Genomic DNA, 72,089 nt, shown 5'->3' with positions numbered 1-72,089 from the left:
GTACCTAAAGGAGCTTCTTGGGCCCGAAGATCATACATGGGGTTGTGGGCCTTCATTCAATTTATTGCTCATGTATTTTAAACCTTCCGATTTGTGTATGATACCTGGGTCTAGGGTTAAAGGACCATATATGGGGTGTATTACTGCTGGTACGATAGATGAGTCTGTGTATGGTTTTTAAAATTGGACCGGATCAGATGGTCGGACCGAAAAACATAGGAACCGGTTGGGTGAATGGTTCCATTTTTTATCAAAATCGAAATGTTGATTTAGTCAACAAACCGCTGACCTGGGCGTTTGAACCATTCAATGGTTTTGATCTTTTTTTAATTTTTTTTTTAATTTTTATCAGAATGGGCTGACCGTTTGACCTGAGAACCGAACCCCTAATCGATTCATTATTCAGGTCGGTTTTAAAAACCTTGAGTCTGTTTATTATTATCCCTTGGTAGATTGGGCTTAACCAAAGACAAAAGGGGGACTAATTCAATAGACTGGCCTGGTCTTTTAGTTATGCAGTCTAGAAAGGGCCCTACCCAATATTAGTCCTCTCTAGCTGGGCCTTGGAAGGGGAGACTAAATATGGACTTGACTTTTTGGCTTCTTTTTGTTTGTTTGTTTGTGTTTTAGTACAAAAGGGACCATTTGTATACTTGAAGCAACATTTTTTTTGGTACCTTTTGTAGCCTAAAAACCTCTACAAATTGAACTACTGTCATTGTTCTATTCCTAAATATTGTTTAGATTTGGAGTGTTGACTCTCAAGGGCACTTTTGATTTTAATTCTTATTCTTCTATTTCTTGCCATTTTTCAGGAAATTCTTTTTCATACCTTAGATAGAATGCTGGTAATTGTTGAAAAGTAATAAGACTGAGTAATGTTTGATTCATTTTTTTGGAAAATAAAAGTTTACCAAAGAAACAGAAATAATGAAAAATATGTCTATCTCAATAAAAATATACCTTGCTTGAGAAATAAACCTTATTCTTTTATCCATTCTCATACAAAAATGGACTGGAGAGCCTATTCAATTTGTAAGAGATGACCAAGAGTGAACTTTTGATAGTGAACCAAATGGGGCTTAATCAATTCAGATGTATGCATACCAGTAAGCCCGTAAATTGATCAGATTCAGATTGGATCCAAATCCGATTATGAAACCTCTAGATCCACATCCACATTGATTATCATGTTGGATTTTGAATTCGAATCAGATTTAGTCCATAATTATCTTATTTTTAAAATGATCAAAAATTACAAAATAAAAAAAAAAAACTACTTCTTTAATTTATACATGTATAATAAATATATATATAAATATTAAAAACTAAACATACCAATTATAAATTTTATATAATTAGACATAATATCTATATACATATATATACATTATACTACATATATATAAAATATTAATCAGACTTGGATTTTAATCAAATTAGATGGGATAAAATCCACATCCTATCCGATTATTAATCAGATGCAAGTTCTAACACCTAAATCTAGGATAACTGGATTCGAAATCAAATCAAATATCAGACTTTCGGAGTCCATTGACAGTCTTACATACCAACCCCTCCAACCCCTAATAAGGTAAACTTTAACATTTTAGGCTCCCTTTGACAAGAGTACAAATACAGTATACAAATAGTCATATATATATAACTAAACCTTATATTTACATTACATATTTGTAATTGCATTCTTTCCAAACTGAGCCTTAGGCTCCATTTGGAAGGAGTATAAATACAAATATGTATTATATAAATACATATAAAATAATACAAAATACAAGATTTTGCATTCTACATATTTATATTTGTATTCCTTCCAAACTGAGCCTTAACTACATTAATGGTAGGTACAAACCAGACCCCTTTGACTACTAATCCCTACATTTATGTTGTGACCTTAGTATTGTAAGTATTATATATCATAAAAAGTTATATCCAAACATTAGATATTGTATATGACCTTTGATTTATGGACTTGGGTTTCTTGGAAGAGTTGTATACCAATAGCCTGATCTAGAGCCCACCATCGCACCATGCTCTCACCAGAACTTGAGCCTCATTTCTTGGTAGAGCAACACCAACAATATGAAGTTGAACTCTTTGATCATTCTTCAAATGAAATTCAACCCTCGCCCAAGGCCTGAAACCCTTGGGATTATAATTTTTCTCTTATTACTGTTAGTTTATTGGCTTTCTGAACTTCTCCTATGATACTGCCAAATTTATAATCTATGGATTCCGTAATCTACTAAAATGGGAGTCCATGGAGTTAGATCCAAAAGTTAAACCAACTCAGTGGTATCCTCCTTCATACTTTATCCAAGGACATATCTTTGATGAAGAATCAAATTTTTCATGGACCATGGACCTCTATTAACAAATTTAGGAAGCTGTCCCTCTGTTGAAAAAAAATCATGAAACACTTGTCTACCTCGTCGCTCACATGCATGCCTGGTCAATATGAAGTTTGCAAAAGCATCAAATAGGTCACCTTTTGAGGCCTAGTTCCCTGGGGGTCTTCCTCCATAATACCATCCTCCTCAAATTTCATAGCTGTAGGCAAAGAAATGGAAATGGGGACCCAAGAAAATAGAGAGGACCAGCAATAAGGAAAGTGAAAAGTAGGAAAGAAAAGGGAGAGGGGATGGAAGATGGTAAGGGTTAAAGAGTACTCATAATGCCATAAGGTAAAAGGTGCAAGGGAAGGGGGGAAGAAGATAAAGCTAAAAGGATGAAAACAACTAGAGTGAAAAGAAGAGATAGAAGTAAATTGTGATCTTTCACAAAAAAAAAAAAAAAAATCAAATGGAAAGAAGAATAAAACTACAAGAGGAAAGCAGTTACATAACAGAAGATGGGATTGACTAGACTTGTCACTATGACTATAATCAAGTGTCTTTCGTCCTTTATAAATTCTTTTGTCTTTTATACATGTCTTATAAAGTCTTTTGTCATTTATAAGACACTTATAATAAAGGTTACAAGACATTTTTTAGGAAAATTGATAATATATATATTTTTCTAACATTATATTATATTTAGATTGCAATCAAGTTCGGATATTTATCGAGTCGAATCAATACATGTTCGAACTCAATACAATTAACTAATCGATATAAAATATATATTCAAAGTCAACTATTTGCGATGATATTGAATACGATTCGATTACATCAAATCTCGAATTCAAAATTAGATTTTTGAATATCATTAATACCGTTAAGTGCAATCGCCTAGAACTGTCAAGGGGGAGAGAGGCCTTAAAAATTTCTTCATTTTTTTTTAATTACAATGTCTTCATTGTTGATTTAGTTGGCAATGCTAGTGGTTTATGGTTAGGTTGGAACAAGGATATTAATGTTACTATCACTCAATATACTTATAATTTTATTGCTGGTAGGGTCTCTAACTGGCCTTCTTTTGCTTACTAGCAATTCATATGCTATTATTTTTCTCCAAACGAGTTAAGTAGAGAGTAGTTCCCTTATGATATTCGTGATTTTGCTAATAAATCCTCACACCCTTGATCTCTCATGGATGAACTGAATTGTATTATAAGTCGCCATGAGAAATGGGATGATTGAAAAGAAAATTCATAGAAAATGATGGTTGGTTATGCAAGCTTTTTTTGCAGAATGCAATTTGATTGATCTAGGATTCAATGTCCCCCCTCTTGTCAGTTGGAAGGCGATGCGCATCGCCAGCCAGAACCACTGTAACCCATACTTTAAAAGGGATTTCAATCTAAACCCAGCCAGAACCACTGTAACCCATAGCAGAATTCCAGCAACCTTTGCAATACAAATGACAATGAGTTGTCGGAAATACAATGCAAGTTTAGAGTATCTTTCACGAACAGAGATGGTTCTAACAACACCAAAGAAGACGAAGTTGAAGGCTAAGACAAAGGTGTTAAAAATCGACAATTGGCCCTTGAAGAACATTATGGGAATAGGGTTTCCACCTATGATATCAAATGGCAGCTGGGTGAGTGTCACTACTACTGCAAAACTAGTTCCAAATATGAGCTCCTCAAATGGAATTTGAGAAGAAAACATTTTATACGTTTGATATCTCTCCCTTCACTGGGTTTCATCTGGAAACATTCGCTTCAACGACAAACAATATATATAGATGCTAAGCGATTAACAACCAATCGAGTGTTTGTACATAGGCATAAGGCAAACATTTTTTTTTTGTGTTAAAAAAGATTCTTTTCTTTTTTGTCTAAAATCTAAATGTTGGATTTTAGAGTTTATCGTTAGATTTTAGGAAATTATTTAGTAAAACTATAATTTCAACCAATAATTAAACAAACTGTTTCTGTTATGATGATAAATTAGTATAATTTTGGAAAAGGAAATTATTGATTAATTTATATTGAAAAATATAAGACAAATTAGTGTAATTTTGGAAATAAATTATTTAAGAATAACTTAATAATAATAAAAATGAAATAAATTATCCAAAATTTTCATAAAAATAGATTTTGGAAAATAAAAGATAAATTAGTCTACTTTTGGAAAATTTTATAAAAGCTCCTCAAAGTGTAGTAAATAATTATTGAATATTATTTTTGTATTTTCAATAATTGTCATTGTAAATTATTGGATATTGGGTTATCCACGTGGCTAACACTTAATGTATTCTTTTGATCATTTTTGTCATCAAAACGGATGTTTGGTTTTCAATAACTTTTGAAAAATTTTGGAAAAGGAAATTATTGACTAATTTATATTGAAAAATAAAAGATAAATTAGTGTAATTTTGGAAATAAATTATTTGAGAATCATTTAATAATAATTTTTAAAAATTATAAAAAAGAAATAAATTTTCCAAAATTTTCGTAAAAATACATTTTGGAAAATAAAAGATAAATTAGTCTACTTTTCAAAAATTTTGTAAAATTTCCTGAAATGTAGTAAATAATTATTGAAAATTATTTTTTAATAATTGTCATTATAAGTTATTGGATATTGGATTATCCATGTGGGAAACACTTAATATATCCTTTTGATCATTTTTGTTATCGAATTGAATATTGGGTTTTCCCACGATTCTGCTTCTTGCATTGGTATAATACTCCAGGACTCTCAGCAGGCTTCATTTATTTATGCTCAAGCTATTCCTGAAGGTCCAAGTTCCCCCTTGTCAGTTGGAAGGCAATGCGCAAGTGATTGTCCAGCTTCTTTTTTGGTTATTCACACCAGGAGATATATTCTAATTATCGGCCAAGCCTAGATCTCCTATCAACCATGGTTTTAAAAAATGAACCGGTGACCAAACCGGTCAGGGTCCGGTTATCGATTTGAATGGTCTGACCGTTCAACCTGAACGGCCGGCCTGTTCTAACTAAAAAAAATTAAAAAATTGGTAAACGATCAAAACCGTTTGAACAGTTAATCGGCCGGTTCAACGGTTTGCTAACCAAAATCAATGGTTTTGGGAGAAAAGTGATTTTGGTGGAAAAGGAAACCGATCAAGTGATCGGACTTGACCGATTCCCGATTTTTCTGATCCAATCCAATTTTATAGTGCTATCAACAAAACATATTCCAACACCCTATCAACTTGATCCAACACCACAATTAAATCTCACTATGAAACTGGGCCTACCATAAATGTAGGACCCACCATACATCAGATGTGAAGTATCAGATGATATTGGTAGGGTTTAGTAGGGTGTTGGAACTTATTTTATTAACAAGTGATCTGGACTCAATCGACTAGCCCACTTATAACTTGGCATTCTTGCCCAGAGTTTATTGGAATTGATTAATTCTTAATGCAATTCATTTTTCCTTAAAAACATCATAAGCATCATATTAATTGAACATCGGCTTAAAAAATATTCAGCCTAATATACAATGCTGCTGGTTACATGTAAATTTAAAATATCGAACTCAGGACCATGCCTACGTTTTATTGGCGACCACTATCGCTGCAGATGTATGCTCTGCGTAGTTATTCTCATTTTTTAGAGGCAAGGTTTCTAAAACGGAAGCGGATAACGAATCGGTCAGGTCTGGTTTTTGTGTCAAATGATTTGATCTTTCGAATCAAACAGATGGTCTGTTCTAATAATAAAAAATAATAAAATATATATAAAACAGCCAAAACCATTAAACGGTTCAAACAGTTTGAATGATTTAATAGTCTGGATGAGTGATTTATTGACCAAATCAATAATTTTTGACAAAATAACAATTATTGGATAAAACAGAATCAATCACACCTGACCAATTCCAGATTTTTCTGATTCAACCATCCAATCTGATCCGGTTTTGAAAACTATGTTTAGAGGATTCAAACCGGAGTTTGGATAGTAATTACCCAAGCGTAATAACTCAACTCACTAAAGCACAGCCCCAGTAATGACCAAGCTTCTTGCTTCTACCTAACCAAAGATTAGGTTGGTGATGGGGAAGATACTAAATCACAAGGGACCATAGTATACGATACTTGACGTGCATGGCACGAGACAAATAATTAAACTACGACAGAGGAAGAAATCATAGAAATAAATAATAGAGGGAAACTTAATATGTGACGCTTTACCAAGGAAAAGGGGACCATATAACACTGTAACTACAGTGAAGAATATTGATGATGAACCCTAACTAGCTCATATTTGGACACCACGTGAAATCAAAGCATTTTATTTTAGATTTTCGTAATCGTTGAGACCATGGTGCAGCAATTTTTAGAAATGGGTCTGTTTTAGGGAATTTTCAAAAGAGTTCGTTTTCAAGGAAACATCAGTCGTTTTCATTCCAAATTGGTGGTGATGAATTTTGTGCCTAAGAAATGAATTCATTTGAGTTAAATTAATGGTGCAGTCTTTTCGCCTAGTCTTTCAGGTTTTCAAAGCTGAAAGACCAAAATATGGTATTTTTCCATTTGGCATGAAAAATCCAAACTAACTCAATACATCTTCTGGGTTCTCTGACCTCTCAAGTATTTTTCTAAGAAGACTTGTCAAAATTCAGGGAGTAGGCCGATGTCCCCCCAACCATGAAGGTGAGATTAATAAAAAAGTGAAAGAAAAGAAAAAACAAAAGAAAAGAAAAGTTGCACACTGGCACTGATGCTCCACCATTTCATGAGGTATTTAAAGGAAAAGAAATAAGAAATTAAAATACAGTCACTGATTAGAATACATGTTTTTGGATCTGCTAGAGTGCCGGCCCTCTAGGATTCAGTGAGACGAGTCGCAGGATTAGTGTAGCGAAATAAATATTTGAATATCAACCGAAAAACTGGGGAATCTCTCTTTTTCTCACAAATGGCAAAATGGCGGGTTCCCAAAGGGTTTTGTAAATTCTAGACCTTATTTGTCTTCCTAAACCTCCCAACCTGTACTCGTTCAAGACTCATAGTGAGTTGGATTTTGAAAATCCAAACTCTCCCCACATATGAAAATGCAAAACCCTCCCCGACCCTATCCTTCTTGAATTCAAGGGTAGGGACGGGTTGGGTTTAGAACCGCATCTAATTTCATATTATTTTTTGTCATATATAAGCAATATATAAGTAACATAATACAAATATATCACAAAATTTCCAATTATTTGATTAGTACATGCAAAAAAAAACACAAATTATCCATTAACCTTTACATTACATTAAAAAGATTATTAAATTCAACACCTAATATATAAATTTATATGCTTTCCAACAATATATGAATCTGAGAGGGTCGAATTTAACCTAATACCATACCCTACCTGTACTCATACGAGATGTGAAATTCCAAAACCCATTTTTCAAACAAAAAAAACATCCTCCATTGGAAAAGGTAGGGGTGGTTACCCACCGAATAAGATAGAAATTGCCATCCCTACAAACCAATAAATGTTTTTTTGTTGGGGAAATATCCATATAAGATAGAGTGTTAGTGTTGATTGGGTAGTTCATGTAGGAATTAAAACTTTTATACCAACAAGGCCGAATGGCCAATGAATCTTCCACATCAAGATTGTTGATTTGCCACTAGTTAGATCAATTAGAAGAGATTAAACAACCAGTGAATATTCTATATATGAAAGGTTTGGAGCCTTAAAATGGCCCACGCACCTCCACTGGTCCACTCACTGACCTCTATTTTCTTTTTGGTGAAAAAAATATAAATTACTAAGGTACAAGTACAAACAAGCACAATGAAAACCAACGAAATTAAAGCTCAATGTCTTTGCCACGTGGTCAGAATATAGCCCTTTTTCAGGGACAATATTAAGATATTGAAATTTTCAACAACCAATGTTGGTTGTGGGAAACACTGACAAAGGGTAAAGAGTACAAGGCTGACGTTAACTGAACGATTAAATAGGTGGCAATTAATCCAGAGGTCTCCTGCATGGTGAACAGCTCAGATTGACAATGGAGAAATATGGCAGGTCATGTAGCGAAGCCACTTTACTATTTTACCGAGCTGCTTTGTTTAGAAATCAAAGACAACTTTTTGAGTTTGGGGCTGCAGGAAATAAAAGCGAGTCAATAAGTGTTTTTTGCATTTGAGAAGAGTTACTTTTAAAAGCAAAACAATTTTTAAATTGAAAACACTTTTAACCCCCAAAGAATAAATCCTAAGTGCCCGTTTAACAGGGATTTTATTGAGGGATGTTTGGTATACATGGCTTCTGTTTATTTGATAAACATTTCTACTTTATTTATTTTTAAAACTGAGAAAAATAATTTGATACCATTAGGCGCTATATAAGCTAAACAGTAAATAAACATCTTAGTGGTGTTTTTTGAGTAAATGGTGCCACATAGGCATCCATCAGTAAAAGCCTCATTAATTGTTTTTGTACGTATCTCCCGTTTAGAAGATTCATTTTGGAGTTTCCTGAAACGAGTAGGTGTTTATTTGGCACTTTGTTGATGGGGTGTTTAATGGCGCTTATTTGTGATAAATGCCCACATTAATAGTTTTTCTCAGTTTTACAGTCACATAAGTACAGAATGTTTATTTAATAAACATAAACAGAACCAAATGCATTCTAAAATGAAGCTTCCCTCAATAGTTGGCTCACACATAAGCTAAGACAAACGTTTATTAAATAAACAGTTTTACCAAATAACATTTTAGGACAAACACCCACATGGCGATGAACCGACACTGTTTTTTCAAATGAACAAAAGCCATGACAAACACCATTTCAGTAGTTTCTGGCATTGCAAAATAGGTCATACATGAAAAGCCATGAAGTTACTTTATGTTTGGTGAAAAAACCTGGAAATTGGGGTTCAGTGTTTTACAGGGCTTTGAGAGCACAAATATTGAAGCTTATCCAAACAAAACTTATTTATATATACTAAATATGTTAACTCCATGGTGCATCTCTCTCCCTATAATCCTCATCACATGCAGTACTACACATATCCCTTGGACATACATTAAAAAAGAGTTGAAATTTATGAAAGGAGGCCCATGATATGAGAGGATGCATTTAACCGTTGATTGGTGTCACATGGGATTTAAAACTAATTCAAGTGGAGTTTATTAATAGATCCATTCCAATCTGATCTAATAAAATTAATTAAAGAAACTGTTCTTCATGTAATGGGGTCTTCATTTGAAGGAAAAGAATAAGAAAAAGAGCACCTAACCCCATAAATACGTTCAAATTAAAGACTAGTCTCATCACTTAGTCCATCTCATTTATGGGAGCCTTCCCATAAAAATTAATATCAGTTTTGCAGGTATGGTGAGCCATTTAAGCTTGTTTTTGACAGAGTCAATCTATTAAAGTGGAGCTGCTTCAGAGTGGAATATGCCGAGTTATTGGGGTGTCAGCGTTCACTCTACTCTTGCTTCATAAAATTACTCTCAAAGCAAGGTTTTTCTGCACAACGAATGGGTTAGGGGTTTGGTTCTTGGATGGAACGGTCTGACCATTTGAACTAAATGGGTGGTCTGTTCTGATAAAAATAAATAAAAAAATAAAAAATGGTCAAAACTGTTTCCAGTTTTAAGAAAAATCAAAACCAATTACCTAATCGGTTTTCAGTTTTTTCGGTTCAACTATTCGGTCCGATCTAGTTTTAAAAACCATGTTTCAAAGTACTTTAGAAGGAACTAAAAAGGTGAAAATGAAGAAAATAAATGGACATCTCACAGTTTACTGTTATTTGTGTGGACCGAAGAGCACCAAAAAATATATTTAATACAAAATTGATGCAACTCTGTACGTACCTCTCACTAAAAATGAATATTTAATATATTTTTTGGGAGGTTCTGTGTATGTATACAGCACCAGTCCCTCATCATCCACTCCACTATTCAGACAAAACAGCTAAAGATTCCTCTGTCCACATGGTTTGCTTGTTGAACCGCCATGGCTGTGTACAACTTAGCTTTTTTTTTTTTTCCTTCTTCCTTCGAATGTACAATAGCTTAATGTAGCTTAAATAAAAGAAAATTATTGATGGAAACAGCAGAGTTTAAGGATTGTTTGTCAATGTGGATGATTTTATGTTTTTAAATATCCCTTAATTATAATTTCTTTTTTCTGTTTTTTAGCTTTCACAAATTTCAAGGCAAGGAATCAGGAATGCCCGTTTGATTGGTTACCCCTTTCATAGGCTCATTTAATATAAAATTTTAGTAATTAAAAGAGAAATATTATTTTTACTAGTTAATCATCTAATTAGATCATTCAGCCCATGATTTTTAAAACTGATTCGAAAATGGAACTGTTTTAGCCATTAATTTTTGGTCAAACAGTTTGGTCGTCTATTTGGAAATTCAATTTGACGGTTTTGAAATTTAAAATCGGACCCAAAACCATAAACAATTTTCAGATCAACCGATCTGACCATCCGGTCTGATCCTATCAAAACCATGACTCAGCCCATAATAATCGCCAAATGATCCAGTTCCAGCGGCATTTCATGTATTATGCCCATTTTAAAACACGAGAAGCCACTGTGCGACAGCCCTCCCAAATGGGCACTTATTAGTTGTGCAAAGTGCAAATAAGCCTTTTCGCTGTAATTGACTTTTTAAACCTTTCGTTATTATAAAACAAAACAACCCATGACTTATGGCTTTCACTAAAGCCCATTTCCGTTTGAGAGGTCGAAGGTTTGGTTGAGTCAATTTCGTAAAACTGATCTGGAAAAACTTCAAAAGAGAAGGTGTTTTCTTTTTTTTTTTGGATGAAATACAACTAATTTGGGTTTTCCATATTTTTCACACTAATGACTAAACATTGCTTATAGAATGTCTAGGTGGGGCCCACCTCACAAAGGCATAAGCCTCAGCGTGAAAAATCTCCCAAATGGGTAGAAAGCCCTGTTTTAAAATAAACCTGATTTTAAAATAAACCTCCATCCTTGACTCCGATCCTTGGTGGGATAAAAATGAACCTTCATCCCCAACCTCCAATGGAGATGGTTTCCTTGTTGAGGGCCCAAATCCCCCAAATTTTAAATTATTTTTTTAAATAATTTTATTTAAAACGAGGAAAAAGTTTTAAATATAAAATATTTTAAATATATTTTATATATATAAGTAATACCATAAATAATATAAACAATATTATATATATCAAATATATATCATCATAGTCAGAGCAGGGTAGAGAATTCACTCCCATCTCCATCCCCGCCAAGGCAATCTCCACTCCGGCCCCGATGGGTCAGGGAAAGCCGGGTACCCGGCAGGGACAACTGGTTAGCTAAGTTGAACTGTGTAGGGCTTTTTGTTACAAATCGGGAAATGATTTGCTCCGTTAAATAACCGGTTGGATCATTCAGGCTGCATTTGCCATTCCTTATTTTGATTTGAGGACTTATCTCATTTTTGCAGTTAAAATAACCCTATGAAAGCATTCATTAAAATAATGACCCTATGAAAACTGAGTTTTTAATTGCAAAAAAGTGATAAATCCTTAAAATAAAGAATTCCAAATGCAGCACCCAAAAAACTCATCATGTCCATAGGTCAACGCTTAAACCATCCAATCCAGTTGAGGTCCAACAGCACTGGAAATATACAGGTAATTCCCGTTTAATAGTAAAATTAATTTGATTAAGCTCTGGGGGATGCCTTTGGCACATGACAACCTACCGGCAAGACCATTACTGACCTTTGGTTGTCAATTTTCATCAAACCCAGAACATCATAATGCCACTGTCTTCATCCTGGAATTACAATTCCACTTAATTGCAAGATGGTGACATAAATGGCTGCTGAAACCTGAACCATTTTCTGGAAAAAGGAGAAGCTTATCCTTGTACCCAAACAGCTCTGTCAGGATATTTTCTTTGGGAAAACAGTGGAAGAAAGAGCAATTTTTCTGAAGGAAATCAAGCTTCATAGTTAGAAATGTAGGGACAAAGCTCATAAGATAGAGGCAAGATGACAGTCACCGGAAGTTACTGTTCTTGTGATCCACATAATGTTGGCAATTAATATTCAGGCCCCTCAACACCCTCCACATCCATGTACCTCATAAAGAATGGCCTTGAGCATTAACTGCAACAGCCTGTAACAACACAGACCTTGTTTGGCAATTTCTGCAACTCTTATATTCAAATAAAGGGAAAGATGAACAGAATCTGAGTGGCCAAGAGGAAAAGAAGACAATCAAAAGATTTCAAATTTAAAACCCATTTGACCTCCACACCATTTGATCCCATGATCAGGGATTTAGCACTAATCAAGGATCTGAATGAACAAACTTTCCTTTTTTTTTCCAGTTTCCTCTTCTGTTGTTAATAGTTCAACTGGTTAGTTTTAATTCAGGGTATGGAAGCATGAAGAACAGATTTTGAGAGGATGAATTCAATGATTTCGAGATTCATGAAAAAAGGGTAGAAAGGAACAACTGGGAAAAATGATTAATCTTCCACAGAGAAAATATGCTCTTTGAACTAAACATTCTACAGTAAAATGCAGAGATTGTGTTGATGACTTTTTACATTTTTCATTCTTTTTCTTCTCTTTTTCCTTTCTCGCATCCTCTACTGGTCTCTCCAAAATTTAGGAATCCAGAATAATTAATCAAGAAACAAATCCAAGAATCAGACGTTGGGTGAAGAGGATGAATGAACCACCTTATTCTGTCTTCCCATAAGCCAAAGCAGTGTTCTCCTTGCAAAGGATGGCGGATTGGCCTGAGAATCCAGACTGACATGGCTACCAACTTCCTCATCTAAACCCAGTTCACTGCCGCTGCTTTCCCACCTAGAAACATCGATTTCAGAGATAGTCCTCCTACTACTGTTGTTATGCTTCTGCTTCAAATCATCTGCAGGATTCTTCTGTAATGGAAATCGAAAAGAGAAAGCTCGCCGGGAAGAATCTTCTGCCGGCGTTGGTTTCCCCTTCTTCGACCGGAGCCAGATCTTAGAAACAGAAAAACTCTCCTTTTTGCTCCTTCCAACATCATTTCCAGTGCTGATACTGCCACCGCCAGGAAACTCAGAACTTTCCACAAATGCCTTGAATTCTGACCTGGTAGAATGGCAATCACATTCAGACATTGCGAGCTTGTGGCCTGGCGTTAATGGCAGAGAAGTCTTCCTACTTGTTTGTTTCCGTGCCGAGGGTCTTATGGCCACCTGCAATGAAGAACTCTCATCCATAACATACTCGAACGACCCCATTGAGAAACACCTCCTTGCATCTACATTACAGCTACTGCTACTGCATTCGCCATGAGCGCCACCTCCAGCAGCAACATCTACATTCCTGAACTTCCCAAGCTTAACAGGAACGACCTTTTCCTCTGAAACCACCGATACAACAGGAATGACATCCTCTTTCACTGAAATTTCACATGATTTCTGAGAGACATCATTGCAGGAGAGCCCCAATTCCTCATCTCCATGAAATCCCATTCGGGCACTAGTTCCTAGAACTGAATTACCACCGAGAGCAGCCTCTCTATCTGGAACAATCTCTCTGGAGCTTTCACTCCCAGATTCGAGAACAAGAACAATAGGAGAGCAGCTAGCACGTGGAGAGAAATCAGGAAGCAAACTACCTCTGCAGAGAGGGCAAGTAGAGTGAGACAAGAGCCATGTGTCTATGCACTCCATATGGAAGGCATGGCTGCATTTTGGGAGTAGTCTGAGCTTGTCCTCAGCCTCAAATTCACACAAACAGACAGCACAGTCAAATGGGTTCTTGGCTCCTATAATGGTCTTATAAACAAACACAGGGAGGGTATCTATGAAGGATTGATCTACCCCTGCATCATGGAGATGGAAGAGCTGCTGCAACTGCCCTTGCAAGGCTGTCACATTGTCTGAATCTTCAGGCTCTCTATTGGGGGGTCTCAGAAGAAATCTAACAAGAAGGTGAAGCAAACCAGAGATGAAGAATATAATAGCAAGAATTATGATGATGAGTAAGATACTTGGACTGATTTTGTTGTCAACACTGAAACTATTAGATTGAATGAAAGGAGGTGGGGGTGATTGAGAAACAAAGAACGGCTGCTGGGTGGGAGGAAAAGAATCATTTTCCTGTGTTTCAAGAAAAACCCAACCCATACTTTCTAAGGAGGAGACACTAGAAAACTCACCAAGATTGCAGCTTCAGAACTCTTTCAGTTTCATGGCTTTCATTGCAGCTTCAGAACTCTTTCAGTTTCATGGCTTTCATCTCCTCTCAAGAAACCCATCTCCCACAGAAGAAACTTAGCTTAAAACGAAAAGCCCAGCAAGCGTTTTTAACTTCTTATCATGTGGGATGTAGGATTAGCCGGCCCGTTGATAGGGATTGGCTTGTTCTTATTTTCCCTCTTTTTTTACTGTAAATAAAAGGCAGCAAGTCAACGAGAGGGAGAAGATGAAAATTAAAAATTGAAAATTAAATCTTTCCTGAACGGCGATATTAATGGAATCGCAAATGCATACAGTTGGGAATTTAAAATGGGTAATAAATCTCCCAACAGAGTAACATAAATGAGATTAGCTTTTTCACAGTCGGTTATAATTAGCTTAAATTATAAAACCAAATAAGCAAACAAAAAGAAGAACAAAAGAATGAAGAAATTAAAATTTTGGTTCAAACAGGAAGATAATAAAAAGTAAAAACTCTACAAAACCCAAGATTACTTATTCCAATCCAAAGCTTTTCCTGTTGACTTTAAATAAACCTCGCATCAACCCCAATGACCATCAATTCTCCAATCAAATAAGAAAGAAAAATAATGTAGGAAACCAATGCAGTTTTACTTTCTCTCAATTTTTTACTATGTTCTATAAACGTGTAAAGGGTTTCTTCTTCTGTTCTTTCTGATCACATTCTTCTTCTATTCTCTTCCTAAATTTGAGAGAAAGACTGTGGGACCCCTCCCTTTCTTGTCTTTTTCTTTTGACCTCATCAGCCCCTTTTACCCATTTAAAAGAAACCCAGAGAGAGAAAGAGGAGAAGCTTGAAACGTGGTGCCTAGGAAAGATGATATCTTGATATAAAAAAATTGAAAAAAAAAAAGGTAAGCAGTAAAAATGTTAGAGAGTGACTGAGCAACCCTGTCTCAAGCTGTGGCACTCTTAGTGCTCAAACGCTTATTTTATGGACTCGGCTCTCACTCTCTGTGCCTCCAAAAAGGGAGTCATCCATGGACATGAACCCACACAAAAAGGTCTCATCTCCTTTGTGGATCTCCTCCCCTTCTTCATCTTAGGAGTTTTCACTTTTTAGTGTCTTTTTATTGAGCATATCATGGCTGATGCTTGTCGTTTTATTTATTACTTTTTCTTGTTTCAATGTTAAGCACCTCAAGTCAACTCTTACTTCACCATTATGTGCTTATTCCTTGCTCATGGGTGGACAAAAGCATAATCACTGCTGATAGAAGGGGAGAGAGAGGACTTGACCTATCTGGGTCTGGGGTGAAACAGAACAGGCCAGTAGATCCTATTCTCTGCTTGCAACAATTTGAACCCATGCCCTCCCAAATGGGGAGGAGGGGGGGGACCTCACCCAACCCTCAAAAGAGAAGGGCTGGAACTAAAATCCAGCAAAAACAAACTAAGGTAAGGTCATTCTCAGTCTCAGATTGTACCAAGTAATTGGATCCAACAAGGATTAATCTTCAGTTCAATAAACAAAGTTAAAATATGAGAATTTCACTGTGCAAAAGAAAAACTTTATGTAACAGATTATCTTGGACTATGGGTCCTCTATAGCTTCCACTTTTAATAGAAATGGACCATTACTCAATGAGACCCACAATAGAGCTAAGTTTTCCATGTAAAAGAATCCTAGGATCCAATGAACATTAAAGATTTGTTTTTTGCTTCTAAAATGGTGTAATTAATTGCACCTTGACAATTCTCTTGTTAATGTAACCCTATTTTAGTAACAAATTCTTTAACCAAAGTTTTTTTTTTTTTACTTACATTTGTGTGGTAAAAATACATAATTGTGATTATCTTTCAACTTGGCTTTTGCTCAGTCAACTTTTTAGAGGAACCCTTTCAATGGTGGCCCTGAATTGACTTTAAATGGACACAAACCATTGAGAGCCAAATAATTCATGGATCTTGTAGCCTTAACACCAAAATATTATCGTATTTTTTAAATTTTTAAGGGCATTATTTTATTGAATGTTTGAGTACATAATTGTGATTATCTTTCAACTTGGCTTTTGCTCAGTCAACTTTTTAGAGGAACCCATTCAATGGTGGCCCTGAATTGACTTAAAATGGACACAAACCATTGAGAGCCAAATAATTCATGGATCTTGTAGCCTTAACACCAAAATATTATCGTATTTTTTAAATTTTTATGGGTATTATTTTATTGAATGTTTGAGCTGCCCAGTATTAATTATTATTTACATCTTTCACACCAAAATTTCTATATTATAGCCAACTAAATTAGATAAATCAGCATCTTAATTAATCACTAGCTTTAAAAATCTTAATTTATGTTTATATACATGTAATTCTCCACTTATGCTGTGATTAGAAGTCAATTTTACAACCTGTAAGTAAATTTTATCACTTCAAAGAGAAGCGCAAATAATTGTTTCTTCTTTTGGTTTGTGAGAACTGAGAAGAGAACAGAGCAGCATCATTGATCCTTTTACACTCCGTTTGTCTCAACATGGCATGTTAAAAAATTTTCACAGTTTGGAAGGAGTACAAATACAAATTTGTAGAGTGCAAAAGCTTATATTTTGTATTATTTTATATGTAATCATACTGTGCATATTTGTATTTATACTCCTTCCAAACTAAGCCTATGGGGTGCTTGCACTCAAAGGCAGCGTTTGAGTGCAAATGTTTGCATCATAATGCTTTAAGGACCATTTTCCTTAAATCCATATCCACCCATTTATTGGCATGCATCCAAACCATCTAAGAATTATCAATAATTACAAAATAACCCAAACCCCGCTTAGTATGTTCTCATTCCAACATCTTGGACCCATATCACTAATTTTTTGGGTAGATGGACCCATATCACTAATTAGGTAAACAAGTTACCGATTGGGAATTAATTCATTTCTATTCACTCTTCAGGTGTCCTTTTAATATGTGAATTTTGGAATTTAATAAGGCTAGTTAATTAATTACATTTACTAGTTTTGATCTAAACTCTTTTTCATTATATATCTATAGAAGTTAAATCTTTTTTTTCAGTTTTTGATGAAGAAAGGCGATTATTTTAGTATTTTCATTTCAAATGATCATGCAACAACTACCTGAAATACATGGACCTGGTCCACCCATGATCTAACCCTGCCCGAATTGAATGAAATTATCAGAGATTGAAGCGTTTGGGGGAGGAAATGACTACACCCAACAGGGTTAGTTAGATGGTGGATTAGGTATGAAGTTGCCAGTCATCTGATTTTATATAATTAGGTCTAGTCATTCTATGCCTACCACATGCATGAAGTAAGACTGTTTTACTCTAACTTTATAAATTAGGGAATTTCAAGGATAGCAGTGGGTGGGTTTGGTTTGGAAAGTTGATTAATGCTGCCAAAGAGAGAGAGATGTGTCTTTTTTAGTGTCTATACATGAATCATTCAACAACACCAATTTCAAATTTTGCCTCATTTAAAAACTTTCATTTGTGTAAGTAAATTCTACTGCAAACTGAAAGATCAGTAAATGTTGGTCCATGTCAAGACAGACACTCAATGACAATAAGAAAGACAACTACTGAAAGCACACACACAGATATTAAGTTTTGAAAACAAATCAACCAGAAACAACTAATCCATTTTTACCTGCCTTAACAACTTTTGTCCCATTTGTTTGTGATGTCAAAAGGGCTGAAACCTTTTATTTTTCTCTTGTTTGAATAGGGCTGAAACTAGTTAAGGATTGAAAATTCGAAAACCCAGGAGCATAAAACAGCAAGTATAGCGGCTAGACTTTGACAGAAAGGTTGGATTTTCAAAAACAGTTAAAACCCATGTGAAAGAGGATCGTTTATGTCACACCAGTAAGCAACAACCTTAATTTCAGGCGACTTTTGGCATTTATTGGTGATCCCAAGAGATATTTACCTGAGAATCAAGACAAGATCCCAAAAAAAAAATTTCCATTCGTTTGGCTCGAGGAGCATCTATCCTTCCATTCCTCACAAAACCAATAGACAAGGATCGATCATCTGATGGGACATTCAATATTGCTTGGATTTTATAGCCGTAGCTCACTGTACCTGTGGCAAGGGGGAGGATTTCCAGCCATTGAGATGCTCAACCTTTATCCAGAGCAAATTTTCCACACAAGGTAAATGCGCTCAACACTCTGCAGATATATATAGTCTTGTAAAAATTCTAAGCTGATCCCTAGGACCCCAGTGAAATAACCTAGGTGTTGACTTGTTGGGCCCTGAGTTCTCTATTTTCCTTCTCTATTTGTGCTAGGTTTCCGGCTCGGGGTGTCAATTGGACTGGATTTGGTCAAATTCGATCCAGTCTAATGTGAATCCATTATAAATGGATCAGGTTCAATCTAATCCAATGAATATTTTGGACCGGTCCAATTTAATGTCTGGACCGTTCAATCTGTTCAAATTTGTTTTACTTTAGATTAATTCTAATCCAAACCTGGTCCATTGGCACCTATATTCTTATCTATTATCAATGGACCAGATATTGGCTCAATCCAACCCAATCCAATATAAATTCATATGGATGAACCAGGACCAATCCAAGCCAATAAATACTTTGCACCATTAAGTCTAGACTGGTCTGATTCCATATGCCTTGTTGGTCCGATCAATCCATCCAAATTGATTTTGGTTTGGACAGGGTCAAATCCAAAACTGGTCTCTTGACACCCCTATTTCGAGCTTTTGGATTAAATCATGAACCCGTTATGATCGTCATGAATCTGGATTTGCTCCTTATAGAGCACACATCTATTTCCAGCTTCTGGATTAAATCATGAACCCTTTATGATCATCATGAATCTGGATTTCCTCCTCATAGAATACGCCTCACACCAACCTCATAACACTTTCAGCTGTGCATTGAAAACATATTCCATACTTGATTCTGTCATTCATGGTGACGTGTTCATGGCTGCAATGTTCTGTGATATTGGTTTGAGGAATGCTCTCTGAGGAGCAAATCCAATTTCTGATCATCATGATCTTAGGGATCAGCTTAGTATTAGTGGCTTATAGTGCCAATTCTGATTAATCAGGGTGATTAAGGTGCCCACAATGAGGAAGGACCGCAAATAGTCCAGTTCTACTGATCATAATACATTGTTAGTCATGTTCACCCAGCTGCACATAGGGAATATCGGTGATATAAAATATAATAGATGTTATTAATGTGCGATTGGATAAATGTGACTAGCAATGTGTTATAGTCAGCAGATTCAAACTTGACTGCAAATGTGTTAGATCAAACTGAATAGGTCTCGATACAAATTTGATTCATTAGCATTTGAATTTGAATAAAATCTTATCAATATTGAATCCGGATGGAATTCCTATATTGAATAATATTAACAAAACAAATTAATATTATGCAGATATAAACATATATTAAATATTAGGGTAAAAGACTTAAGCCTTCCACAGGTTTATGTTAAATGCTAAGACCTCTACTCTATTTTGAAGTAGCGCTTCTAAGTTCATTGCCCATGAATTAACTCATTGTTGTGCTTTGTTGTCTAGAAAAACTATTCACATTGGCCAATCCATGGTTTTGAAAATCGGACTAGAAATGGAATCATTTTGACCACTGGTTCCTGGGTTAAATGGTCTGACCATCCAGTATTAAGCCTGGTCAGGTGGTTTTGACTCCAAAACCAAACCAGAAGCATTGACCGGTTCTTGGGTCAACTGGTCCAACCGTCCAATCTTGTTCAGTTTTCAAAACCATGGGCTAATCAATCTTTGCAACCAGACTAGACAACCATATCGGATAGGTGCTTCTCAGCTTCCTGTATAGTGAGGCACAACAGCTCTACAGGCTCTTCAATGTCATCTAGAGTAATATTGTGACACGACCAAATATCTTATGTTCAATAATCCTCTGTTTTAAGATAATACGACATTCTACTACCTTGTCACTGAAAAGCCTCTAAGGCCATGTTTGGTTCAATTCTCATTTTTTCTTATTCTTATCTAAGATGAAATTCTAAAACGGACAAGAATGGGTAAAAATAGCCAGAATGAGAAAATATTGCAAGGAACCAAACACTTTTTTTCTAAAAATGAATTCTTTTTTGATTGACAAGTGTCCAATGTAAAAGTATTTTTGTAAAAGTGCTTTCATAAAAGTAAGTGTTTTGTAAAAGTATTTTTCTAAAAGTACTTTTATAAAACTAATTTTATAAAACTAATTTTATAAAAGTACTTCCATAAAAGTGCTTTTATAAAAGTTCTTTCGTAAAAGTACTTTTATAAAAGTTCTTTCGCAAAAATACTTTTATAAGTGTTTTTATACAAGTGCTTTCATTAAAGTGCTTTTATAAAAGTATATTCATAAAAGTGCTTTTATAAAAGTACTTCCATAAAAGTTCTTTTGTAAAAGTATTTTTGTAAAAATTCTTTCGTAAAAGTACTTTTATAAAAGTTCTTTCATAAAAGTACTTTTATACAAGTGCTTTTATTAAAATGCTTTCATAAAATTGCTTTCATGTAAAAGTACTTTTATAAAAGTATCTTCATAAAAGTGCTTTTATAAAAGTACTTTCGTAAAAGTGCTTTTACAAAAATGTTTTCATACTTTTGCAAAAGTTCCTTTGTAAAAGCACTTTAGTGCTTTCATAAAAGTGTTTTTGTGTAAAAGTACTTTTATAAAAGTGCTTTGATAAAAGTACTTTTATTAAAATGTTTTCATGTAAAAGTGCTTTCATAAAAGTACTTCCATGGTAATCTGCTAGTAAACATTTATGGCGGGCAGTTTTATAGGCAGAGTTTTCTCAAAGAATGAAAATGAGCAAAATGGGGCATGATTATTTTTCATGCTGCAGGCTACCTCAATTTTTATGTTTTGGACTGATTTTTTATTCTAAAAAGAATGTGGCCCATGACAAGAATTTTGTAACCAAATTCTTGCCCAAAATGAGCAAAAATTAAAAAAATGAAGGCCAGAACAGTAAACCAAACATGGCCTAAGCATGTATTATTCTCATTCTCAAACTCTGTCCTATATATCTCCCATATATAATTGTCCATTGGATCACCTCAACTGTGATCAGCTATTTCAAGATCAAACTAAAATTTGGAATTAGAATAGATTCTTATCTTCCAAAACCTTTGTTCCTTCCAATAACAGCAACCCAAAAAAATAAAAGGCAACAACAAGAACAAGAACAGCTAATAGCTAATAAAGCCAGTTATTCATCTACCGAATATAATAAGAAAGGAATGAACAATAGCAATATAGAATTGAGAGAAAAGAGTCGAGAAAAAAAAGAAAGGTACGGTAAGAAAAAAATACTGAACAATACCGTATTTAGGAAGGACAAAACAAGTTATTCATGTATAATAAAAAAAAAATGCCATTATCTTGCAGCGCTGATGTCAGAGATGGGAGGTCTGATGTTTAAATCTAATCCATAATTTAGCGCAAAGGGTATATTAGACTTTTTAACAATTCTGTCAAATATAACAGTAAATGCATATGATGGGTCAGGGGGGAGGTCTAATGGTTAAATCTAGTCAATAATTTAGCCCAAAGGGTATATTAGACTTTTTAACAATTCTGTCAAATATAACAGTAAATGCCTATGATGGGGTGAGGTCGATCTTTTTCAAAAAAAAAAAAAAAGTCTTAGTATTTATCAGGGGCGGAGCCAAGATTTTTCTTGGGGGTGGGGGGCGTCAAACACTAATATGCTTACTTAAACATATGTCTTAACTTTCATATTAAAAATGCTAGCAATTAAAATAAAATCTAATATATGATTTTAAATACCAAAATTCTAAGATTAATATACAAGATTTGTTTTCTTGTACTTTCAAGATCTCCTTAGCTCCTAATCCAAAATTTTGTGGTTTTATTGCTTATTAGATTAGTTCAATAGTTCTAATTTGAATTTCGTAACTAAATTCAAATTTTTTTATTATGTTTATACATTTGTTTTCGTTAGATATTTTCTCGTCTGTTGTTTTCAAGATAAAATATTGAAAATAATAAAATTGTTTCACTCATCAAACTGTTAAGTGGTTTACGGTTTTGATTGAGTGTTTTTCTATTATTTTTCAATTGTTGTTTAACCTTTTATATATATTTTCTTTTTTTAATTGGATTTTCTTGTTTTTTGCCTTTTTAATTAGAAGGGGTCGAGTGGCTAGGTCAAGGCAGGTGGGTGAATTGGGTAAAGGCACAAGGCGGGTAGCTAAGTGCAAGTGGGTGGGCTGGGTATTGGGCAAGCCCAGGCTGGTGGGCTAGGTAGTGGGTAGGGGGTAGACCTGTTCATGGGCCGGGTGGCCCGACGGCCCGGCTCGGCCCCCGGATGGGTTTGAGCATGTGTTTTAGCCCGCGGGCTTGACCTTGGGCCTAAAAGCCCAAGCCCGACTATTTTACGGGCTGGGCTCGGGATTTGTTAAAAAAGCCTGGCCTGAGCCCGGCCCGGCCCGACTTTTCCTAAACTACCTAACCCTAACTCTAAATACTTAAAATTTTTCCTTTCATTCTCCTTTCTCATTCTCACTCTCAGAAGCGGCTCTCATTTCTCCCTCTCAACTCTCAATACAGGTGAACCCAATTGCACCTGCGAACTCAGTCACCCAGGCGCACCATTTTCATTCTGCGAACTCAGGCACCAACAACTAGCACCATCAGATCTAGATTGTCTCTCTCTCTCGAATGGTGAGCTCTCTTTTTCTCTCTCTCTCTAGTCGGCACTGTTGTCATCTTCTATCTTCTCACTTTCTCAGTTTCTATTCTCACTCTCAAACCCCTAGGAATCGACAAACTCAACAGGCACCATTCTCTCTCAATCCTCAGAGGGCACCGGCGCTCAGACTCCCAAGTCGAGCTTTGGGTTCAGGCCCGGGCTTCGGGCTTTTTATGAGGGCCAGGCTCAGACCCAAGTTTTAGGCCCGTTGGTCAGATCGAGCTCGGGCTTGGGCCTGAAAAGTTTATGTTAATAAAGAGCAAAAGCCTTGCCCGAAGCCAGCCCATAAACAAGTCTAGTAGGGGGGCAAGTGTAGTCATGCAAAGTGCTTATGAGTACTGGCAAGTCGTGGCATGTGCCTATGTGAAAGTCCCATTTGGGACTTTTGTTGAACATATGGAGCTCATTCAGGTGCAGGGAAGTAGGTTCTTATTCAATTTGTGACTTTAGCTCTACATGTTTACGCCATGTCATGCTTTCTTCAACCAAAATCTCTGTGTAACAACATTTCCAAAATTCAGATAAACTTTTATTAGGGTGATTCTCATAGGAAGAAGATTCGCTGAATCAACTACAGTATCCTTTGCAAAAATAGGAATGCAAGTGGCTTGGGTTTTAGAGACCCGTGTGCTTTCAACAAAGCCCTCCTAGTTAAACAAGTTTGGAGAATCTAAAGAAACTAGAACTCTCTCTTTAAGTAGAGTCCTTAAGGCTAGATATTTCTCAAGAGAGACTTATCTCATTGTCAAGGATCAAAATATCGGTATCGAGTATTGTATCGGAAAACTTAGATACGGATACAGACACGGATATGGATACGGATACGTTTTGAAAATACATGGATACAAACGAAAGATATGAAAACACATGGGTATGTTAAGAAAATAGATACAAATTTCGTAAATACATCAACTACACTAGGTTTAAAATCAAAATAGTTACAAATAAGATATAAATACATAAGAAATGTATATTTTAATGGTATATATAAAGGAACTAGTAAACATGTACATGCATTTGCACGTGACAGTATCTCCAAGACAAAACTATTTACAATTCATGGACAGTTTTTGAACAATTATAAGTGGGCAATTTCTTAATTGTTATAAGTGGACAGTTTTTGAATAGTTATAAGTGGGCAGTTTTTGAAGTGAGAGTAAAGGACATATATGCCTGTTGTATGTTACTTAGATAAGGGGTAAAATGTCTAATGAAAAGTCCAGAAAATGGGGTTCTTCACTCTTTTATTAGTAGTATAGATATATTACAACTAATATTATGGGATGCATAGATATCATACAACTTTGTTGATAATCCATCAATCAGGAGTCTAAGACTCATGTTATGTAGAACTTTACAAATTAACACATGCATAAAACCATTATTATATTATATTCTATTTAATCCAAGATACAAACAAATACTATTATATTTTAATTACTATATTAATTATTTTCTAATTTAATATTTTTACTCTTCAACATTAACAGAAAAGACCAACCAAATATTAAATTTTGAAATGTTTGATAAACAATATATTTATTTTTGTAAATAATAAATATGTTATTATAAAATGTAAATCAAAATATCAATTGATAATTTATAAAATATATAATGTTAACTTAAAATATTTCATATCTATATATTAAAATTTTTAAAAGCATATAATATTGCAAATTCATAATTTTTAAATACTAAAATGATTATTCTATTATTAACACTTTTATGTCAATATTTTTTCTGAAATAATAAATAATTTTTATATGAATTTAAATTAGTGTATTTAATAGATTCAATATAATATTATATTCTTGGATATTTTGTAAATAATTTTTTTTTATTTTTATAAATAATAAATATGTTATTATTTAGTGTAAATTAAAATATCAATCAATAATTTATAAAAACATATTAAAATTATATAATATATGAATTTTAAGTACTAAAATAATTATTCTATTATTAATATTTTTATTTGTATAAATTTATTGAGTAAAAAATCAATTTTTGATATAAATATAAATTTGGTAGATTATTTATTTTATTTATATTTTTAATATTATTCTATTTAATTTTAAGTTGGAATTGTTGAATATAAAGGTATGACATTTATTCAGATTATATGTTTACAATAAAGATAAATAACAATAATTGTATTCCATTTATCATTACAAACTAAAAGATGGCTTAGTGGCTTAAATCGCTGAGCACCTAAGTCGCAAATAAAGCCTATGTTCAAATCACATTAAATGTAATTGTTTTTAGGATAGATCTTATGCGCGTATGGTGTATTTGTGTATTGTGCGTATTGGTCCATATTGGCCGATACACACCGTACCATATCATAGCGATACACGGGTCATATGGGGCTGGCATAGCATATGTGTTCGAAGGGAAATTTTAAAAAAAGGGTAAAATATAAAATCCTCCCCTGAGTTTTTTGAAAATCTTATAAACCTCCCCTATGTTTTGATTTTAACATAATCCTCCCCTGTAGTTTTGAAAAAAGCTATAAATACCTCCCTTCCATTAGAGTTTCATTAACTTAGAAGAAGAATTTACTAAATACCCTTAAATACCAAGTATCATCCTCCTCTTTATGAGATGTATACTTCTACATCAAGTTCAACAAGAACAGAGCAAGCTTCTCTTTAAAACAAAAGCATCTCAACAAATTCACTAACAACATTACTGTAGGTTTCAGCAAGATTTCAACAGGCAATTGATAATCTTAATTTTGATTCCATGTTTGATTTCTCTAGTTTGTCAATATTTTTGCTCTTGGGGATCAATCCGTGTGGAAGGCAATTTCTTTGACTTTGTTCATGTTAAATTTAATAAAACAATCCAGGTAAGATTGAGAGAAATAGGTTGGCGCTTAATACTTAATAGAACTTTGAAATTTTTTTCTGTTTAATGATTTGAGATCGTGTTAGGAATTTCTTTGAACACTTAGAGTACTGTCATGCACATCATATGAACGCATTATAAAGATGAGTTCAGTACGGTTGAAGCATTTTTGATAGATTAAATAATTCTGAAAATTATTGTTAAATTACTTAAGTAGTAAAAGGAATCGCTTAGAACCATTTAACAGGCATCTCCACGAAGTCTCTAGACTGTAGTTCCTATTTGCCTATCACCTAAAAAAAAAACCAGAAAATGAAAAGAAAAAAATAGGAAAGAAATAGAATGAAGAAGAAAGAGAGAGAAGAAGAATAAAAGAGACGGAAAATTAAGAAAATGTGAAAAATAAATAAAATAGAGTAAAAGGATAAAAAAATGAGTGACGATTGGTTAGCTCAATTGAGACAGAGAAGTGGAAAAAACAGGGGTAGGAGATTGGTTTTCTTCGGTTACCACTTTAAGGGTAAATGTGGTATTTTAAGAAAATTAATGTATTACGTTAGGGTTTTCGGCCAAAAAAACTAATAAGAGGGAGGTATATGCACCACTTTTCAAAACTATAAGAGAGAATTCTGTTCATATCAAAACACAGGGGAGACTTATAAGATTATCAAAAAACTCAGGCGAGGTTTTTGTATTTTACCCCCCCAAAAAAAAAGTATCCTTGGAGAATTGGTGATGGTCGCAATGTTGATGTGTGAGCTGATCCCTGGGTTCCCACTTTAAGAAACTTTAGTGTCCCCTATGATAAACCTACAAACTTCCATTTCAAAAGTCAGTAAACTTATAGACCTAGAGTCCCATTCGTGGAGAGTTAACATGATTAGAGAACTTTTCCCAGCTCCTGTCAGAAGCCCTCAAAATTTACATCCCCTCAATCTCTTGCTGGGATACCATCAATTGGGTGCTATCAAAGTCTGGTACTTTCTTAGTTAAGTGTGCATATTTGGTTGCAAAGCCCCTACATGAAAATGCTGACTTACATCTGCAGGATCCTGGGAGCCTAAATCCAAATCTTTGGAAGCTACTTTGGAAATCCCACCTGTACCCGAAAATTAAATCCTTTTTGTGGAAGGCAACTAATGAAGGCATTCCTGTTAAAGTCTCCATTGCTTTGAAAATTCAGAACTCTGAGGATCTCTACCCGCTTTGTAAATCTAGTTCTAAAACAACAAGCTATTCTCTCCTTTTCTGTGAAGCAGTAAAACCAATATGGTATGCTTCTAGCCTGGGTCTAAGATTGAATTCTACCCAAAATACCTCTTTTAAAAATTGGCTGCAATCTTGGGTCTGCAACAACTCTTTCTCCAAAGCATATCTTCGATCAAAATTTCTTTTCTACTGCGGCTATCATTTATTGGTGCATTTGGCTGAGAAGAAACAAATTGGTTTTTGAAAATTATTTAGAGGATCCATGGTAACTTTGGCTTATGTGAAGAGGATGATGCAGGAATACCATCAGCTTCAGCCTCTGACCCATATCCCAGCACCTTTGGGTCCCCCAAGTAAAAGCAACAACTCTCATCTCTGTGCCCCTCACGCAAGTTTTGCCTTATCTAGACAAATGGGAGTTTTATCCGAGGCTCTTATGCTGGTTATGGTGTTTTGATATTAAACTCTAGTGCTTCTTTTGTGGCAACAAAAGCAGTTAGTAACACTCCTTGTTCAGCCTTATTTTCTGAAGCTGCAGCTATATATGCTTCATGGCATCCAACTAGTAAAGCAACTGGGGTTTCTAATCAAGGAGGAGTTTGCGGATCTGAACTATGTTTTTTGGTCTTATGTCAATCCTTAGACTCTTTTTGTCACCCTTTCCAGTGATGAAGCCAAAAGTGTTCTTTGATCTATGAACTTCTGAGTGAGCCCAATGTAGAAGCTTGGGTGGCTAACCCTTATCATAGCCAAAACACCTAGCAATCAGTCTCTGGAATCTCTCAGGGGTACTTTTACTAAAAAAAACTTCGGATTTATTCAGATTAATCTTCTAACCAAAAGCCCTCTCATAGAGATCAACAGAAGTTAAAGTTAGGAGTTCATTTGCTTCACTCAAGTTTGCTTTAGAGAAGATGAAACTATCATCAGCATAAAAAAAGGTGGGTAATTGCAGGAGCTCTATGATTCACTTTCAGACTTGAGATGGCTTTTAAGTTTGCCTTTGTGGTTAGGGTAGCTGAAAGAGTCTCAGAGACCAACAAAAATAAATAGGGAGATAACAAAGGGTCCCCTTGTCTCAAGCCTCTCAAGAGATGGATAATTCGACCAAGAGAGCCATTTAGAAGCACTCTATAAGACACTGTACTACCAACCGAGGGCTGGTTCGTTGGTGTGTAAGCTCGAATCCCACAACCAGCACTTTGGAGAAAAAGAGGTCAAGGGGTGAGTTTTATATATATATGACATTATACTAACACATTGCATGATCTAGTTCCTCTAGACACGGCCAAACCCCATTTTAAGCATGACGTTATCCAAAAGGTTGCACTCTACTCTATCATATGCCTTCATCATATCCAACTCGAGGGCCATGAATCTACCTTTGGACTTTGATTTTTTCATGAAATGAAAAAGCTCATGGGCTGAGGAAATTGTCTGAGATTTTCCTATCTAAGATAAAGTCACTTCGGTTGGGGCTTATCAAATTGTTCATCACTTTTTTTATCCTATTAGCCAATACTTTTGCTATTATTTTATAGGGTGTATTGCAGAGGCTAATAGGTCTAATGTGAGAAGCCAGCTCCGAATTGTTTACCTTTGGGACTAGGGTAATGATAGTATTGTAGAGGCTGATAGGCTAATTGTAGTGAATGACCTGGAGGCAGTCCATGAATTCTTTAATTCTGGGGAAATGTTGAAAGAGGAAAGGGTGTTGATCATAGATACATACTGCAAACAAAAACATGCAAAATTGAATTGGGTAAAAATCTTGCATTTGGTTTTGATTTGAACTGCCAACAAATGTAGCCTTTGTTTTCATTTGTTTGCAGTGAAATTTTTAGTCGCTTCAGATTTTAGTTGTTTGGTTTCTTTGTGTTGAAGCCAAATGATTTGGCCACCACTTTGCATTGTATAGGGGAGAATGAGAGTGGGAGGAAAGAAATGCAATTCTTTGTGTAAAACTTGAGTTCAAATCAGCCCCCCACAACGTCCCACAGCACATTTCCGCCGCATCTCCCGATGATGACATCATCATTTCTAATATTATCATTGAGAGATGTTCCCAATACATGGAAGGGATGTTCTGTGGGATGTTGTAGGAGGCAGTCTTGTGGGGGGTTGATTAGGTCTCGTAAAACTTGCACTACTAATAGATGTAAACTCTATCTCTCTCTACTAAGGATGTCTTTTTGCTTACAATGCAAATACTGAACTGGTGGAAATATGGATTTTGGTTTAGGTTTGTATTTATTTGTTTATACAAAAGTGCCTTAGGCTGTGTTTTGTAATGGTGTAAAACCCGAATCAGTGCTATATTGCATTCCGGCATGGTGTTGCAGGCATTTGGAAGAGATGTTAATGAATATCACAAAATGATACAAACCCACCAATCCATGTTAATAATCCTCATAAATTGACGGGAAGTTCACATTGGTCTTATCGATGTAAACCTTTCCCTCTCTTCTCTATTAAAGAAAATGGCCAATATCTAAGTAAATTGCATCTCCAATCCCCTCTTCTTCCCTCAGAGACAAATCTACCGTAGGCAACCAAAGGTAAATGGCTCATCTGGAGAATTAGTTTACGCATAGACAATCCTTCTGAAAGCAAGAAGTAAATGGTTCATCCATTGGGAACTTGGCTGACCGGGCCAAAACATATGGCCCATTGTGTAATTGTATACTAGTTTTAGCTGTTTTTAATTAACAAGACCCCAAGCCAGCATAATATCCTTTAGCCAAACTAATTTGACCATGAATCCTGAACCGTGTTTAGAAAGAGTAAGGAAAAGATTAAGGTATTGTTTGATAAGTTTTTTAGGAAGATCTTTCAATAGTTTATATGACCAAAAGACGTATTGAGCTTTTGATATCTTGTTTTTAAAGATCAATGCCATTTCATAAGTATCCTAATCCATCATGGTCTACTGGGCTGTAAAATGAAAGATTTTAGGTGTGGGAAGGCAGGAACTAACTTCATTTGAAGTTTCCTAATTTCCAGCCGCTTTGAGCTTTCTGGTGTGTGGGTCTTTCTGGCTTCCCGCGCGTTTTATTGCGAAATGACAAGACCAGATGTGGGGTCTTCCAATTAAGCTCTGAAAGCTCAAAATACCGCATGAAAATACTTACCAAATGCCACCTAATAAAACATGGGCTGAAGTGGTAAATGTTTCAGGGGTATTCGCTGATTGTAACAATTTTTTTCTATTCATTTTTTTTTTCAAAACAAAAAACAATTATCACTAAAAAAGAAAAAAAATATATCGTTTCTTCTGATGTAGCAGATGTCTTCATTTTAAAAAATTAAAATCATACGTATTGGTGAAAACTGAAAATCCCTTAAAAACATGGCTTTTGATAGAGTTGGGAGAACACATTCATTATAAGCACTTAGATGAATATTTTCAAATTTTTTTAACACCTATGCCTTGAAATTCCTCCAACCTACCCCTGAAAAAAATTAAAGACAATTTTTAACAATTGTCAGAATATTTATAAAATGCTCACCGAATATACTTTTTACATTGTATCTACTAGATCCTGTCTCAACTCAGGGGCCCAGGCTTGATGCAGTGTAAATTCTTTAAATTGGGTATCAATTTGCAGTTCTATTCACCGAAATTACCTGAAATCCTTTTGAGCTACAGATACCATTTAGGACCAGGGCTCCTTGTTTAGCAACTCTTTGAGTCCCTTCACCTACATATGAGGTCCATAGGCCATACCATGGAGAACCTATGGTTATGTGGTTTTGATCCTGTCCCTGCCATTTGGGGGGGTGCCAATTGAAGAATTAAATGAAATAGATCCATTCCTGTTATTCTTAATTCTAATGAACTTTATTCCATCGTTTTATGCGAGATCTCAACTCTTCGAGTCCCTTCACCTACTTGAACATTAACCCTCCCCTTCCACATGATATTTGAAACCCCACCCCATTCACATAAAATAATTTTTCCATTTCCCAAAATACTCTCATATTCAATTTATAAACTTCAAACCTCTTGACCTTTCAACTTCCCCCTTCCCCTACATGACTATAACTTTCCTGACTTCAACCAAGCACTACCGATGGCATTTCATCAAACCATCATAACATATACACCCCTCAACCATTAATCTTAAGCCATGCCATTCCCCAACAAAGTTTAAAGCTAGATTCCACAAAACCAAGTGGATTTCCTTAACTTCAAACAAAACCCGCACTATTACCAAGTTCTTCAACCTACTCATACGCGGGTTGAATTTTTTGAACATTCCAGGCTTCCATAGGCATTCCCTCTGGCCAAAAATGTTTGCATGTTCAAAGCATGAAGGGGAATCCCAAATACATGGATCCAAACAAGAGTCTTCAACCCCACTTCTTAAACTACACCAACTAGCCGATTCCATTTTCCTAGTCTGAGATCCGTCTATCTTATTTTTCCCAATCTGAGATCTAGTGATCTTATTTTAATAGACTCTCAATCTAACACTCCCTCTACCTCTTCCTTTATACTCAATATAAACATAAAGAAATGGACATCGATTTTTCTAATTTTAACATTTCCTTTCAAATTACTTCAGTCCCCCTTGGCATGACCAATTACTTTAGCCCTATTCCCTACCTCTATTGCTCTATTCTGCTACTCAAGCATCTAACGATCTAACAGGTCAAACTCCTCTATAGTTCAAATATATTGGGGAAGATCCACATGACCCTCTTCTTGCAACAAGTGAAGCCAAACTAATAAGAGCCAGTGTCGAAGTCATCCAAGATGGTCTTAAACTCATTTGTGGCCCTGAACTCGGCCACAACCTCCTCTTTGGCTCGAGCTACTCTCGCATTGGCCTCTTCCGCCAGCTTCTTTGCTAAAGTAAGTTTCCCCCTTATCTCATGTACCTGATGACTCAATTTCTTGTTCTCCTCCTCCTTAGCCTTGGGTACGTTCTTGACCTCTTCCACCAGCTTCTTTGCCAAAGTCAACTTCCCCCTTAGCTCATGTACCTGATGGCTCAATTTCTTGTTCTCCTCCTCCTAGAGCTTGGGTATGTTCTTGGCCTCTTCTAGCTCAACCTTCATCGCTGCTCCGGTGCCCTTCATCTCATACTTGCATAGACCATGCAGCCTATTCACGACATGGGTGACTACACACACATTCTGCAGAACACAGAGCTAATAGAAATCCAAGGTCTATAAGTTACCAAAAACCTAAGGAAAGAAACATACTGCAATGGCCTCATGGGGCCAATCTTTTAAAGGACCCACTTGTGCGGCCCATGATCTCAAGCCTAATTTCTATGAGTAAAACCGCCTAAGTGAGCTACTCGGCCACACCCACCTTCTATAGTGTGTCCCCACGATAGATATTCCACAACGGCCAAAAGACATTATCCTCAGGTTGCCCCAAGGTCTAACCCTTTGAGCATCTCCTTGAAGTCACTTGTAAGTGGCTTTGGCCTGCCTAATGTTGTTCCTCAAGCTTGGCCACCCTTAACTTCTTTAAGGGCCTTAGTGCATAGTCCTTGACCCTCTATTGAACTAGGGACACTACCACATCCAACGGCATTGCCTTTTTCCTCACTACCACTTGCTAGAAGTGCCTCTTCCGCTACTCTTCATTGGGGTCTATAATGATGTTTGCATGGTACAACTAGATGGTTAGTACTTGAAAAAATAAGAAAATGAGAAGAAGAAAGTATGCCCTCAGCAAGCAAGCTTTAGAAATCAACCAGTCAGAGGTGGCAAAAATCCTTTTCGAACCAACATAGACAAGGCCAATGTCATACTATCCTTCTCAAACAGCTCTACAGTCTTTGGAGCCTTCAATCTAGTCTTCGAGATGATCAAGTTGGGCCCTAGAGACCATTCATCCTTATGCTTCACAAAGACCCCCCCCCCCCCTTTCTAGTGATAAACCAAGGAGGCCTCAATGAGCACATTCATGTTTGGCCAAGCTAAGAAGTAGTAATAGCCCTACTGGTGCTTATTCAAGTGGAGAAGACTATGGAAAATAGGAAAGGTCATCAGGATATCATGGATAATGCAAAAATAAAGAAGTCTAACTAGGTACCTAAAAGAGTTTGACATCAACTAGATGGGCAAAACTCGATGCCACCTCAACACGGATACCAACCATAAATTTAAAGGGAATCTAACATCTATTACCTAACTCCCCTTATACACATAGAGTTCACTCGACCTAGGTGAGTTTTCCCTCTCTCCATGCTCTAAACACCTCAACTCATACTCGAGAAGGATGCAATACAACTCCCTGATCCTTTGTATATCGGCCTCTCAAAGAATGCCAGGAACCAAGGCAAAGCACTCAAAGACCCTAGCTAGGGCCTCAAGCTCCTCATTTAATATCTCAACCTTGGTTTTCAGTTTGCCCATGGACCTTATCCAGAATGAAGAACTCGTCGAATTATTCTTAAACTTCAGGCTCCACTTAAGTCACATTCTCCTCAACCTCGACCTCGTTGGCATTAGCCATATCCTCCTTGACCTTGGCATTGTTGGCATCGATCTCAAGGATCATAGACCCCCAAATACGAAGATGAAGACATCTTACTGAAAATAAATTAAGCACAAAAGCACTAGACGAGGACGAGGATTAGTCGAACCATAAAAGGCACTCTTGCTCAAATGACAAAGTAAATGGCTCACCCCTCACCTTATATAGAGGTAACTAATAACCAAATCAAAGCCAATCAACAATCCAAATCAAACCCCACACTCCATATAAAAGTGTGAGTTCGGGAAGATGAAAATATGTAACCCATAGTCCGTCCATTAAAATTTCAAAATCTAAATTATACCATGTATGAACCATCATCATTACTTCAAATCATAAGCTGAGCAGCTCAACCAAGGCCCAAAATCACAATTGAGTTCCACACTCGAGCTTGTCCTCTAGACGTAGCCAAGCACCTTCCTCCTCAATTAAAGAATTAGTGGGGGTGGGGGACTAGTAACGAGGTCGTGCTACGGCCTGATTGACTTGTCACATCAGAGTTGACGTAGCAGAAGATCCAACCACTAATTCAACCACATCAGTAGTCCAAAGCATCATTGCGTGATAAAGGCAACAACCACTAAGAAAACCGAAGACATTGAACAAAGAAGAGAATGTGGTGGACAATGAGCCCTCAACAACCCCCCACAACAGAGTCGCAGAACCACCTTGGAACCTTAGACGAGAAAGTTGTATAATGATCATTTGATTCAAAAAAGTTTCATTATTGAAAGGATAGTATTGTCTCATCAATTATTAACAATTTTCTACACAAATGAACAAGTGATTTACCCGAGTCTCAAGAGAGAATTATTTACCCAACTGAACCACTCAAAAATCATTTTTTGTAGAACCCACTAATACTGAAATGTGAGAATGTAGATTTATTTCTTTCCCTTGAGACCCACCACCTTACCTGCCCCAACTTCTCAAAAAATGAATAAGAGGCCTTAGTGTATCCACATATATCTTAATTATGATTTTGAACATGTGTGAATTCAACTTTTGAAGACAATTTGTTCTCACTTGTATGTTTCCATTAATAGGAAGATGTTGCCAATGGACAGCTACAAGGGTTACGAGTACAATGTGACAATAGATTTTGAGGATGAAATTTGAATTCCTTGTGCATTCACTTTTTTCCACAATATAGGTGAGTATAGTTTGCTTTTTAAACCCTAAGCATGATTCCCCATCACCTTTGCATCATAGATGCACCCTTAAGAAAACAATGAAAATTATGAGTGAAACTGTGAAATTTCGTCCAATTTGTCAAGGCAATGTTTGGTTCAACTCATTCTTTCCCATTCTTACCCACGATGAAATTTAAAATGAACAAGAATGTATAAAAATGGGTAAAATTAGAAAATATAGTATGTACCAAACACTATTTTCTCTAAAAAATGAATTCTATCAAATTGGCAAGTGTCCTATGTTGCTCATTTCATTCTTACAAAAAAAGCAAGCAAACAAACAAACAAAAAAAAAAAAACCATTAGTGGTCATAAACCATCGCTGGATGGCCAGCAATCAATGCCCATTGGTATAAGCTTCCAAGATAGTCTATGGTCCACCAATTAATATTAATGCTGGTGGTTATGTAGATTTAGGCCGTTGGTTTATGACCCCTAGCATATATGAAAATGAGTGCATGACTATTTTTCATGCTGCAGGTAACTTCAATTTTTGTACCTTTTAACTGATTTTTCATTGAGAAGATTAAGGCCTGTGACAAAAATTTTGTAATCAAACACTAATTTTATTCGTTGTTACCCATTCTTGCCTAAAATGAGCAAGAATTAAAAAAAAAATGAGGCCCAGATCAGCAAACCAAACATGGCCTAAGCATCTCTGAACTCATGCCAAACGCATCAAATTCCTGCAACCATGGAAAAAGCTACTCATAAGAAAGAATATTACAGCCAACTTAAAAGAACATTACAATGCCTTGAGTTGAATAATTCTTGGTTTTCAAAACTAGACCGGACCAGACAATCAGAGAAGAAAAACCAGAAACTGGACACCTATCCGATTCCATTTTACCACAGAACTGTCTTTTGGTCAAAATCATTGATTTGGTCAGCAAACCAATGTCCCAAACGGTCGAACCATTCAAACCATCCAACAGTTTTTCGCCATTTTTATTTTTATCAGAACAGGCCGCCATTCAGTTCAAACAGTCAGACCATTCGACCTAAGAACTGGACCCCTTAACAGTCCGTCATCCGATTCAGTTTTAAAAACCTTGGGATAATTTATCCCAAGATCAACTAATCATGGAAAGTAATGATATTCTAATGCATGGAAGGACAAAAAAAAACAGACTCTAAAGATTCTTGGGAGAAGTACCGATCAGCCCAGCTCAGAATTTACTAGCCACGAAGTACAGGGGGAATGCATCCTGACCGTGAATTGATGCCAAATTCACGGGCAGGATGTGGTTTATAGGGGGGAAGAAGGCTAATCGTAGGGGGTGGCTGGAATTCAGAATTCTGCATCATGTGTATTCGTACTTTTCCCAAGATTCTTCGTATTGTACAAATAACTTCCTCATTGAGGCCACACCAGTTAAATAAACTTCATTTTTTGGTACAAAAGCGAAGCATAAACTTCAAAATCGCATTATAGCAGCTTTAGTTCAAATAAAAGCTGGCTTACCCAACACCAAAAATATGCTTAATTACATCTTGAAAAACATAAATATCAAACTATCATCAAGGTTATACTAAAGATGAGGAGAGTTGAACCCAAGCAAATTCTTCTTTATATCCCGTGCTTGCTTCACAGGAAGCCGCACATGTGTACGCGACAATGGTTGCCCAATCCAGAGAATCTGCATCATTTTTCACTCCAAAGTAATAAAGCAGCTGAGGCAAGATCTGCGCAGATCACAATATAAAAAACTGTAACTAGTGTGATAAAAAAATGTCATAGAACTTAGTTGAGAGATCCATAATGCAGATGGCCTAGTTAAGGTCCCAAATAAAAAGGTGGCAACAATTTAGGAATGTCCTCGGTTTTTACTTGATTGCATCCGCAAGGAATGTGCACTGAGAACTAAATAAATGAAAGTGTAGCAACAGGCAATCAGGAAAATGTAGAAGATACACGCATCACAGAAAGAACCAGATACCGAACCTGAAATTCGTAATGCATAGGGCCATGACAATAGTTGCATTTAGGAATGTCAGACTCTGATGGGCGGCCACTTGACATGGGCCACAATGGTTTTGCCTTGGAATCCCGACAATACCTGTCACAAATTAATGGAGGAAATTAACGGACTAGCTTGGTACAATCGATTTCCAAGCAACTAAATATTATGCTTGGTATTGATTTGGAAACGACTATTGCCTTGAAATGTCGACAATACCTGTTACAATTTAAATGAACAAGGAAATTAATTGACTATGATTTGTATTGATCGATTTTCTTAGCGACATTATTATTAGCTTCGTATCTACAAATGAACAAGGAAATTAATTGACTATGCTTTGTATTGATCGATTTTCTTAGCGACATAAATATTATTAGCTTCGTATCTACAAATGACGCATCCAATCCCCGCATGCAGTCAAAATATCTTAAAGACTTTTTTATGCTGCAATTTGTAACATTTAGTGCAGGCTATTAAAGAAAAAGCATGAGACAATGTCAGAATTCAGAAAACAAAAAGAAAATAAAAATGTATTATATCAAGGTTCAAAGTATCAATACACGCAAAATGCAAACATTGCACATCGCACGTTTCAAAGGAGTGATATGTAATGATTGATAGTGCAGGCTATTAATAGCTTGATTATTTGAATTTGAAGTTTATACTTTGCAGTTGGTACTTTGTACTTTGCCTCTGTGATTGTATTGCAATAATGGCTTGATGTTGCTATCTTGAGATTTCTTATCATTTTGGTTGATTTTGGTTGATACTCGACATATTCATAGGCCTTTTTTCTATCAATCAAGGAAAATTCATTTAGTGATTAAGGAAAATAATACAACAGAGGGAAGCTAAAGTATCTTAACTCCCCACATCCGTCCATGTATACCCAAAATACAAAATCAGTTAAAACTGGGCTCAAAAAACAGAATTCCTAGTCACCCCTTGCCTAGCTAAGCCATCTGCAAATGAATTTGCGCTTCTCTTAACCAATGTGCATTGAACTTCAATGTCTTTGGTCGGCCATTTAAATTAACTCTTTTCATTCCTATATTTCCAAAGCCTAGTGTTGTCTTCTTTTAACCAGCTCACAACTGTCTCTGAGTCGCCTTCTATGATCAGCTTGTTTAAACGCAAATCTTTGGCCCTTTAAATTAACTCTTTTCATTGCTATATTTCCAAAGCCTAGTGTTGTCTTCTTTTAACCAGCTCACAACTGTCTCTGAGTTGCCTTCTATGATCAGCTTGTTTAAACACAAATCTTTGGCCCTTTGAACCCCTTCCAGAGCTGCTAATATCTCAGCTCTCAGTGAGTCTCCCACTCCAATTGGACCAGAGAACAAGGCTAATACATTCCCTTTTTTTATCCCTTATAACTCCCCCTTTTCCAATAGGCCCCGGATTACCCATACTGCTGCCATCAAAATTCAGTTTAGTAAATCCAAGAGGTGGGAGGATCCAGAGGGAATTTGAGACCTTCCTGACTGAAACTGGATTTGCAATTTCCTTCCAGTTTCTTATCAAATCATCTAATGAGAATTCTGCAAACAGATCCAAGGTTTTCAGCCAATGGACTACCCTTATATGAATCACATCACTTCTACCACTACTTCCACACTTCTCTCCTTTTCTGAGAAGATCCTTGAATTTCTTTCTTCCCAAATGTTTATCAATAATTTAATTTAACTTGAAGTTTAGATATATCTTTTTTTCCAAGTATATTCTTCAACTTTCTGATTTTTTAAAGAAATGTCTGCCCTTCAAAAAAGCATGCGCCTCACCTTGCACCTTGGGTCATTTAGGCCCTTGGGCTTTTTTTCGCACCTCACACTTTTAAAACACTACTTCGCAACTTACACTTCCAAATCTTCATACTGCTTCGCAGATTCTTACTAACATTCCTCATGCCACCAAAATTCTCATTAATTCTCTCAAGCACCAATACTGCATTCTTCTCAAAAAATTAATCTACATTCTCCAAATCACCAACTCCATTTGCAGCCCCAATGATTCCAACCAAATCCAAGTCACCAGGAATATCATAAACCCCAGGCAAGTTCTTTCAGCTTCTTTACCCATCCCCTCCTTGGGCATAGAAAACTATCTTCCAATTCCCTAAACATTCTCCTTGTAAATTCCTCGTCCCTACAAGCCAAAGACCTAGAATCTTACTTACCTCCACCTTTGTGTTCACCAAGGTTTCCAAATCAATCGACTTTTTTTGAGAGAAGTATAATTGTATTAAATAAAAGGTCCTCTGTACAATGAGAAACTGTACAAAAAACAACCAAAAGGTCAAAAGAAGGTCATTCTCAAAAAAGTACAGTCAAAAGTATCTTCTTTAAAATCAGTATGTATAGACACCCAACTCCTAATAGCCTCTACAGCCGAATTGATGACCTTGGCTTCTCTAGAATCTTTGTGCTCAAAAATCCTGTTATTCCTTTCTGACCACACAGCCCACAGAACTGTCAAAGGGATGGACGACCAGCAGATTTTCCCTTTCTTAGTTAAACCAGGTAAATGCCACTCCTCCAACAGAACTTTAACTGAGACGGCCATGCACCAACTTAGATTCAGGGCCTTCAAAAAGTAACTCCACACTACTGTGCTGAACTCACAGTGTAAGAACAAATGCATAGAAAAACTCCACCACCATATTGCAAAGGCAGCAAACTACATCTGAAATATTAAAGCCTTTTTTAGTAACATCTCTTTGGACAGGCACCTCTCGAAAGCTGTTGCCCTCACCCAAACAAAAAACTTGAGTTTTGAGGGGGCCATATTCCCCCAAATGGCCTGACTTAGAAAAGGGACTTCATTCTTCCCCACTAGAAAGTTGTAAAAGGATTTGACTGAAAACTCCTGACTTATCCCACTTCCAAATCAATAGACTACATCATCATCATCATGGTTTCCAAATTTTTCTTAATAATGCAATATCATCATCACCATCATCTAAGTTTCCTACTTTGCTCCTAACTGTATGGGGTCAACTACATGAATTGTATTTTTTTCAATGCCATATCCATTGTCGAATTACAGTGCTTAAGTCATTCCTTACTACTTCCACCCAAGTCCTTATCGGTTTGCCCCTAGATCTTCCAACTTGTAACAGATCAATTCTTCTAACGGGTGTTGTAGATGGTCTCTTATGCATGGGACCAAACCATGTCTATCTAATTTCTTTCATTTTATCACCAATTGAAGCTTGCTCCTAGGTTCCTCTGAATGACTTCATTTCTGACCCTATCCTTTTTAGTTTTACCACTCTTTTTTTATCAGCTTTAGTTTTACCACTCATCCATCGTACGCCTTACTGCCACATCTTTTCAACAATTTGTTTCTTAACTAGCAAACTCTCTACTCCATACAACATAGCTGTCCTTAAAACTATTTTCAGGAGTGATGTTAAAGCCACATCACTCCATAAAATTTTCAAATTTATTTTTCATAAAAGCTTCAATTTCATCACTCTATATAATCATAAAAGATTAACATTTATTTTTCAAAAAAAAATAGCATTGTTATCCACTGTCACAAGGATGGCTCCCTCCATTTCAAAAGGAAATACCTAATTAAAGGGGTTTCTATGTGTATGTGTGTGTTTATAGGATACAAACAACCAAATTTCTCAAATTTCAAGCATGATTGATGAAAATTATTAATGCCAGATTACTCTCATTAAGACCACCTTAGACAATCTTCCGGTGTACTACCTCTCTATTTTCAAGGGTCCTATTTGGGTAGCTAAGAAGTTGGAGAAAATTATAGGAGACTTCCTATGGCAACTAAGGGGAAAGCAAGAAGGATAGTTTAATCAGTTAGGATGTTGTGTGCCAAAGGAAAGATCAAGCAGGGCTGGGGATAGTAAACATTGAGAGGAAAAATGAGACATTATTGCACAAATGACTTTAGAGACTTCCTATGGAGAAAGACTGTCTCTGGCACAAGGTAGTGATTAGAATCCATGGGCTTATAACCAATGCATGGGGCACTGGATATCCACAAGGTGTATAAGGGCTTTACCTTGGAAGGCAATTCACAAAATCCTTCCAGAATTCCTTTATGGTATCAGGCATGATATTTGCTCAAGTGATTCCATTTGGTTTTGGGAAGATACTTGGATGGGGGATTCCCCTCTGAATGAGAGGTTTCCTGGTTGTTTTCAATTATTATCCTTCAAAGAGGAGAAAGTACCCAAACTTGCATTCATCTCCTCATCTTCCCTTGGTTAGAACTAGGATTTAGGTTTTAGAAGAGGAATGAGGGAGTCGGAGATTCCAAATGTCATCAATTTGTTGAATATCTTGGGTGGGGTTTTCTTGGATCTATCTTCACCTAAACGTTATATTTGGGCCCATAGTCACTCAGGTTTCTTCTCCTATGCATCCTTTTATAGAACCTAAACCTCATAGTTGTCAAGGCGGCACCTAGGCAGGTGCCTAGGCGATAAGGCATTCTTGGAGGGTTGCCTTGCACAAATGCCTACATATTTATATGCAAGACACCACACAATATTTTTATATTTTTATTTTATGTTATTAATAGTAGTACAATAGATATTATTAGACTAAATAATTCATATTGTGGGTTTATAGTATTAATATTATTATTCTTATACTAGTTTCTTTTTTTTATTTTCTTATTTGCTTGGGTTCAATAGACACACAAGTCAATGACATAGTCTTGAACCCTTTAGGACTTTACAACCTGAATTGATAAGAAATAACCTGAAGATTTTATCCAACTGCACACAAGAACAATCAATAGGATCACCAAAACATAAAACCCTTTGTATGTTTTATTTCCTTTCTTCTTTTTCTTTTCATAAATATGTTGATTTTCTAGCTTTTGATATGGGTTTTATACTTATTTCATGAGAATTATAGTAATTATTAGTTAAAGATCACTACCTATTACTATGAAACCTAGGGATCTACCCTAGGATTAATATTTTTATTTAAAAAGAAAAAAAAAAACTTGTCACCTAGGAGACTAGGCAACAAGGCGCTCCCTATCACCTAGATTTGCCTTGGCACCTTGAAAACTATGCTAAACCTCCTCTCTCTTCATTTGTCACTTTCCTTTCCTGTCAAGGAAATCTAGTACAAACTTGCTCCTCCAAGATTGGGGCTTTTTTGATAAATTCAAGAAAAAAAGAGTTGGGGCTTTTTGCTGAGAGGCATATCATGGGAAGATCAGCACCTTGGATATTTTACAGAAAAAGAGACTTTCTTGGTGCTTGTCTCCAAACTGGTGTATCCTCTACAAAGCTAATAATACGAAGTTACCACCATTTACATTAGTAAATGGGTGCAAGTTATTGTCTCGTGTTTAGAAGAGTTTTCCCCCTTGTTTGGTGGGTGCAAGTGGAATGAACCATCAAGAATGCAAGCTGTTTTTGATCTTTCAACTTTTAGATGGCCAAAAAAGAGATGTAAGATGTTTGTGAAGGGTGACAAGAGCAGCAGTTGTACAGACCATATAGGAGGAAAGAAATGCTAGAATTTTCTAAAAGACAGATATTTGGAGGCTGTCATAAAATGTGTCACTATTAAAGTGATGCATTGGGTAAACCGGCAAAAGCACATCACCTTTTTTTCCACTTAATCTTCTGATGATATTGTTGGGAGGTGGGGTAAGTGGCTGGCAAAAATTACAAAAAAAAAAGAGAGAGAATTACTAAATTGTGGCCATTGCCAGAAAAGGGATACATCAAATTCCACTCTGATGGTAATAGAATGGGGAATCCAGTAAATTCAGTAATAGGGGGAGACTTCTGAGATGAAAGAGGCCTTATTAAGGCCATGTTCTCAGGGTATGGGTGGGGGACTCCCTAAAAACAGAACGGATGGCATTGATTCAATGCATTCGAAGTGCAAGAGAAATGAAGATTGGAAAGCTAGTGATTGAAGGAGACTCCAAGGTCATTGTGGGATGGTTAAAGAATGAAGAAGAAACTATGGACTTTCAGGAATGAAATCAAGAAATTCAAATGATTGACTTATGGAATGCAGGTGCAGGCAGGTACAACGGGTTTCAAGATCAGGCAACGCCTTGGCTGATAATCTGGCCAAACATGGAGTGAACAGGAGCTTTCTGCTATCGACAGAATTGTAAAGAACACAGAGAAAGCCTGTTTTCTCTCCCTTGATGTATTATTCTGTACAGTTTGATACTGAATGAAATAATTTAAGTTACTTATCAAAAAAAAAAGACATTGCATGGGAAATCCATAGAGTTAATCCAAGTCCAATGGCAGAACCAAATCTCAAAATCATATCAAGTATTGAACATGGAATGAAAAAATATTCATCAAAAAAAACATGGAATAAAAAATCATCATTGCAGAGATAACATGGAAGCATTCACCCCAATAAATTTTTTCTTATTTTTTTTGAAAAAAAGGATTTACCGCAATACTTGTTCAGGAGCTTTACTAATACGCTCTTGAAAAGAAGCCCAACTCTTTTTATCATCACTTCCCTAAAAAGCACAAAATTTCTTTTATATCATTAAAAAATAACAGGGTAATACATGAAACTGGATAGGAAATTCCAAACTCAATTGTTAGACATGTCCCTATCCTTACCTCAAAACTTTCCAATAATGAATTCACAGTTTCATCCATTTGGTCATTACAAACCAGTGAAGTTGAGTAGTTATTGTCTTCAGAAGCTTCTGTGTCGAACACACATTCATCTTCACTTACAATTTCGAACTCTGTCCATAAAGTATTGCCAGCAACTGCTATCAAAATAAACTAATTAGAACTCTACATTAAAGATATTCGAGAAGGGAAGAAGAAAGTAAGCAACTCATTCAGTATTGGTTCAGCCACTCGGTTGACCATTCTCAAGGTTATATAATTCTAACTACCAAATGAATGAACCTTTTTCAATTGGTAAAAGACTTATTATCCAATGAACTAACTGATGTTTGTTTGTGGGTCCATGTCTAAGGCTTTATGCATATGGCTGGAACTATCCAACTGATGCAATATTAATTCCATCGCCTATCATGAATGTGATCTAAAATTTGAAGGGTCTAGACCAATGTGCATCATCCTTTTGCAATGGAAAAAAAAAATCGAGAAATTTGCCCCAAAGTACTCCATCTGAAAAATATGCTTCTAGACTCAAATACAAACCTTTCCCTAAAATTTTCATTGAAGAGGTTGTGCTGTTACTGCTGCTAGACACAAGAGATTGACAAGAGATCCTTTGGCAGTCAACCTTATGTCCTGAGCGCCAATGCATTATCTACAATAACAAAAAAGAGAAGCAAGACATTTTCTAGGATGTCTAAAGAAACCAAAAGTTGTAGGAATCATTTCAGGCAACTGGCTAATTACCTGATGCTTCTCTGAGCAGTAGCGTGCAGATTTACAACTGCTGCAAACTTTATCTCCTTTCCATGTACCACACCAACAACAAAGTTCAGCTGAAAAGAAACCGCCATTGTACAAATAAGAACCATGGGAAACACAAGGAAAGCACTTTTCTATGATCATGTACAAATAGTACTCATTCACATGGTAGTCTGTGTCCAGACTTGATACCATATGTTTAGCCAGTAATACATTCATAAGCACTTATATGATACTTCTTCTGAAAACTTGATTAACAACCAAAAATACCATAAACCCTTCTTAGGTTAAGCTGCTAATGTTAAACCCTCCCAAATGGACATTAGACCTGCTTGTAAAAACCATACTACTAGTAGAACTGTAGAAGAGGCTGGATTTATTTTTTACTTCTTTCTGAAACAGAAGGTACATGGACAAGAAAGATATTAAGAATATGGTATGAGAATGCTAGTTCAATAAATATTCTCCATGAAACGAAGCAATACCAGAATATCCTAAAGCATTGATTATAAAACATCAAATATTAACAAATGATATTATGGCAAACCTCCAACTTTAGATGGCTTGTCAGTCCCATCAAATCTTGGGGGTTCACTTGAGTAGAAAGGATTTGAGCGACACAACTGGCAACGGAAAACCTTCACACTTTGAAACCATTGCAGTGTTAGAATAGCAAGCATGTTAGACAAAGAGCAAACAACTAAGAAAACATTGCATAATCACCTCCGAGATGGTTTTTCTGGTTGGCGTTTCCATTGCTCATGTTGGTCTTGGAGTAGACATGCCATTGATGGACACATGAACACAAATAATGTCCGATGGAATGTAGACTCCTTCTCAGAAATTGGAGCATATACCTAGCAACTCATTGAGCAGAAAGAAAATTAGAAAAACTAAGTTATTTTCTTCTTCAAATGTCAATTCATCTGCAAAGAATACAAGTATAGTTTTCCTATTGGAACATGTATGGTTGTACATAATAAAAGTTGCTTCAAATAGAGGGATGGGGACGCACTTATTCCCTCCCACCACCTATTTCAAATTAGGCTAGCTAGCTAATTTCAATTCCTGTAGTGCAACAAATCTGGAGGATAATTTTCAATTACTTAGTTACTCAAGTGGGAACAAGTCTGAAAACCCAAGGAAAAAGGAGGTTTAGGGGTTTTGAACATAGCTCTTAGGAATACAGCCTTGCTAGCCAAGTGGTTGTAGAGATTTCCCTTTGAAAGGGACAGGTTGTGGCACAAGGTAATTGACAGCATTTATGGGTTGGGAGATAATGGTTGGAATGCAAATTTATCCCCTCAATCAAATTCCTCCTCTCCTTGGAAATCAATTTTTGAGGTCTACCCAGTTTTCCTCAATTCCATCCAGTATGGTGTGGGAAATGGTAACAAAATCTGGCAGAAAGATGAAGGTTGCACATCGGGTAAAGTTGGTGGAAAGATTTCAGGTCTTCTCAGTGAATGAAATATTAAGAGCTTGGCCGCAGAGATGACATCGCCATCTCAAGAAAAAGAGAGAATTGTCATGGTTTGGAAACCTCCAGAAGGTACCAAGGTCAAAGTGAATTTTGATGGAAGCTCATTGGGCAATCCAGGTTTGGAAGGAAAAGGAGGTGTCTTCAAAAATTCAGAAGGCAGGGTTTGGTGGCTTTATATTCAGGACCTACTGTTGTTGCAAACTCTCTGAAAGAAGAAATATCTTCATTGATGCAAGGACTTCAATCAAAAAAACAACTGGGATATCAGCAGGTGTAGGTGAAGGGGATTCTAAAGTATGGGCAAGCTGCAGCAGTTATGTTCCGTGATCTTTCAGGCATGCCTTTATGGAAGTGTAAAGTATTTCCAAGGTTTTAAATGTAGATTTCAAGTGGGTTAGAAGGGAAGCAAATGGAATGCTTGATACCCTTGCTAAACAGGGGGTCATGAGACAGCAATTCTTTTGACCTTTATTGTAAAGTCTTTTCGTTTGGGTTGGCAGTCTTTTCACCACTTTCTCTCTTTAATTTAATGAATTAAACTATCTTGCTTTGCACAAAAAAAAAAATCTTATCTATAATTGGTGACTTCCAAATTTCACTTTCACTACAGAGCAATTGCAACCTGTCTAACGATTTCAGGAGACAAAAACATCATTTTGGAAAGGACAAATTACAAAATTAATAAAAAACCTGAAGTAAGAACTGTAGAGGCTCTCCACAAATGCCACATGCACGGGACCTTTCTGATGGTAAATCAACTGGATCTAACCATGCCTGCAAAATATGGAAAAGAAATTGTAAGACCCAATATAAAATTCTTTTTCTGTAAAAAAAAAAAAAAGAGATTGTAAGCAAAATAAAAAAAAAAATGCAAAGTTTACAACATACAGGCACACCTCCAGCCTTGCTAGGAAAAAAGTGGCGGAGAAGTGAGTTTGGACTTTTAGGCTTTTCAACAAAACCAAGAGTGACGGGTTCTTGCTCTTCAACTTCATCATCTTCTTCATTTTCTACCTGTGGGTCTTGTTCATCATCATGTTCCTCTTCAGAGTAGATATGAAGAGAGCCAAAATTCTCCACATGAAGACCATTTTCTTCAACCTCCATTTCTTTGGGCATTTATGGATTTATGCTTTATGTATACCCTGATTTGGACAAAATTATAATAGAAGTTTAATACCTGGTTTTATTCCTTTCATCATTATAGAAGCACTTTATTGAGCGCTGAGAATAAATGAAAACAACATAATACTGTTTCTTAATTATCAACATAAAATAAGTCTAATCAGAGCAAAATGAAAGAGAAAGTGATACAAAGCATGGCCAAACAATAAACCAATAATCAAGGTTCAAAGTATCAATGTGCACAATACAATGAATTTGCGTATTGTGCATTTCAATTGGCCAATACACTAGTATTAAGAGAGATAGAGAGATAGAGAGAGCGAGAGAGCGAGAGAGCGAGAGAGAGAGAGAGAGAGAGAAGTTTCAGGAAATGAATCACGGCATCTCTAGCAGGGGTATTTAGCATTCCAATGGCCTCACGATACAATATGATACTGATGTAGGACCAGCTCAGTTCTAGTCCTTAGAGAATGTTGAATAGTCTTCTTTGATCAGAATTTTATGGCTGTTGATAGCTGTAATGGTTTATTGAAGAAAAAAGAGAGAAAATAGCGAGAGAAAGAAGAGAAAATACCTGGAATCACTCACAGGATGCCTAGAATCATTGCCTTTTGTGTAAAACATCCATGCATATTCATAGACTCTAAACTCGTATAACCCTAGGAGTCAAACTGTTAGACTCATAATAGTCTTAGGTGTCAAACTGTTAGACTCATAATAGTCTTGGTCAAACTGTTAGACTCAATAATCCTAGTAAGACTCAAACTAAGCTTTCATATCCTATTTCAATTCAAAGAAGACTCAATAACTCTAATCCTACTTATGCAATGACTCTGAAATTTCAAACATAACCAAACTACAAATAGACAATCAAACCCTATTATTAGACTGATGAGAACCCAAGGACCGACCCAAAACCAGCCCGTTATGCTAATGGCCCATGACCACCGGTTACAATGGATTACACAAGAAAGAACTCCTGCCTGCATCCGAGCAGCTCCAAACCACGAACAAGGAAATCACAACCACCCGAGCAGCTCCACAATCGAAGAAATCATAACCAATTGTGTTTGTTGGAATTTGCAGTGTAACGGTTAGCTATAGTTAAGCCGAACCCTTTACCAAGAAACGGTAATAAGAATACAATCCTTCTATCTCTCTCTCTCTCTATCTATCTATCTATGGGGGACGATATGCTAATCTCAACTTTCTGGCATTCTCTGGCGAAGACCCCATCCCATGGATCTTTAAGGCAAAGCTATACTTTGAATCTCATGAGGCCCCTGGTCATCAGCAGGTAATTGTCACTTCACACCATCCTGACAGCAACACCATCCTCTAGTTCTAGTGGTTCTGAAGATCGCACCCACAAGTTTCATCGCGCTCAGGCCATAAATGCAAAATTCAACAAGTATTTCTCTTGCAAACGAAAGATTCTAAAAGAGAAATGGAGGTTCCCAACCCTGGAGAAGATGAGCCCACGATCACTAAAACTGATCTGGAGATATCTCTCAATGCATTAAATGGTTCGGCATCCTCAAGGACCATGAAGGTAAATGGACAACTTTGTGGATCCGGTGACTGTTCTAATAGACAATGGTAGCACTCTCAATTTTGTGGCTCAGATTCTAGTCGACCAACTAGTTATGGCTGTCCTCTATTATCCTTCCTTTTTCGTTCATATTGCAGATGGAAACAAAACTGTATGTGATGGTATCTGTAGAAATGAGAAGCTGTTCAATCAAGGCCATAAATTTACAATGGATCTCCACCCCCTAGAGTTTAGGGGGGCAAATGTTGTGCTAGGGGTGCAGTGGTTGCGCTAGCTAGCACCAGTAATGTGGAATTGGGCTAAGATGACCATGAATTTTGAACTAGGGGGGACTACCTGCCATCTGCAAGGCCTTGGCCCTCTGACCCTTGGATCTGGTGATGCCTGAACCCTATTAAAGTTGAGCCACGGGAACAGGTATCTGGTATACATGCATATGGGTCATGAATCCATAGGTCCAACTCTCAGCTTAGACCCAAATCGGCAACCCAGTGATCAAGATGTGGCCAACATGCAGACCCTTCTAAACCAATATAAGGGTGTTTTAGGGGAATCGGATCATCTACCCCCTGCTTGAGCACAAGACCACCATATACCCTTACTACCGGGGGCAGCACTCACTAATGTACGCCCCTACCGTTACCCACATTACCACAAATCAGAAATAGAAAGAATTATGAGGGAGCTGATAGAGAAGAAGCATATATAACCGAGCACCAACCAGTTTTCTTCTCCCGTGTTATTAGTAAACGAGAAAGACGGATCCTAGAGATTTTGCGTGGACTACAAGGCCCTAAATAAAATTACCATCAAAGATCGGTTCCCGATTCCGATGGTTGGGGTACCACCAAATAAGGGTCCACTCGAAAGATGTACCCAAGACAGACTTTCGCATCCACAATGGTCATTATGAATTTCGGGCTATGTCATTTGGGCTAACCAATGTGCCCTCAAACTTTTCTAAGGCGTTTCATATTGGTGTTCTTTGACGACATTCTGGTATACAGCCGTGATTGGTCCACACACTTACAGCATCTTGAAAGTACTTTAGAGGTGCTGCAAGAGAATGGATTCTATGCTAACTTGTCCAAATGCACAATCAGCCAGACCAGGGTCCATTATTTAGGCCATATAGTCACAGCAGGACAAGTTATGGCCGACCCAAAGAAGATTGCCTGTATCCAGGTCTGGCCTATTCCCATTATAGTGAAGGCTCTCAGAGGTTTTCTCAGTCTCATAGGCTATTACAGACATTTTATTCCAGGATACGGGTTGATGGCAGCCCCATTAACTCAGTTGTTGAAGCGGGACTCTTTTATTTGGGGACCTGAAGCTCATCAAGCTTTTGAGAACCTGAAGAGGGCCGTATCCACACCGCCAGTTCTGGCCCTACCAGATTTCAATGAGACTATTGTGCTAGAGTGTGACGCCTCAGGGATTGGCTTAGGCACAATTTTGATGCAAAAAGGGAAGCACCTTGCCTATTACAGTAAGGCCTTGACAGCCCAAGCCCAAAATCATTCTACTTATGTAAAGGAACTTATGTTTGTTGCCTTTGCCATCCAGAAATGGCGGGCCTATTTATTGGGCCGGCATTTCATTATTCAAACAAACCAAAGGAGTCTCAAGTTCTTGTTGGAGCAACAAGTCCACACAAAAGACCAGCAAAAATGGATCTCGAAGCTTTTGGGGTATGACTACTCTATTGAATACAAACCTGGGCCCACCAATAAGGCAACAGATGCCCTCTCCAAGGTAATCAATTTTCATCAATTGACGAGCTCCCAACCCATTCACCCATTATTTGAAGCAATCAGGTTGGAAGCTCATGATGCACCAAAGTTGGCCCAAATACGAGCCCGTTATCAGCAGGACCCAATCGCCGATGTGAACATCGGAAAATGGCTCACTTTGCCACTTGGACTGGAAATGGAGTCGCCACCCATCAAATTAGGAAATGGAGGTGATGGGACCTCCAAAAATAATTTTTAAAACGCTTTGTTTTAATAGTGACTCCAAAGCCCAAGGCACCGGTCCAACCAGTCTAGGTAAGACTTGGATAGGAGAGAGAAGGGGTTAGGCACCCCTCTCCCAGATCCAATAGGTGGGGCCCACATGGGGTCCAAAACAAGTAGGGCTGCAAGTTGGGCCGGGTTAGGTCGGGTTGAGGCCAACCCTATGTTCCAAACCCCCAACCCTAACCCTAACCCTAACTAATTCCTTCAACCCTAACCCAACCCAATGTCAACTTCGGGTTGGGTTGGGCTCGGGTTGGGCCCAACCCAACCTTTCCATCCCTTAAAATCTAGTAGAAAAATAAGTATTTGTTTACCGTGAGTTATGACTTATGATAGTTTTTTTCTCAAAAACATAAATTCATGAAATCAACAATAATGAAACACAAAATTATGGAAATAAAATCACTAATAACAACTCATAGGATCAAGCAAATAATATATTAGATAGATCACTCACACATAAAAATTACAAGACAAAAGGAAAAGACAAGTAGTCAAGTACATGTGAATAACTTAAAGAAAGGAGGCTATACAACTATCATGCATCTATATAAATCAATGTATGTTATATATAATTATATATATGACATGTAGTAGAGTTGTAGACTAGTAGACTAGTAGTCTAGTACTATAGGGGGCTGGGTTCGGGTTGGGTCGGGTTGCCTGAGGGGTCAACCCTAACCCAACCTGAACTAAGGTCGGGTTCAAGAATTTCAACCCTAACCCTAACCCGATCATCAACCCGGCCCAACCCAACCTGACTTTTTCGGGTTGGGTTTGGGTTGGGTTCGGGCCAACCTAGCCCAAGTTGCAGCCCTAGAAACAAGCATAGACACAAAATATGCAACTACATGAGCAAATTGATAGAGATAGCAAATCATAAGAACAACCATCACAAAAGAGAATGTACCTTATCAACATTTTTTATTGTTTCTGTTTTTTCTACATTTTCCTTTTTTATTTTTTTAACTTCTATTTATTATATTACTACTTTTTTATTTTTATAGTTTTTTATTTCTTTACAGAACCGTGTTTATTTATTTGTTTATAGTATGGATTTATTATTTTTTTATAATTTTCTTTTTTATCTTAGATTTTTATTTTCTTTTTTCTCTCTTTTTTTTTATTTTTTTTGGTAGCTTATTCTTCTTTTGTTCCTATCTCCCGAGCTAACCACCTAGCTTTTTGGGACCAAACTCATTATTAGGGATTCTTATTTTTCCTCCTTTTTTGTATGTAATCATATTCTTTTTTATTCAAAATGAGCTAACCACCTAGCTTTTAGGGACCAAACTCTTTTTATTCTTTAATGTAATCATAGATGAGGGATCACATCGGTCCCTTCACATCTTACTATTTTTTCTTTTTTTTTTCTTTTTTGTGTATTTGAATTTTCTGCATAACTGCATATCCTATTTATTGAGATCAATTAGAGTGAATGGAAATCTCACACCTAACGTCTTTTCACTTTCTGATTGACATACCACAACCCAGCCATTGCAATCCTAGAGATTGAACCAGAATATATTTCCAATTTGGACCATTATTTAAGCTAAGTGAAGACAATAATACAAAAAACACGCCAAACTAAAGATTAGTAACTGGCAAGAAAACATGGCAAAATTCTCATAGCAGATTTGATAAACGGTAATGGTCAAACAGTTAAAGAGGAATATTACGCCCCAAATTAATCAAACAACTGAACAGAAAAAGCAGGTCCTCGGTTGATTTCAAACAGGGTACATGCGATAAAAATGAACAGGAAGAGAATGGAAACAATCGCTTTAATCAAGCAAAACAGACGATGTTAACAAATGGGGCGAACATATGCAAAAACTCTTCTCATCACCGTCGGCAAGGATTTCACAGAGACCGGCTCAGTGGAACTTCATTGCCGTCTCTAATGGCAGATAATCGAATGCTGTTCAGCAGGAGGTGAGAAGAATACAACAAAATAAGATAAAAATGGGAAAAGTGAAATCACAGAGGAGGCAGAGACATACCTGAATCGAGATTTCGGCCGGAGAAACGATGCTATAGGGGACTTTTAATCCGCTTCGATCATGAATTGTTAACACTCTAATGGTGAGGATTTTCTTGGATTACGATCGGGATAGCAACTGGTGTGAAGACGACCTTCAACCCCAAGGTTCAGCAACCAATTTACATAGGATTTTCAGATCGGCTCTACGGTATCTTACCCAGTTCGAACAACAGAGTTCACAGATGGAAGGAGATCAGAGGAATGGTAGTAGAGCGAAAACAAAGAAAACGAGGGAAGTAAATAGGACCGGTAGAGGTTGGGTTTCTGCTAGAATTGAGTGGGGAATGAAAGGGAAGTTGCGCCGCTGTTGTTTGCTGGATCGAAGACAGTGAGGATTTCGGGGAGATTGGAAGAAGAAGAAGAAGAAGAAGAAGAAGAAGAAGAAGAAAGATAAGAAGAAGAAAAACGAGGAGAAGCCTGAGAGAGTGAAAGAGGGAAGTTTGCCGCCACTCTACCGCCGCTGCTTCTTCGTTCGAACGGGGAAGAAGAGAAGACCCCTCCTTCGAATTTTTTCGGACTACCTCCCCTTTGGGCGAATGAAACTTTAGGTTGAATTTATAATGGGCATCAGGGGTAACTTTTTTTTGGGTAATTCGGGGGCGTTTCGTTAATTTTGATAAATTGGGTCAAATCGGGTACAGGGGTTGAACCGGAGTTCATGGTGGATGGTTTCGGGTCAAATAAGTGGAGGATTGAGATGGGTCTGACCGTGAGAAGGGAGGGTTTTGTGTAAGTGGGCCAACGAGATTGGTCGAAACAGAATCCTTTTAGGTGGAAGGGTAAATGACGGTATTTTTGGATGAAATTTGGCAAAGCTGACTTTTCGGGCATTCTGGGTTGAACGGTAGGGTCAGATTGGTCCAATTGGACCCGGATTTAGCAGATCAAGAAAGGGCTCAATTTAGCTAATTTAGGGTCTTGAAACGGAATTTTTGTGTGATCGATGGACAAATAAAGGAAGTTTTGGGTGAAATTTTACAGGTGGGTATTTGGGGTGTCCAAGATCTGATGATGAGGTTTGATCAGTCTTATAGGGTCAAGATTGTAGGAATTTGGCTCAATGAGATGTTTCATAACAGAATCTTGGTTTGATGGAAAGGCAAATGGAGGAATCGAGGGTTGAAACTTTATGAGTAGGTGTTATGATATGTTCAGAGTCTAAAGGTATGGTCTGATCGATTCGGATGTGTAAATCTTAAGGTAATCTAGGTTCTGAGTGTTTAGGCTAACAAGAGGGGTTGAAATGGAATCTTTACTTGAAGGATGGGTGAACAGAGGAATATTGAGATCAAATTTCATGGTTAGGTGTTTTGGGAGGTCTTAGGCCTCGTGGTTGTGTCTGATCTAATGGTTGATGTGTAAGTGGGGGTCAATCGGAGCCATCGGGTTGGTATTAGGTAGGTTTAACGATGGATCTGAGGGATTTTGGGCTAAAAGTTGGCTTTTTTGGGTTTTGGGGTGTTTTGAAGAGGTTGAATGGGTTTGATCTGGCATTTGAGGTAAATTTGAGCTTTAGGCAGTAGATTAAGCAAAAATCAAGTGCTACCAGTCATGCCAGGATACACCATGATGGACCAAGATCTACTATACAAAGGATGGTACATGTTGCCTTCCTCCTCCCAACACATTAGTGCTCTCTTACAACTATTTCATGACTCACCACAAGGGGGGCACTCTGGTGTTCTAAGGACTTATAAATGACTAGCCTCACACTACTATTAGGTTGGAATGAGAAAGAGGGTCCAATAATATGTAGCTGCCTGTTCCACTTGCCAGCAGCAAAATTATGATTCCCATACACCTCTTGGATTGATGTAGCCTCTCAAAATACCCGCATAGGTGTGGGAGGAGATTTCTATGGACTTCATTATGGGGTTGCCCAAGTCCAACAGGCAGTCAATTATAATGGTGGTTGTCGATTTACTTAGAAAATATGCGCACTTCTTAGCACTTCCGCACCCCTACACTACTGCAATGGTTATCGAAGTTTTTATCAGGGACGTGGCCAAATTACATGGAACTTCCAAGTCGATTATTTCGGATCGGGATCTGACCTTCCTTAGACAGTTTTGGAGGGAGTATTTCCGACTTCAGGGGACTGAGCCATTTCGGTCCACTAGTTATCATCCACAATCTGATAGCCAAATGGAGGTGGTAAACAGGTGCTTTGTGACATATTTAAGATGTTTTACAAAGGACAAGCCACAACAAAGGGTCCAGTGGTTACCTTGGGCCGAATATTGGTACAACTCTACGTACCAAGGGGCAACAACCATGACTCCCTTCAAGGCTGTGTATGGAAGGGATCCCCCCACCATTCTGCCATATGAATTGAGGTCCACCAACGTGGCGGCCATGGAGACACAATTGATCAACAGAGATGAAGTACTACAGGAGCTTAAGTTCAACCTGAATCGGGCCCAACAAAGGATGAAGCGTTACTATGACAAGAAGCATCGAGAGATAAAGTATGAGGTCGAGGAATATGTCTACCTAAAGCTTCAACCCTACCGTCAGGTCTTAGTAACAAAGAGGAATTGGCCAAAACTAGGGCCTCGTTACTTCGGCCCTTACAAGATTTTGGAATGAATTGGACCGATTGGTTATAAATTGGAGCTTCCCCCCACCTCACGCCTTCACCTAGTCTTCCATGTATCCTTGCTCAAGAAATGCACCAGCCCACAATCCATCACCAACCCAACATGTTACTGAGTCTAAGCACATTACAGACTTCAAATGGATTAAGAAAGGGAAGCGATTCATCCAAGAGGCTCTAGTAGAGTGCGATGGGCTACCTACAACCAATGCCACTTGGGAGCCTTACTAGGAGTTGCAAACTCAGTTCCTTGATCTCAACCTCGAGACCAAGGTCGTTCTGAAGGAGGGAGGAGATAATAAGAACCCAAGGACCAACCCAAGCCCAGCCCATTATGCTAATGGCCACGACCACCAGTTACAATGGTTTACACACGAAAGAAGAACTCCTACCTTGCACGCGAGCAGCTCCAAACCACGAATGTGGGAATCACAACCAACTCCACGATCAAAGAAATCGTAATCAACCATCTCTATACAATCCAAATGTCCAACTAGAAAGAAATTTCACCCTTACCTAATAACCAATATTAATTTTCCAACTTGGTAAAATTTAAGTTCTTGCAAGTTACAGAAATCAATTGGGGGCAATCAATTTGAGAGATGTGGGAATTATGTAGACATTTGGATTTAAAAAAGAGCCCATAATAACCTTCCATAAAGAGTGTTCCAAAGGGCCTTCATGCGTAACACCTTATTAACATAAAAAATTCTGCGTAAACTAAGGCCCCCTTGGCTTACAAATAGTTTCCCAAGGGTATTTCTTACTTCCTTTACTATCAGGCCAAAGGAAATCAACAAGTATTTTGTCAATTTTCCAAAGGACTTTTCTGGGGGTAGCAACAGCTAAAAGAAGATAAACTGGAATGCTAGAAAGGACACTTTGGATAAGGGTAATTTTACTACCAAAAGAAAGAAATTTACCTTTCCATCCTATGACTCTTTCAAAAATTTTCTCTAGCAAATCATCAAACATTTTACTCTTGTACCTACCCTTACAAATAGGAAGTCCCAAATAGGTAAAAGGAAGAGCTTTTTGAATGAATCTAATACATCTCTCAATTATTCCAATGCGAAAAGCCACTCTTATTTTTGTAACACAGCTGACTAGAAGCTTGCTCATACTACCTAAGGAAATTCATTAAACATGATAAGGATCTCTTTTCCCCTGTAGTAACAATCACCATGTCATCTACATAGAGAGAGTGAGTAATACTCTAACAACCTCTAGGTAAATGAAATTGATGAACCTGATTGTTGACCATCAACTTCCTCAAGCCTCTACTTAAAACCCCCTTTTCTAAAATAAATAAATAAGGGGAGAGTGGATCCCCTTGTCTAATACCCTAGGAAGATTTAAAGAAATCATGCGAGATCCTATTAATTATGATAGAAAACCAGAAATTTGAGATCATCTGACTAATCATCTTAATCCAATCATTAAAAAAGCTAAATCGGCGCAAAACCTGAAAAAGAAAAGTCCACTCTAGCCTATCATAGGTTTTAGCCATGTCCAACTTCAAGATAACATTACTCCCCAAAATTTTTCTGTCAATTTCCTGTGCTATCTCCTACACTAGATAAATACTATTCATTATGTTCCTTCGTTGTACAAATGCACCCTGTTAATTAGAAATCATATTAGGCATAATAGGTTGTAAAAAGTTTTGCCAAAATTCTATAAATAAAATTTCCAATAGGGGTGTTCACATTAAATATCAAACTGACCAAACTGGCCCGACCTAACCCGAGTTGATCGATTTTTCAAAACCACCAGTCAGTTTCAGTTTGTGTGAGAAAATAAACCGACAACGACCCTATATGTTTTAAGTAATTACTAAGTAGTCCCTACTCAGCCCTACTTCCTATCATAGTAAACTTTAAGTTTTAGTTATTTATTACCTTTTTGGATTTAGCAAGCATTAATGCGAAGAAGTCTTGGGAATTGGAATGGACATATATGTTGGATTGTTGGAGTCTTCACTCTTCAATTTTGGAAAGAGAAAAAAAGAGAGGTTAAATAAAGTTATTTATTACCTTTTTGGGTTTAGCAAGCATTGCTGTCAAGGACTCCTGAAAATTGGAATGGAGAGACAACTATTGGAGTCTTCACTCTTTAGTTTTGAAAAGAGAGAAAAAAAAGAGGTTAAATAAACCGACTAAACTAATAAATTGACCCTTCATGTTTGGGTCCGTTTTGCTTTGGATTAGTTGAAGAAAATGACTCAAACCAACCTAACCTGACCTATGAACACCCCTAATTTGCAACACTAATGAGCTTGAAATCAACAAAAGTGATTGGGTTTTCCATTTTGGGAATCAAAGAGATCAAAGACGAAGTAAAATCTCTTGAAATCTCACCACCTCTAAAAATATAATAGATGGCTTCATAAACATCCATAGCAATAAGATCTCAGTAACAAACCAAAAAAAATGACTAGAAAAGCAATCGGGTCCTAAAATTGCATCTTTATTAATGTAAAAAACTGCACCCTTAACCTCCTCAAGGAAGGAACCATCATTAGTCTAGAATTCTCTTCAGAAAAAATGGACACATCAATAGAAGATAACATATTTGCATTCTAGTCACATTATCGGCAAACATAATTTCTGAAAAATATGTCACAACCCCATTACCAATGTCATCTGGAGTCAACAACCAGTTACCGTTAGAATCCTGAATTCTATGAATAATTCCCCGTCTTCTTTTCACTTTAATTGAGGCATGAAAGAAAATCATATTTTTGTTTCCTTTCTTCAACCAAGTAAGCTTGGACTTTTGGTGCTAGAAAATTTCCTCCATTTTCAACTAATTGTTTAACTGATTTTTAGCATTATTCAAGGCCACCCAGTTATATTTGAAAGGGTCTTCCATATGAGCTGACACCCTAACCAACACCAGATCTTCAACCTGTCAGACATTTTGATGAATATCCAAAAACTAATCAATTCCAATTCTGCAAGGTTGATTGTAGTCCTTTCAATTTTTTACAAATTTTCACTACAGGATCACCCCATTGGCTAAACCCTACAATCCTTAACCACATTAAGGAAGTCATGGTGTTCAGTCCACATCTATTGAAATTAAAAACCTCTATGGGAAATTAGGACCTCATCTTCCCAAGCAAGGAGCAAAGATATATATATATATATATATATATATATTAAGTATGGTCAAGATTCAATCAAAATATATTCATTAGCAACAATTATATCATATTATTTAGAACATATTGGTGTATCATAACTTCATCACAAGACTCAAAATACATTGCGAAATATGTAATGAATGCGTGCAACTTATTTCAAAATTTGTTAACCTAACTCAAAGTCATATTTTTACCGTAGAAGAAGAAACATGTTTTAAAACTATGCCTTCGGGAAACAACGATAAAATTTTGGATCTAGATGATAACATATCTAAGAAAATGGCATTGAAAGTATGTTTTTTTGGAAATAACTATTTGAATGTGAAAACCTTCCTGGGATAGCATTTTGTGATAAAAGCATGCTTTGAGGGTTATCCGGAAAACAATCTCTTAGTTAGAAAATCTCGGGATAAGGCCTAAATTATGTGGTTGTGCTATAGTTTCAAAGGAATGATTCCAAATCTGGAAAAACGAGTTATAAGAAATGAAATTCCCTAATGTAACAATCTGCCGAAAGAGAACCTTCCAAGTGATAGATTAGTGTCATCACGTAAATTCCTAACCACTAGATGCTAAGGTGCAAGCATGTTAACAAAATGAAAATTAGAGACAATAGTCACAATAAATGAAAATAACTATAATTTCTGTTCATTGAAAAAGAATAACAGAGTAAATAAGAGCATGTATCAATAAGCTACACTAACCTGGTTGATTGAAATAATTGTCTGACTTTGGATTGGCTAGAGACGGATTTGAGTTAGACCCACCCACTATAGTCACAAACAGGTAATGGTATAGAGTCACTAATTTTGGGTAGATAAAAAATTTGAAAGACTAAATATTAACAAATCACAATATTGGATCGTAATTTAAATATCGACAAGTAAAATAATCAAGAAAATAAATAAAACAACTTTTCAAAGTCTGACAAATAGAGGCTTCACCAAATTACGTAAATAAAACGGCATTTTGGAATCGAAAAGACATATTACAAATGTCTCTTTATGTCTCTCTCAGTCTCAAAAGACGTTTGATACAATTTTTGAAGAACAGTGTCATCATGTAACCATGTCCAATTCAAAAAAATAAATAAGGAAGAGTGATAGTTGTGCTTATAAACTTAAATATAGAAGTTGCAGCGCAGTGGTAGTTTCACTGACCCCAAAATAGTGGAGAAGAAAGATGGAAGAGGAATAAGGGGGGGAAGAAAAAGGAGGAGAAGAAAAAACGTAGAGCAGAAAGAGAGAAAGAGAGAGATCAAAGATCACCGCCGCTGTGAATTGTAGCGGTGATCATGAATAATAGAGGTGGCGGAAGTGGAGGAAAGCATGAAGAAGAAGGAAAAGAAGAAAGAAGGAAGAAAAAGGGAGAGATAACTATCAGGTGGGTGATCAGGTTTGGTTTCATCGTCGTTGTCCTGCATTCGAACAAAGGAGGCAAGTAGTTAATTCCAGGTTTGCAGGGATTGGGAAGAATAAGAAGAAAAATGAAAAAAAGAAAGAAGAAGGAAGAGGGAGGTTTGGTGTTTGAACAGGGGTGAGAAGAGAATTTTTGATTGGTCGTTGTCGTTGTCGCCTCTATTCGGTTCGAGCAAGGGAAAACGTTGATGAACAGTTTTTTTTTAAATAAACAAATAAAAAATAAAAAGAGAGGAGGAATAAGCAAACAGTTTGATGCCACTGCTTTGGTTTCGTTCGAAGGCGCACGGATGGATGATGAACGATATCGAATGAGGGTCGTTTAATGCCGCTGTATTCGTTGCTTCATGGAGAAGGTGAGCAGTTCGGAGAAGGGGCTATTTCTTTTGTTCACAGTGTTTTGGTCATGAGGGTTTGTCAGTAACTCCAATTTCACACCTTCGATGGTGATGGTGAACAATGCGCGAAGATGGAGACTTTCTCTCTATATCTTCACCTTTTGTAAAGATTGGGGCAAAGAGAATATTTCTTTAACATCCCTTATCCTGTCACTTCTAATGCATGAGACTGAAATTATTGATGCCATCTTTCTAGAGATTAGAGACAAGAACCAAAGATTCTAATGTAAGCAACATGGTAAGACGGAGGTTGGTCAATTTCCATACGTCCGGAGATGGCGGTAGGAAAGAGAGAGGATGTGGGGAAGAGAGGAGAAGGGAGTGACTTTTTTTTCAGAAACCTTATGTCAAGGTAGTATTATGTTGTCTCCCTTGGGAAAGAATTGCTTTCTCCCTTTATAGAGAGTTAAGGCTATCAATGAAGGAGTTTTTTCTTATTAGGAAATGAAATGAGATATTTCCTTTTGTTTGACTATTAAGGGATCATTATTAGAGAGTCCTATCCCTTCCAAATTCTCTTTGTATGTGACTCTATTATACTGATTTGGTTTGGTGATGTCATCGTTTAGTGGGTGTACTTTCATTAAACCCGCATGTATAATTTAAAGACGCACGTGTAACTGACATTTATTCATGATCTATTATAACTGCACAGTTCTATAATGGTGTCGGGTTCATCACAACTCCGCGCGTGTTCAGGGTTCATCGCAAATCCACGCATGTTCGAGGTTCATCAGAAACCTGCGCATGTCTTAGCTTTATCGTAGATCCGTGCTAGCTAAAATTCATCGTGACTTGTCACGGGTATGAGTTCATCACAATCGCAAACATGCGATGTGTTATACATTTATTGCAGACGCCCATGTAACATTGGTTTGACACCCTTTGTTCTCTGATTGTCTTAACGACCACTATATACCTACATTAGCTCACCACTTATGAAATATTCCGCCCCTTTTAAGGAATGCCAGGGGAATTTTTATAAATTCAATGAAATTCGGGATAGTCCTATAGTTTTATAAATTCGTGTCAAGATGGTTCAATGGATCAAACCGGGGGGGGGGGGGGGGGGGGGGGTTCTTGGTTTGATGATAGAGGGTTTAGATTAAAAATAGTCTAATCTAACTCATGTTTGGATTGAGTTAACCAAGCCAATGTACTGTTTTCATTCAATTGTATTACATCTTTTTTATACTCTTATAAAAATTGATAATTTCTGAATACGTAGGTACTTATAAAAGAAATAAGTAGATTGTTTAACTTTCAAATATATAATTCTTTCATTAAATACGTATCTACCAACCCTCAAATACATGTCTATCAACACTCTAAAAAAGTAGAAATAGTTAATTATGATCACATAAAAAATGTTAAATTGTAAATACGTTATATAAAAAAAAAGTCTTAGTTCAAAAGGTGTAAAACCTATGTTAATATTTTTTAATTTAATTTCTTAATTCAAATAAAACACATTATATGATGCAAGATATTAATAAAAAAATTTATATGATGCAATATTACTTAGAGTAAAAACTATTTTTAACTTATGGTATCTTATCTTTTCCAAAAAGAATATTTGAGAAATGATGAATTATTAAATTAAAGTTTCTTTTTCTAATATGATTTTATCCATTACAAAAAGATAAGAATAGTTAAATTCACTTTTATAAGAAGTGTTAAATTTTTCACATTTGTTATTTATAATATAATATCATTTTAAAAAATGTAAGCCATATATTAATTTTTCTAATTTTATTTCCTAATTTAAAGAAATGAATTATAATAAAGATTTAATAGTGTGGAATAACTTACATTATAAAATTTTTCCTTTAAACACATTGTTTTTTCTAAATTTCAAAAAAAAGTATTTAAGAAGATTTAATTCAAATAAAAGCTTTTTACCCAAACACATGTCTATAAAAAATGAGAGTATTTAACCCCACTCATAAATTGTGTTAATTTATAAACATATTACTAGTTCTAAATAATATTAATTCAAAAGGTATGTGACCAAATCAATTATATTATAAAATAATTTTATAATTCGAATAAAACACCCATTATATTGATTTTTAATAGTGTGGAGTAAAATAAGTTAAAGTGAGCTTTTTTTAAACATAAGGCTTTTATCTTTTTAAATAGAGTATCGATAAAGTCTCTTTTCTTAGATTTATGTCTATTAACCCTTAAAAAAGTAGTAATTAATTTTATTTTTATTAAAAGTACTAACTTATAAATATGTGAATTTTTATAAAAATAACTACTGAAATATTTCATGTGACTTTTCTATTTTAACTACTAACAAGGGTCGGAATTTTTTTCTCAGCTCTCTTAACTCTCTTGGACCACCTGCTGTCTATCTCTAGTAAGATTCTCTTTCTCTCTCTCTCTCTCTCTCCAACCATGCATTAATGCATCTGGGATGTTAAATATCACTTCAAATCTTATAAGATCCATTTTAATCTTACTAATTTAAATGGTGTTTGGTTTTATAATCATTTATTTGAAAAATAATGCTAACTCATCATTATATAGGCATTTACTCCAAAATGCTATCTGGTAAGACTTTTATTAGATAAACATTTGTATCGATTTGTGTAAAAACTAATTGTTGAGGGAAATACCGTTTTTAATATTTCCCTAACATAGTCATTTATTTACTATTCAACTTTTGTGGTGCCTAATGACGTCTAATGGCACATAGCTATTAAACAATAACAAGAAACATTTAATTTCTTTCTTTTATGACAAACCCATATAAAATGTTTTTTAACAAAATGCTATAATACTAAACATCCTCTCAATTTCCTTATTCAAATGAAAAAATCATTATAAAAACTTTAATTTGTATAAGATAACTTAAACTAGAGAATTTATCATTTTAATACATAACTTCTTATATTTTCAAAAAAGAATATAAAAAAAGTGAGTGATTTCATTTTTAAATAAAATCATTTTTTTCAAGCATGTATTTATTCATTTTAGAAAAATGGGAACAACTTTAACATCCAACATGACTACTTATTAAAAAGAATTTTCATAGTATACAATAAAACTGATATATGTACATTAATGAGAGATTAACAAATTATATCCCACAAATAAAAGATATGAAACGTGTGAAAGGTGTAGCCCTTTCTTTATAATTGATATTGAAGATCAAGATATTTATAATAATACAATTATATATGGACAAAAGGTAATATTGACAATTAATCTCTTAAAAATCAATATATTTATTATAAAACCATTACACAAGACAATAATGAAATATAAACAAATGTATCACACATACGAATGATATTAAACGTGTGAAGAAATTAGTCATGTTTTTAAAATTGATATTAAAGATCGAGATATTTACAACAATACTATTACATTATAGAAAATGGTGTTTCAAACAACACCCTCTTATTTGGTATTGTTTTTTCCAAAACAAAAAAAAAACCGTTGCTCCAGACCACACATTAGAAATCAGTAAAATGTGGTATGGAGTAACCCCAAATTCAATGTTTTTTGAAAAAATTGTGCATTGTTACCAATGAGGCAATAATGTGGCATCATCTTATATGTTGGATAATATAGATTAGTGTTGAAAACGTTGCCGCCAGCACTAGTACCAAACAAAACAAGTGTTGTTTTTCTCAAAAACGCCTATGTGGCAACACCGATTCCAAACAAAAAATAAGCACCGTTTTCTGGTGTTTACAACTCCACATGCCTAGCACCATTTTTTCTTAGAAAATGTTGCAATGTTCCCAACATCGATGTTAAAGACTTACTAAAATTGGACCCGAAATCATGGATAAGTGATGGTTCAAACAGTTCAACTGATCAGGTCAACAACATAATGAAAACACTAATGATGACAATTAAAGCCTATAAATGATACCTGAAACTCTACAACCTAATCTAACATCCGATCCAATAGTCTCAAATCCAAATAAGATGTTTACATAATTGAATCAAATTCAAATTTTGCAATGTGCATCCGATTAAAAATTAGATATAATTTGAAATTGATTCTATCTGATCTAATTAAAATTTGCGTTTGATTATATTATATTATAATATTTATTGATTTGAATTAGACCCCACTTGTTTATTTTAAATAGAACCTACTTTAAAATCTTAATTCAAACAAAAAATCTTTATATCCAAAGTTACCTAAACTAAATTTATAATATATAATAGGTTAGAAATGAAATAGGTCAAATTTTAATAAAAAATAATAAAAACAAAATAGTTTAAAAATTAATAGCCTTATCCTTAATATGCATACATATGGTGGAAGCCAACTTTTCAAAATAATATCAAAAGGTCATTACACGTATAATCTTTTCAACCATGTGGATAGACATATTACATTTCTGAAGATTGACCTGCGAAGCAAAGTTTCAATTTTTTCTTCTTTTTTATTACCTTTTATTTATATTTTCTCTTTCTACAAGAAATATGATTTTTCATGAGAAGATAAAAAATTCGCCATTCTAAGACATTATTAACGTCAAAATTTTTGCATTGGTATTATTCAACAGGAGATTTTCTTTTAATGACCAATTTAAAAAGTTGTCATTATTGATAAATTAATTTCATCGTTAATAATGAAAGATAAAAAATTTCTAAAACAAAATAAAATAGCGGCTGGTATTTGCATGGATTTCCTTCTCGTTAATTTCGGTTCCAATTTTCCTCTCTCCAATTATCAGAAAATTTTCCTCTCCTATTCCTTCGTTAATGGTTTCCTATTCATCAAAATCTCTTTTTCACTCTCTCTCCACTGTCCTTACTTTTTCATCTTTTCTAATTCATCAACTGTCTCATTTGTCATCACTGCGAGCAAAATGCAATAGGCGATTAATCTTTTCTTGTTTATTTGTTGCTGTTACCGATTAGAGCCTTAGACGAACAACATCGGTGAGTTATCGACTTGCTTTTATTGCATCATTTTGGGAGAAAAGAAACACTAACATCTTATCATTTGAATTCGCAAGGTCTATAATATATTTTTGCTACAACCAAGGCTCATTGCAACCAAAATGCACCAAAAGACTAAAGCTTTATTTCTCTCTCCTCTCCCCTCTCTTACCCTAAATCCCCAATTTATTTTTCGAAAGTGCTCAATCTCCATATTTTCAAAGATTTCTGTAACGATGAAAGTGTTCATCGAAGTAAGCAAAGAGGCAAACCCCGGATAGGCCTTTTTCAATATTTTATTTGATTATAAACCAATCGGCTTTTCTTTTTAACGTATTCCTTCTTTTGATGCATGGGTATTCTATAGTCTTGACATTGAAGTTTATTGGAGAATTGCAAAACAGCACTTTCAATCACTTTCAACAATTCTGTTTGATCTCCCTTCAATAAGCTTATATATTTTTTTTATTCTTTTGCTTTTTAATTAATATATTAACAAAATACGATGGAAGGGTTTTGAATGTAGATGGTTTTTTGTTTTATCTCCATTCTTTACTTCCCTTAAAATTTCTTCTAATAGGTGTTAAAGGGTTTGTTGTCATTAAATTTCTGTTTCAAAGAATTTTCTAGCTATATGATTACATCTATGTAATATTTTTTATTGTTTCCACTAGTTAATTTGCTTTTGGTATTGTATTTTAATTACCAAAGAGCCATAAGTTGTGGACTAGAAGACGGTTTTACCTAATTTTGCTAAAGCAAATAGATATGATTTTGGAGGTACGTTGTGGAATACCATTGAATGTAATAATGGTCAAATATTGAAATGATTTTGGTACCATTATGGTCAAATAATGGTACCAAATGATTTTGGTACCAAATGTTTGTTTTAATGTTTTATTATGGGTTGTTATCTTGGTGGTCATTGGTTTGCCCTTAAGTTAGGAACTAATACCTCAAAGAATGAAATCCTTTCTTGCATCAATTGTTACGATTTTCTTTAGAGAAGCCTTGTAATCCTCAATGGTCCATTTGGTTCACGAAAATAGGAGTTTGGAATTGGAACCTAAATGGTCCATTCCAATTCTAATTGTTTGGTTGGGCATAATCGAAATCCCATTCCCATTCCTGGTGGAAAGACATAATCTCCAATGGCCATTCTTTTCCCCTCCCTTGGGAATGAGATCCCATTCCAATTGATTACAATTCCAAATTTGATTCCTATTTGAAGCAAATGGGCTATTGGAAATGACTATTTTGATTCCAATTTCAAAGGATTTTGATTCCGATTATGGTTCTAATTTTGACCACAAACAAAATGGACCATAAGAAATGTGATTTTCAACAAGGTTTGTTGGGCATCAAAGCTTTGATATCTATTAAATGGTGCTAGAGTGTTCCTAAGACATAAGATAGATGTTTGATTGAAGTAATTTGCTTATTGTTGGATGGTTTGTATTGATAATATGATGAAAAAAAGTTGTGAAGGTTAATTCTATGTGTTTTTTGTTGGATAAATAGATTGGGGGAAGACCTCTTAATCTCTCATGCACATGCTACTATATCAAGACAAATTTTATTTTTATTTTTAAATTTTTTATTGTGAACTGATTAGAGGTCAAGATGACACACCTAACATAAGCACATTAGATCTAGCCCTAGTTCTACTCTCCAATGATTCCTTTTATAGAATGTTATAAAGTGGCGTTCTTTTAGATTGATGTAATTCATTGATCAAGATGACTTTGGAGACGTTCTAGATATCAAATGGTGGATTTTCAAAGAAAGTGAAGGGACATTTTAATTAGTTAGAAATTTAGCAAAAATTAATGTTTGAGAGGAACTAAGGAATTCTAGGTTAAATCATTTTAAGCCAATGTAGTTGTTAAAACAATAGTTAGTTCTTGTTGTGCCCATAATTAGGGGCCGTTTAGTTATTTCAAACTTAATGGTTTTGGTTTAGGAATATCATACAATAAAAAACTTTAGGAGCAAAATGGTAATCCCCATGCCTTTGCTTGCATCTAGGGGTGGCAATGTTGACCTCACTCATTCCAATAGCGAGTCAATGTAGATCAAATGACCCATTAGGGTTAGGATGGGGTTGGATTGAGGGTACTCAATAGGGTCAAGGCAAAGGGTCAAGGTGGGGTTGGGTCGAGGGTACCCATAGGGTTAAGGTGGAGAACCAAGCTTTGTATTTATAATGAATTAGCTCTATATCATTTGTATCTTCCAACACCATTTGAGACACTTGATTGCTACTTTGGGACCCAAGTTGGTTGATGTCATCCTCCAAAAGCTTGGTTTCAAAACTTGGTATTTTTGTTGATACGAATGGCCATAGGAATTTTAATAAATTTAATTATAAATGAATATGGTGTTGGATACTTTAGACGTTCTATTGACACTTGCATATATTGGGGAAGGTAGTAGACTTATTCAACAGTTAAATTTTTAATCAAATGATCTACAAATTTAAAATGTCATTTAGCTGCTAACAAATTAAGTATTCATTCAATGCACTCTTGCAAATCATCCAAACTACTATTTGCCTTTGGTATCAACCAAAACTTAGGCAACTAGTTAGTGGTTAAATTGTGCTTGGAATGTTTATGTAGAATGATGCAGGGTTATTAAGTCTAATGAAAACCCATTTTCTACATTAGAAATTAGGCGAATGAAAGCATAATATGATAATTTTATGGAACTTCTTTGTGTTTGCTAAACCATTTTTATCATCTAATATTTTCATTATTATTTAGATTATGGTTCTTGTTGAGAACATATATACCTCTATCTCAGAGAAGTCAAATAGCCCTTTGATGTTCTTGGTAGTACTTTAGATCCTTATGCATGGATATAAATAAATAAAATACTGACATTTCATTATTGAACTTTTCTGTTAATAATTAATCAAGCCAAGTAAATACTCTTGACCACAATTCATCTTACAACAAGTATATATTTCCACATTGGGTGTTGTAATAATTGAATCCAAAAACACCAAGTAGGTTAATATTCATTGTTTTAAAATTTAGGATAGTTGATTAAAATAACATTATTAGAAGTTTCAGATTTGACTTTTTTTGATTGAATTGTACTATCAGGATTAATGTGGTATAATTGTTGTTTATCTATCAAATAAATAGATTTACATTCAACAGTACATGATTTTATATTAGTTGGGAACTCACCAATCTCTCTTGCCCAAATGCCTCTGAAACAATTATTCTTTATTCTTGTAATAACATCTGTCCCACTCCATTTTCCATTATAGATAGTCCCAAAAGTACCTGATCCAAGTTCTCTAAGCACTTCAAGATATTCAATTTTAGTGATCTATTTATGTGTGTCTAAACACAATAGTCAAGATAGACATATAATGATCCAGACACCTATATTAGTGTTGTCAATGCAATGTTTTTTTAGGATTCTAAAATACAGATATTCATAAGGTATTACTAATTTAATAAACTAAATAGAAAGGTGTTACAATTTATCACTAAAAGACAAAAAATGAAAAGATATTTTAAAGAGAAAAATCACATTTTACAATAATTCTCAATAAAATGATCATGTTGGTCAATGCAATCATCTAAATAGACACATTAAATGGCCCAACACGAAATTTTGGATCTCTTCTCAAAATATCTTTCCTAGGATATGTTCATTTTGATGGTGAAAAATGAACTAAAGTAGCAACTAGTTACACGGTGGTGGTGAATAGGTTTTTGGGATCTCAATTTCTTGTCAATATGATATTGTTTTGATGGGTCATGGTAAATCTAGGATAATCAAGAATTGAGGGAGTATTTACAAATTATAATGGAAACAATTTCAGGTCATTTTTTTAGACCTTTAGGATATATAACTCAACAGGGGCAACTCCACTAGCATTATTGCTCAAGGTCTATGTCCAATAAATTTTTCTCAAGCATGGGAACATAATACTTGGCCAGAAAAATGACAATAATCTTATGGGCTCAAAAGACAAAAGATAGCTTGGTTGATACATTAGCTATACAAGGAGTGCAAAGGGATAAAATGCATTGAGGAACTATTTCTTGAGAGGATTTAGTGTCATAGGCAAGGAGTTATGAGACCTTAACAATGTGCACCATCATTGTTCTTTTTTTATTAAACTAGTAATTAAGTATGCACGTTGTATGTGCGATTTTTTTTTTCATATTAATTACTTTGAATTTTAGATATATCATACTTAGTATTAAAATTGAAATTTAATAAATGTAACAATATGGTTAAAAATAAACCTAAATACTTGTACTAAATGTGCACTTACAGAAAATTTAAATTACAATAACAATTTCTACTACTACTACTACTACTACTAAATTTTATATTCTATTTCTAATTTAAATAAAAATAATTTTTATTTTTAGAAACGTTCCAAAATATTTTTGACAAAACTATATGCTTTTTTATCTTTAGTGTTCTATCTTTTTTTAAATATTTATTATTCAATTATGACATCATGGATTTCTTTGAAAATTTGGATTATTAACCCACCATTTAAATAAGAAAATAGCTTTACTTTCTGATCAATGTTAAATTATATATTTCATCTACATTATATACATAATTTTTACTTGTCACACTTAATTTTTGTTTGACATAATTAATATATAACTTTTTTATATATTCTTTCGATTACATGTGCTTTTTTATTATTTCTTAAATATTTATTGTTTAACTATTATATCATCGATTAATCCATTTGATCCAAACCACTAACACACAACACAAAAATAAAAATAGCTTGATTTCTAGGTTGACATTAAATTTTGTATTATGTTTCCATTATTGATAAAATTATATCGTATGTATAATTTTTATTTTTGTTTAATGTAATGAATGTATAATATTATATATGTATCCAATACATTATTTTTTATAAATATATAACATTATATCTTATGTATAATATTTATTTTTGTGGTTCTTTATATTTTATATTTTAAAAAAATTTATTATTTTACTATGAAATTATTTCATTTTTTGTTGATTTTAGTTTTGACATTCCATTTTCATAAATACTTCTTACATTTCATACTTATTTTTGTTCAGTATAATGAATATACAATATTAATGACATGTCCAGTTCTTTTTTATTTTTTTGTATAATATATTTTATTTATTTTAATTTTTTATTATTTAATTATGGCATTGTTTATTAACGGATTTGACCCAAAATGTTTGAATTGCTTACCCACCATCGAGAGGGAAGAAAATGGTTTTGTTTTCAAATTACCTTTCAAAATATTTATTTTTATTATTAAAATTAATGTTGTGGATTTAATTAGTACAATTTAATGATGAGAACAATATAATTTAAATACAGGATTTAATAAAAGAATATACCTTAGAAATGATATTTAATGAGATATAATAAGAAAATAGTTTTACTTCCAATTGGTTTTCAATTCTACATTTCATTTCCATCATTAATAAAAGCATTTCTTATTTATCATCAATATTTTCAACTTGTTGTTAACTTGGTCGATTGAACCATCTGAACCGTCACTCAGTCATGATTGTAGATTTGGTTTTGTTGAAACTCACATTTTTTAGTTAAAAACCCATCTAACTTGGGTGGTTTAACCATTGACCCGTTCGACCTATTAACCAAGTCGTAGGTTGCACACTTAATTATGTGCAAACTTTTGGAAGTCATAACTTTGCACTCTGATGTTCAATTGGGGTTATCTGTTTTTTTTTTTTTTTTTTAATTTTGAGTAACTTTTCAAGATCTATATGTTCGAAGGGCATTATGCGCCATGCCTTACTATTTTTGCGAAAAAACCCTTTTTTGGCCCCAAATTGTAATTTTTAATATTTTTTATAAATAAAAAATATAAAACGGAATTAAAAACATAAATAAATGTAACATAATACTTTTATTATATGTAATGTATGTAAAACATAATTATAATATATGTGAAAACATAATTATACTATTTATTGATAAAATATGTAATTTTACACACACTCACAGACACACACATAGTGTTGACATAGAGCGGTTTGACTCATTTGACCTTGACAATCGAACTGGTGACTTGTGACCCAAAAGCGAAAGTGGGTCTTCCTTCGTGTCAGTTTTTAAAACATTGTTTATCATACTTATTATTTTTTAATGTGTCAAATATATGATGTTAAAAATGTTTCCATCTTTTTTAATTTCTATATTTTTTTGCATTTTATATATTTTTGAATTTTATTATTTAATTGTGGCAACATGGATTGACCCCTTTAACCCAAATGGTTTATTTTCTTACCACCACCTAGATGAAAATACTATTTTTTTAGGTAGATTTTAAAAGTATAAGTTTTTATGTTATTGAAATTATTAATTTATTACGTATGTATTTAATTAGAGAATTTAATGATGAGAAGAAACAAAAAAGCCTTTAAATATATGGCTCAATGAAGGTGAATGCAAATTAATACCTTAAATGTTGGATTTAATGAGAGATAATTGAATGCATTGAATATCTTAAAATTAACTATTTTTAACTTATTTAATATCAATAATAACTAATTACCCTATTTTCCCTCATTTTTTATCAATAAATTTAAATATTGAGGGGTAAATTTTGTCATCACAAAATTGTAGAAATATTTTTGAGACTATTCATACTTTTTAAAGTAGTATAGATCTAACAAAGTTATCAATTACCAATAAAAAAGCTCAGCTACAAAACTTTGCAGCTCTTACATTCAGCCTCAATTTTTATAATGATAGAAAGCAAGTCTTAGCAAGTCATTACTGCATTATATGAATGTCATACTGGATTGACTATCGTTCCCCCTCCATCCAACGTGGAGAGAAGTATAACCCTTATGGCCTTAGCATAGGTTGTTTTTGATCTAGCATTTTCTTGCCATAGTCATTGATTATGAGGATGAAAATAAAAAGTGCAATCAGATTTGTGTCAATGTGCTTTGATTATTTTTGTAACAGAAATTTAA

At 35.4% G+C, this 72,089-nt stretch overlaps 2 protein-coding genes across 4 annotated transcripts; both read right to left on the bottom strand.

Annotated features, from left to right (window-relative positions):
• Positions 1-12,792: 12,792 nt before the first annotated feature.
• LOC104605351 (RING/U-box superfamily protein) lies at positions 12,793-14,762 on the bottom strand. The gene has a single exon (XM_010270080.3). The coding sequence runs from the start codon at positions 14,521-14,523 to the stop codon at positions 13,048-13,050; it is 1,476 nt and encodes a 491-aa protein (XP_010268382.1). The 5' UTR covers positions 14,524-14,762; the 3' UTR covers positions 12,793-13,047.
• Positions 14,763-36,436: 21,674 nt separating this feature from the next.
• Positions 36,437-53,149, bottom strand: LOC104605352 (zinc finger (MYND type) family protein / programmed cell death 2 C-terminal domain-containing protein). 3 transcript variants are annotated; one of them, XM_010270083.3, is made up of 12 exons: positions 52,579-53,149; positions 46,769-47,025; positions 46,571-46,654; positions 45,121-45,254; positions 44,945-45,042; positions 44,383-44,471; positions 44,179-44,290; positions 43,621-43,775; positions 43,444-43,514; positions 37,223-37,241; positions 37,007-37,121; positions 36,437-36,747 (listed from the first exon to the last, which is right to left on the bottom strand). In XM_010270083.3, exons 2-11 carry the CDS (start codon positions 46,997-46,999, stop codon positions 37,056-37,058), a joined length of 1,059 nt encoding a protein of 352 aa, XP_010268385.1. In that variant the 5' UTR covers positions 47,000-47,025; positions 52,579-53,149; the 3' UTR covers positions 36,437-36,747; positions 37,007-37,055. The 3 variants fall into 3 exon arrangements, with proteins under 3 accessions (XP_010268385.1, XP_010268383.1, XP_010268384.1); XM_010270081.3 differs by lacking the exon at positions 37,223-37,241; XM_010270082.3 differs by lacking the exon at positions 37,223-37,241 and having other exon boundaries at positions 46,777-47,025.
• Positions 53,150-72,089: the final 18,940 nt, after the last annotated feature.

The sequence above is a fragment of the Nelumbo nucifera genome, chromosome 8 (genome assembly GCF_055504915.1).
Source record: "Nelumbo nucifera cultivar China Antique chromosome 8, China Antique-T2T, whole genome shotgun sequence".
Lineage (NCBI taxonomy): Eukaryota > Viridiplantae > Streptophyta > Magnoliopsida > Proteales > Nelumbonaceae > Nelumbo > Nelumbo nucifera.
The sequence above is the reverse complement of the archived record's forward strand: the minus strand, read 5'-3'. Positions and strand labels throughout refer to the sequence as shown.

What these genes read in the sequence shown, in the direction of transcription:
- LOC104605352 (XM_010270081.3), bottom strand. Translation starts at nt 46,999, where the DNA reads ATGCCCAAAGAAATGGAGGTTGAAGAAAATGGTCTTCATGTGGAGAAT. An exon ending in CCAGAAAAACCATCTCGGAG is followed by an intron (nt 45,043 to 45,120) that starts GTGATTATGCAA and finishes ATGGTTTCAAAG; the next exon opens with TGTGAAGGTTTTCCGTTGCC. An exon ending in AATGAAAATTTTAGGGAAAG is followed by an intron (nt 43,776 to 44,178) that starts GTTTGTATTTGA and finishes TTTTGATAGCAG; the next exon opens with TTGCTGGCAATACTTTATGG.
- LOC104605351 (XM_010270080.3), bottom strand. Translation starts at nt 14,523, where the DNA reads ATGGGTTGGGTTTTTCTTGAAACACAGGAAAATGATTCTTTTCCTCCC.